Raw genomic sequence first — 72,089 nt, 5'->3', positions numbered from 1 at the left:
TGCCATCTCTTCCTTTTTTTAATTTTTTTTATTTTTTTATTTTTTTTTAATTTTATAACTTTATTTATTTTAGTTGGGGGCTAACTACTTTACAATATTGTAATAGTTCCTGCCATACACCGACATGAATCAGCCATGAGTCCACACGTGCTCCCCCTCCGGGACCCCCTCCCACCCCCCCCACCCCACCCCTCCGGGCCATCCCACCACCCCGGCCCTGAGCCCCTGTCTCATGCATCGAACATGGAATGGTGTTCTGCCCCACATATGATAATACACATGTTTCAATGCTATTCTCCCAGAACGTCCCACCCTCACCTTCTCCCTCAGAGTCCATACAATTGTTCCATGCATCTGTGTCTCTTATTCTGTCTCGCATATAGGGTTATCGTTACCATCTTTCAAATTCCATATATATGCATTAGTATACTGTATTGTTGTTTTTCTTTCTGGCTTACTTCACTCTGTATAATGGGCTCGTTTCATCCATCTCAGTAGAACCGATTCAAATGTATTTTTTTTAATGGCTGAGAAATATTCCATTGTGTATATGTACCACAGCTTCCTTATCCATTCGTCTGCTGATGGACATCTAGGTTGCTTCCATGTCCTGGCTATTGTAAACAGTGCTGCGATGAACATTGGGGTACACGCGTCTCTTTCAATTCTGGTTTCCTGGGTGTATATGCCCAGCAGTGGGATTGCTGGGTCATATGGCAGTTCTAGTCCCAGTTTTTTAAGGAATCTCCACACTGTTCTCCATAGTGGCTGTACTAGTTTGCATTCCCACCAACAGTGTAAGAGGGTTCCCTTTTCTCCACACCCTCTCCAGCATTTATTGCTTGTAGACTTTTGGATAGCAGCCATTCTGACTGGTGTGAAATGATACCTCATTGTGGTTTTGATTTGCATTTCTCTAATAATGAGTGATGTTGAGCATCTTTTCATGTGTTTGTTAGCCATCTGTATGTCTTCTTTGGAGAAGATAGAAATATAGATCAATGGAACAAAATAGAAAGCCCAGAGATATACCCATGCACCTATGGAAACCTTATCTTCGACAAAGGAGGCAAGAATATACAATGGAGAAAAGACAATCTCTTTAACAAGTGGTGCTGGGAAAACTGGTCAACCACTTGTAAAAGAATGAAACTAGAACACTTCCTAACACCGTACACAAAAATAAACTCAAAATGGATTAAAGATCTAAACGTAAGACCAGAAGCTATAAAACTCCTAGAGGAAAACATAGGCAAAACACTCTCTGACATAAATCACAGAAGGATCCTCCATGACCCACCTCCCAGAATATTGGAAATAAAAGCAAAAATAAACAAATGGGACCTAATTAAAATGAAAAGCTTTTGCACAACAAAGGAAACTATAAACAAGGTGAAAAGACAGCCTTCAGAATGGGAGAAAATAATAGCAAACGAAGCAACAGACAAAGAATTAATCTCAAAAATATACAAGCATCTTCTGCAGCTGAATTCCAGAAAAATAAACGACCCAATCAAAAAATGGGCCAAAGAACTAAACAGACATTTCTCCAAAGAAGACATACAGATGGCTAACAAACACATGAAAAGATGCTCACCATCTCTTCTTAATAACCGCTGCTTCTGTTAGGTCCATGCCGCTTCTGCCCTTTATTGTCCCCTTCTTTGCATGAAAAGTTCCTGCGTGTAAAGTTGGTAACTCAAATTTTCTAAAAGAGAACTCTCGTCTTTTTCATTCTATTGTTTTCCACTCTTTCTTTGCATTGATCTCTGAAGAAAGCTTTCTTACCTCTCCTCGCTATTCTTTGGATCTCTGCATTCAAATGAGTATATCTGTCGTTTCCTACTTTGCCTTCCATTTCTCGTCTTTTCATAGCTCTTTGTAAGGCCTCCTCGGAGAATCATTTTGCCGTTTTGCGTTTCTATTGCTTGGGGATGGCCGTGATCCCTGCCTCGAGTACAATGTCATGAACTTCTGTCCATAGTCCTTCAGGCATTCTATCAGATCTAATCACTTGAATCTATTTCTCCCTTCCACTGTGTAATCGAATCATAGGGATTTGATTTAGATCATATCTGAATGGTCTAGTGGTTTTCCCTACTTTCTTCAAGGTAAGTCTGAAACTGGTAATAAGGAGTTCATGATCGGAGTCACAGTCAGCCCCACGTCTTGTTTGTGCTGACCCTATACAGCTTCTCCCTCTCTGGCTGTGAAGCACATAATCAATCTGATTTCAATATTGACCTTCTGGTGATACCCATGTGTAGAGTCTTCTCTTGTGTTGCTGGAAGAGGGTGTCTGCTCGGACTGGTGCAACCTTTTGCCAAAACTCGCTTAGCCTTTGTCCTGCTTCATTCTGTGCTATAAGGCCAACGTTGCCTGTTACTCCAGGTCCTTCCTGACTTCCTACTTTTGCATTCCAGGCCCCTATAATGAAAAAGACATCTTCTGGGGTGTTAACGCTAGAAGGCTGGGTAGGTCTTCATAGAACCGTTCAACTTCAGCTTCTTCAGCATTACTGGTTGGGGTGTAGACTTGGATTATCATGATACTGAATAGTTTGCCTTGGAAACGAACAGAGATCGTTCTGCCCTTTCGGAGATTGCATCCTAGTACTGCTTTTCGGGCTCTGTTGTTGACCATCAAGGCTACTTCATTTCTTCTAAGGGATTCCTACCCGCAGTAATAGATATAACGGTCATTTAATTTAAATTCACCCATTCAGGTCCATTTTACTTTGCTGATTCCGGAAATGTCGATGGTCACTCTTGCCGTCTCCTGTTTGACTACTTCCTATTTGCCTTGATTCAGGGACCTAACATTCCAGGTTCCTTTGCAATATTGCTGTTTACAACGTCGGACTTTACTTCCATCACCAGTCTCATCCCCCACTGGGTGTCGTTTTTGCTTTGGCTTCTTCCCTTCATTCTTTCTGGAGATATTTCTCCACTGATCTCTAGTAACATTTTGGACACCTACTGACCTGGGGAGCTCATCGTTCAGTGTCCTATTTTTATTTCTGTTCCTGGGGTTCTGACAAGACGTGGTCCACTGGAGAAGGGAATGATAAACTACTTCAGTATTCTTGCCTTGAGAACCCCGTGAACAGTATGTAAAAGTTCCGAGGTAGAATTGACCAAAAGAGTAACTTGAGAGAGGGTTTGAAAGTGGAAAGGGAGCAGCAGTCTCTCCTCTTGCAAGGGTGCTGAGCTTTGATGTGGTGACAAGTAGGCGCAGACATGCCTGCAGGCTCTGGCGTGTCCTTGCTGTCGTCTGGGATGCATCCACAACTCCCTCCTGGCTCCTGGGCGTCAGCACTCGCTCTGTCACTGGACACTTGGCTGGAGAGGTAATGGTTTCCTCTCCATTTCTCTGCTGTTGGCCCTCAGCACCCTCACTTTGGTGACTAGACTCTACGGCCTCTACATTTGCCTGGTTGGTGGCTCCAGAAGTCCCTTTTCAGACCTCATTTCTCAACCTGCTCCCACAGCTGACGTAGAAGGCTCATTAATAATTCTCAGAATAATTTGTGCATGCACGTGTGTGTCCTAAATCGCTTCAGTCATGTCCGACTCTGTGTGGCCCTGTGGACTGTAGCCCTCCTCTGGTGTCTTCTGTCCATAGAATTCTCCAGGCAAAAATACTGCAACGGGTTACCATGTCCTCCTCCAGGGAATCTTCTCCACACAGAGAGAAGATTAACTCACATCTTTTGCATCTCCTGCACGTGGCTTCTTCATCACTAGTACCATACCCCAAACACATGGGCTGGATCTAGCTTCCCTTCTTGGGTGTGACTGATTGTTGTTCAGTCAGTAAGTCTTTGCAATTCTTTGCAATCCAGTGGACTGCAGTGTCTCAGGCTCCTCTCTCCTCCACTTCGTCCGTGACTTTGTTCAAATTTCCTAGGGCATGAATGATAACGTTATGAATATTTACAGACTCACAGGAAGGCTCAGGAAGAAACACTGCAGGACTGGGCCCCAAGGGACCACTGCCACAGGATCACGAGGTGCTACTCCTCTCCCCAGCAATTTTTCCTTACTTAACTTTGTATAAGTGCAGTTGTCTCATGGACACAGATGATGAGTGGGCCCTTAAAGGCTTCAGATCCCTGGCTTCAAGGGAGTCTGGGAAATGGAATTATCAGCTCTCCAGCCTCTTCAATTCAGGAGGGTGAGCAGCAAGAGGAATGCATGTTGAAATGCCAATTCTCACACAGAGATATGCCTGGGGATCGAATCTTTGACATTTGCATCTAGCCCAGGGTTTCCTTCTCAGGCCATGATGTTAGTGGGAGATCTTTGCCTCCCCAGCCCTGCAGATAATCCAAGGCCAGGCTAACTGGTCACCAGACTCGTTAATATGGTCGAGTACTGACCTTGGTTCACCTTGATGAAATGGAGGAGGAGAAGCGAACTTTATTTACCCAGCGTTTTTCACATTCCTGGCCACTTATGTACATAGCGCCTCATCCCATGCATTTTGCAGCTGAGGACACATCAGACCCATAGAGACTGAGGAAACTACCTCAGGTCACACAGCTAGTTATGGCAGAAGCTGGACCTGAGCCATCCTGTGGACCAAAGAATGCCTGCTCCTCACCATTACTGTATGTCTGCTAATATTGGGAGAAGCTTTTGTATAAAAGCCATTCATTCTAATTAGGCAATTTTTTTCTTCGCTGAGCAGTTTCAGGTGCTGGGGACATGATAGTGGGCACAACAGGTGGCGGTAGATAAAGGGTATTGGTTGAGATGGGGGTTGTGCACGCTCAACAAGTCAGGGACTAGAAACAGATTTGGTGTTAAGTTGATATTGATGTGGTTTCTTTGTATTTAAATATGTGAGAAAAGATTTGTGCATCTACTTTTTGTTTGAAATGTAGGTCCCTTGGTTTAGCTTTTGTTTTTCCTTTTTTGGAAAATATGTTTATTTTGGACTGTGCCAGATCTTCGTTGCCGAGAGAGAGCTTTCTCTAGTTGCAGTGCATGGGCCTCTCCTTGTGGTGTCTTCTTTTGTTCCAGGGTGTGGGCTCTAGAATGCAAGTTCAGTGGTTTTCATGGGCTTAATTGTCCCACAGCATGTGAAATCTTCCAGATCAATGGTCGAACTTGTGTCCTCTATATTGGCGGGCAGATTCTTAACCACTGGACCACCAGGAAAGTCCTGTCTTTCCTTCTTGAAAAATATTTCTCCAGTCTGAAAAAAACACAGACTATGGCAATTGATGGTTTGTCTCAGTGTCTGGGACACAAAATTGCATGGTGATTGTTGTTTTTTAGTTGCTAAGTTGTGTCCGACTCTTTGAGACGCCATGGACTGAAACTTGCCAGGCCCCTCTGTCCATGCACGGTGGGGACTGTGGCAAAGTAATGAACCTGGAGAGCAGCTGGAAGTGGCAGTTCGGGTGTGGCTCCTGCTGGTCACGTGCATACGTAGGTCCCCGTGGTGCCAGATTGCCCACTTTCAGTGATAAGCTGAAAATTCATATTTTGAGTTGTGTCTTCCAACAATACATTTTATATAGTTGTAACAAAACTTGCAAACCTATTGTGAAAATTAGGCCAACGTCTCTGTGGGTCAGATCTGGCCTGTGAGGTGCCAGTTTGCGTCTTGTGTGGAAGAGCCTTAATTTAGGCATCAGAGATGCTGGGTTGGAGTCTGGGCTCTGCTGCCTTCCAGTAGCTGGGGTCAGAGGCAAGTCACAACACTTTCTGGACCTCAGTTTCCCATTCTGTAAAATGGGACTTCTGAGAACCACATGGTCTGCCGAGCCCTTTACTAAACCAATATTTTCTAAACTGTGGGTCATAGAGTCAATTTAGTAGATTGTTACTTGCATCTTTTAAATAGAAAACAGGACAGGATGGAAACTAAGAGGATGTATCATGGTATTATAGGTTAACATTGCCTTGTGGAACGTATTTTAGTTTACACACATAATATGCACACACATATATCTATATCATACTGGGTCTTGATGTAATATTTATTACTTATGCAGAGGGACTGAAAGGGAAGATTTGAAACAAAGTGTTGTTCATGTCTTAATGTGCTCAATGCTGGCAACATTTCTGTGAGGTGGGTTTTCGCCTCAACCCCATTCTACAGGTGAGAACGCGCAAGTGCAGAGAGTGAAGTTCCCACAAACAGGAAAAGGAATAGCTGGGACTTGACCTCAGCCGCATCTGAAGCATGTGCTATCTGACCTCTCCAGACAACACCTGTGTGATCACGATGAAGGAGCTAACGCAAGTCAAGGGCTTATTTGGGTGCCTGGGACAGAGTAGGTGTTTCATAAATGTAGAAGCCAGACTTGTGTGTGCAGCTCCTTATTCAGCCATACCATGTGGTGTATAGGAACCCATGGGCTATAAAAGAGAGTGGGGCTGGGCTTCTGCGGTACTGATAGCCGTGGGGTGGTGAAGGGGGTATAAGGGCAAAGAGACACCCCCGCCCTGTAGTCCGAGTTCTCCAAATACTCATTTTTGCCCAAATGCTTGATGGTTACATTTTAAAATCAGTATTTGATTGGAGCTGGATTATCCATCATCCTTGAACGAACTGCTACATATTTTGCTATCTTGAATTTATGGATTAAACACACACACACACACACACCCCATTTTGTCAAACAATTTAAACTATCACGACGATGGTATTATTACACAGTAGAGCAGTTATCTTTTATAGTCGGGCTGAGTGTGGCAAGAAGTGCTTCTGGGGTCGTGGTTGCTGATGGCTCTTGAGGCCATCATGCTGCCCTCGGCTGGGATCCCCACTGTGACCACAGCAGGTCACTTAATCCTTAACTATGGGGCCTGAATAGATCCTCGAAGGTGCTGCAATATCAGGGAAGCACTCCCGCAAAGCAGTGGCACAGCCCAAGAAGATACTTCTGGAATCCTTGCAGTGCTATTTCCATGCCTAACTTCGGGTGGCCCCTGCGGGCAGTTCGGGCCGATGGCGGGGTGGCACTGCACTCTGGTGGTCACTGGCGAGCACAGCTTCACGGGTGCTGATCCGGCCCCATCGTCGGTGCTGTGGGCGCTGCAGCAGAATGGCGGAGTGCTCTGAACTCAGATTTCCCTTTACCCACAGATTTCCCTTTATTCACACCCTAGGAGTTTCCCCAAATCCTTGTGAGTAAAAATGGCAGGCTGTATTGTCTATGGGTCCGTTTATAAGGGCTTGGAGATCTGGGGTGACAGAAATCAGGAGCGAGGTGGAAGGCACAGGAGAAGCTAGGAAGGACCACGAGGGGCCCTTTACGGGACCTGGGGACGTCGTCCGTCCTCATCTGCGTCGGGAGAGAATGGTTTCCAGCGGGAAGGATGGAAGCAGGGTGTCAGGTCAAAAACAGCTGGTCATGGGCTTTCTCAGGAACGTGAAGGCATTTTCTCATTTTATGCCCTACTCACAGTGTACTGAACCAAGCTCAAGTGGTTATCATCATGATATTTTCTTACAAATGATTATACTTGGGTACCCATCCCCCAGATCAGGATGATTCTTCAAAATAGAAGTCGAATTATGCCCGTCTCCTCCTTTAAACTCTCTGGCATCTTCTCACTGGATTTGGAAAAAGATCCAAATTCCAACTGAATAAAAAGTCGCACAGCCAATAAATATCAGTCCACTGCTGGTGGATATTCGGCTTGTTTTCATTCTTTGCTATTACAGACGGTGTTGTAGAAAAGAACTCTATACAGAATATGCATGCTTACTTAAATATGTCTGTAGATAGATACTCAGAAGTGGAATTACTGAGTCGAACTTACAAATTGCTTAAATACTGCCAACTTTTCTCCTTAGGAGTTGTACCAGTTTCAGCTGCCAGAAGCAATGCACGAAGCCCCACAGCTCAATCAGCACTGTGAGTCATTAAACATTCAAACGTTTGTCAATCCGATGCGAAAAGTGGTATCTCGGTATATTTGCATTTCTCTTACAATGAGCGAACTTGAACATCTTTGTATAAGTTTAAGGAACAGTTGCACTTTTAACAAATATATTAAAATGTGTGTACATGCCCTAGGATCATTTTTTTATGTGGGTTGCTGGTTTACTCTTTATTTCTGAGAGATTTTTATATATCAAGGGGGATTAACACTTGCTGTTGTCTGTGATTTGAATTTCAATTTGACTTTTGTCTCATATTTTTATTTTTATAATAGTATCTATTTATGGCTGTGCTGGGTCTCATTGCTGCCAGGGCTTATCTCTAGTTGGGGAATGCGGGCCTCCTCTCTAGTTGTGGTGCACAGGCTTCTCATTGCAGTGGCTTCTCTTGTTGTGGAGCACAGGCTGTAGGGCAAGTAGGCTTCAGTAGCTGGGGCTCCTGGGCTCTGAGCACAGGATCAGTAAGTTGTAGTGCATGGGTCTTGTTGCCCCTGGACATGTAGTAACTTCCCAAACCTTATGTCGAACTGGCATTTCCTGCGTTGGCAGGTGGATTCTTTACCACTGAGCCACCAGGGAAGCCTTACTTAAGTATTTTAGTAACTTTTTTAAGATGGTCAAATTTCTCAACTTTGTTTTGTTTTGTTTTGTTTTTACAAGCACCATGTCTTATTCAAATATGTGTCTATTGTTCTTGGGACACTGCTGGTGCATTGTAGATGCTCAATTAATATCTGATGGAGTAAAAATATCCACTCCACTTGAATGATTGATTTTGTAAGTAGACATCTGAGTCCATGAGATATAATACTACTATTTATTATATGTTATATATATTGGGATGCTTTTGGCTGCAAATAACTAAGGAAGAAGAAACTCAAAATATTTCAACCATAAGGACATTTTAATCTCACAGCATAAATTTAACCTGTCTTTCCTAAGCACTTGTCCTTCTAAGAATTAACCAATATTCAATCAATAGAAATCTTTGTTTAATCATTCCTGCCACATCTTTTACCCCATGTAGATTATTGTCTACAAATGAAGCCAAGTTACAGGAAACAGTGTCCGGGGATAGAGACAAAGAGACTGAATTTAAAAGAATTTAAAGATATTTGTTGAATTCTGCATTTGGGGTGTTGGTGGTCATGGGGTCTGAGATCACACATTCCTCAACCTTTCAGCCAAGTAGGCCAATTTCTTTTAAAGCCACTTTGATGGTACTTATGCTATTTGCCATTGAAAAATTCCCATGTTAGCTCTCTGACTTCTAACTCCCTTGTGAAACAAATACCTTCATCCCTGGAGTTTGACTTGAAAACTTCTTTGATTTTCTGTCCTTCTGCTGAGCTAGCCAGGAAGTTCTGGTGTCATGCTCAGACTTCTAGAGCCAAGGGTTTTTGTTTGGGAGTTTTGCATAGTGCAGCTACTCTACTTCTAAGAGGGTTCCAGAGGCCTGAAAGATACTGTTGGATAAAGAGTGAAGGCAAGAAGCCTGGGACCGCTGAATCTTAGCTACCCATCCATCCATCCATCCATGCATCCATCCATCCATTTATCCATCCATCTACCCAACACCCACCAATCCATCCATCATCCATTCATCCATCCATCTATCATCCAACATTCATTAATTGCTATCTCTCTTATAGAGTGCAAAAGATAATGCCTTTATCCACTGAGAGCTCCGAGTCATCCCAGAATTCAGAATGAAACATTTACAGACTGTGGACTGTCAGCACCAGCCTTTAACATTCAATCATCACAATGGAAAAGTAGTTGACCACCTAGGCAGTTAATTTCAGGAATAAAGAACAGGTCTGTTTCATCCCAAACCTCTCTCTGTGTGGACAGGTGAAAGAGTCTACTATTCATGACAATAATGGAATCCTTTTAAAATAAAATTTCTTAGTTTATAAGTGATTTAGTCTTTGTTAATTCTCAACAGACTTTTTCTTGAAGGCGTTTGTTTCTGTTTTTTGTTTCTTTTTTATCAGTAGGGCTGAAAAAATGTACGAGAACTTTATTCTTGTTTTTTTTTTTCAATTAGTTAAAATATACTTGATTTACAGTGCCATGGCAGTCTGCAAATCAGCAAAGTGTCTCAGTTATACACATATACACATTCTTTTCCATTATGGTTTATCACAGGATACTGAATATTGTCCTCTGTGCTATCCATTAGGACCTTGTGGTGTATCTACTGTAAATGTAGCAGTTTGCATCTACCAACCCCAGATTCCCAGCCCATCCCTCTCCCCTCCATCCTTGGCAACTACAACTCTGTTCTCTATCTGACAGCAGGTGTGATGGTGGCTGGAAGGGAAGAGTGGATAGCACGTGGTTAAAAGTGGGTACCGAGGTGCCTAGGTTATCAAACAATGAGAAAACAGGGAAGATCCAGGAGCACATCACTGATTCCCTGGATGGTTCCACTCCAGTCTCTTCTCCAGCCAGAAGTCAATTCATTCAGTACAACATTTACACTCATTAGAAGAAACTAATTCAGCAGATTACAGTGAGGTTGATCCGTGTTTTTGCCAGTTAACTCTAGGGATTCTTTACCTTCATTTAACTATCTATCTATCTAACCATTATACCATTCTTGCAACTACATATCCAACCATCACAGTATTATTATCAATCACCCATCAACCATTAGTCATTCTATCCACCTACCCATTCCATTACTCCTCCACTCCTCCATCCATTTAACCACTCATTCATCCACTTAAACATCTGTCCAGCTTTCCATCTCACCATGCAACCACTCACACATCCAGGCAAGCATCCATCCGTCCACCTCACCGTATCACCATTTAGTCATCAATTCACTTCAGTCACTCAGTGCTATCTGACTCATTAAGACACCGTGAACCACAGCACATCAGGTCTCCCTGTCCATCACCAACTCCCAGAGTCTACCCAAACCAATGTCCATAGAGTCGGTGATGCCATCCAACCAGGTCATCCTCTGTCGACCCCTTGTCCTCCCGCCCTCAATCTTTCTCAGCATCAGGGTCTTTTCCAGTGAATCAGCTCTTTGCCTGAGGTGGCCAAAGTATTGGAGTTTCAGCTTCAACATCCATCCTTCCAGGGAATACCCAGGACTGATCTCCTTTAGGATGGACTGGTTGGATTTCCTTGCAGACCAAGGGACTCTCAAGAGGCTTCTCCAACACCACAGTTCAAAAGCATCAATTCTTCTGCCCTCTTTATACTCCAACTCTCGCTTGTTTACACGACCACTGGAAAAACCATAGCCTTGACTGAACAGAACTTTGTTGGCAAAATAACTTCACTGCTTTTTAATATGCTGTCTAGGTTGGTCATAGCTTTCCTTCCAAGGAGTAAGCGTCTTTTAATCTCATGGCTGCGGTCACCATCTTCAGTGATTTTGGAGTCCAGAAAAAGAAACTCAGCCAATGTTTCTACTGTTTCCACATCTGTTTGCCATGAAGTGATAGGACCAGATGCCATGATCTAAGGCTTCTGAATGTTGAGCTTTAAGCCAACTGTTTCACTCTCCTCTTTCACTTTCATCAAGAAGCTCTTTGGTTCTTCTTCAGGTTCTGCCATATAGGCGGTGTCATCTGCGTATCTGTGGCTATTGATATTCCTCCTGGTAATTTTGATTCCAACTTGTGCTTCCTCCAGCCCAGCGTTTCTCTTGATGCACTCTGCATACAAGTTAAATAAGTAGGGGGACAAATTACAGCCTTGATGTACTCCTTTTCCTATTTGGAACCAGTCTGTTGTTCCATGTCCATTTCTAACTGTTGCTTCCTGACCTGCATACAGATTTCTCAAGAGGCAGGACAGGAGGTCTGGCATAAAGGCATACTTGATGAATTTTTGGACCAACTGAAACAACACTGCAGATGGTGATGGCAACCATGAAATTAAAAGATGCTTAGTCCTGGGAAGGAGCGTTTATGAGCAGCCTAGACAGCATATTAAAAGACAGAGATGCTACTTTGTCAACAAATGTCCGTCTGGTCTGCTGCTGCTGCTGCTCAGTCGCATCGGGCATGCCCGATTCTGTGCGACCCCATAGACGGCAGCCCACCAGGCTCTATTGTCCCTGGGATTCTCCAGGCAAGCACACTGTAGTGGATTGCTATTACTTTCTCCAGTGTATGGAAGTGAAAAGTGAGAGTTCGCTCATCTGTGTCTGACTCTTTGGGACTATATGGACTTAAGCCTACCAGGCTCCTCCGTCCATGGGATTTTCCAGGCAAGAGTACTGGAGTAGGGTGCCACCGCCTTCTCCACCATCTAGTCAAGCCTATGGTTTTTCCAGTGGCCATGCATGGATATGAGAGTTGGACTATTAAGAAAGCTGAGCTCAGAAGAATTGATGCTTTGAACTGTGGTGTTGGAGAAGACTCTTGAGAGTCCCTTGGACTGCAAGGAGTTCCAACCAGTCCACCATAAAGGAGATCAGTCCTGAGTGTTCATTGGAAGGACTGATGTTGAAGCCGAAACTCCAGTACTTTGGCCACCTGATGCCAAGAGCTGACTCATTAGAAAAGACCCTGATGCTGGGAAAGCTTGAGGGCGGAGGAGAAGGGAACGACAGAGGATGAGACTGTTGGATGGCATCACTGACTCATTGGACCTGTGTTTGGGTGGACTCTGGGAGTTGGTGATGGGCAGGGAGGCCTGGTGTGCTGCGTTTCATGGGGTCGAAATGAATCGGATATGACTGAGTGACTGAACGGAACTGAACTCAACTAAATCAACCTAAGGTACACCCACGTCTAATCTTGTTAGGTGAGCAAGTGTTTAAGTCTTCATTACAGCTAAAAGATACTCAAGGCCAGCTCAAGATAGTCACTGGCCTTCAATTTTTTACTGAGTGAATAGAGGGTGTTTGATGAATATACATGAATGCCCCCAGTTCTGTGCACTGTGAGGTTGTATGCCTGCAGGGAGGAAACTATGCAAGTGTCCTTTTGGTTCCAGGAGCACCATACACCCTTTCCTGCCTCTGGGGCCTCTACACTTTTGATAGCTGGGTCAGGACAGGCTCTCTGTAGGGGTGACATTTAAGTAAGCACCAGAGAAGGGGAAGGCTGGGGCCATGCAAATAGATGCGTAGGTAGTCAAAGCTGGAAAAAGCAGAAGCTGGAATCAGGATTGCCTGGAGAAATATCAATAACCTCAGATATGCATATGACACAACCCTTATGGCACGAAGTGAAGAAGAACTAAACAGCCTCTTGATGAAAGAGAAAGAAGAGAGTGAAAAAGTTGGCTTAAAGCTCTACAAGTTTAGAAAACTGAGATCATGGCATCTGGTCCCATCACTTCATGGGGAAAAATGGGGAAACAGCGAAAATTGTGTCAGACTTTATTTTGGGGGGCTCCAAAATCATTGCTGATGGTGATGGCAGCCATGCAATTAAAAGAAGCTTACTCCTTGGAAGGAAGGTGATGACCAAACTAAATAGCATAGTTAAAAGCAGAGACATTACTTTGCCAACAAAGGTCCATCTAGTCAAGGCTATGGTTTCTCCAGTGGTCATATAGGGATGTGAGAGTTGGATGGTGAAGAAAGGTGAGCTCCGAAGACTTGATGCTTTCAAACTGTGGTGTTGGAGAAGACTCTTGAGAGTCCCTTGGACTGCAAGGAGATCTAACCAGTCCATCCTAAAGGAGATCAGTCCTGAGTGTTCATTGGAAGGACTGATGTTGAAGCTGAAACTCCAATGCCTTGGCCAACTAATGTGAAGGGTTGTCTCATTGGAAAAGACATTACTGCTGGAAATGAAGCAAAAAGTGATCCATCATGGGCAATAGATGCCATCTCTTTAATGCCTTTCAGCTCCCCCACTCTCCTGCCCTCAGCCTGGCTGAGCCTTTCATTAGCTGCAAAGATGGATGTTGGTGGGTGCATGGCCAATCCAGTCCCTGTTTATACTATGTAATTTATTTTTCTGGGAGGAAATGAGCAAAGGGTAAGAAACTATCTCAGCAGCCTCCCTCCCAGGCCTGGTGGCTGCAGAACCCAGGTGGATTTGCAACTGGTGGAGAGGTGGAGACAAATAACCTGCTAAAATGGAGATATTAACAATACCGTCAGCCGGAACAGCCAAAGCCCCCTGTCCTGTCGCCGTATTTCACACTTCTCAGGTGACCATGGCCTGGGATAATGAGGCCCATCCATCAGGCTGGGACAGCTGCTGGCACACAGACTTTCTCATTAGTGGGCTGAAGCTGCTGCTTGAGACACTGGTGGGAATTTTCAGGGGAGCTTGTCATATGGGGGTGCTGTATCCTAGTTTTCTTTGGTGGACTCCACTCTCTTCTAACCAGCTCAGGGGTGTGGAATGACAGTGTTTGATATTCCTAAGCCCACCTCCTTCCTATCAGGTGTTTGGAGCAAAACACATAGCAGTTTACCTGTACCAGTTGTGTGACTTTAAGAAATTATGGACTCTGAGGAAGAAGGTGAGGGTGGGTCGTTCTGGGAGAATGGCATTGAGACATGTGTATTGTCATATGTGAAACAGAGCACCATTCCATGTTCGATGCATGTGACAAGGGCTCGTGGCCGGGGCAGTGGGATGATCCAGAGGGATGGGAGCGGGAGGGAGGTGGGTGGGGGGTTCGGGAAGGGGAACACATGTAAACCCATGGCTGATTCTTGTCAATGTATGGCAAAAACTATTACAATATTGTAAAGTAATTAGCCCCCAAGTAAAATAAATAAATTTATAAAAAAAAAAAAAAGAAATTAATCTTTCTGAATCTCAAACATGTCCTTTATAAAATGAAGTGGGATGGTGCCCACTTTGTCAGGGGAGGGATTGGAGGATTAAATAAAGTGATGACATTCGTAAATAAAGAGTAATGGGTAAGGCCTGGGATTAGGTAGGGTGGCTGTTACAGCATCCCCACCTGCTGGCTGTGATGGAGCCTACTGGCTGGCTCCCTACATTCGTTCTCCCCTTCTCTCTCAGAATATGCTCCTGTATTTGTTTGTTTCCTTGCTAGGCAGGAGTGGCTGAGAATAATGGCTTCATCTTCCAGCTCCCTTTGTGGTTAGGTGTGATTTTCTGATGCACAAATCTGGCCATTGGGATTTGAGCAACAGCGATGTTGACCTGTGTCAGCAGTGCTCTTAAAGGGAAAAAGAGTCCGTCCCTCTCCCCTCCCCATTTACTATCCTGGTGCAGGGAGAGTGCAGACCTTGAGGGGGTGAGAAGCTAGCTTGGACTGTGTGGTAAGAACAGTACTTGGATTGGCAGAGCAACAAGACAGAAGGCGCCTGTTTCCCTGGTGCTGTTCCAGCTCTATAGGCAGCTAATGAGACAAAGAGACAACTCTCGATTTTTTAAGCTGCTGGCGGGAATCTCTGGCAACACAAACTCAATTTCGCAGAAACTGGTCATGTTGGAGACTACCTCGTCCACTCCCTCAGCCTGGATTCAGTGACACACTGATCCTGTGGACTTTACACAAACAAGACGTTGAGGTGAGTTTTCGTTATGAGGGCAGATTTTTTTTTCTTATTTAATTATTAGGTGCTTGCAAATTTAGCTCAAATGAATCCTTTTATACTTCTAAATTTTAATAATGCTTTTTCACCTTAAAATCCATTTGCTTGACAGTAATAAACTGGGGAAAATTCTGAAAGAGATGGGAATACCAGACCATCTGGCCTGTCTCTTGAGAAACCTGTATGCATGTCAGGAAGCAACAGTTAGAACTGGACATGGAACAACAGACTGGTTCCAAATAGGAAAAGGTGTACGTCAAGGCTGCATATTGTCACCCTGTATATTTAAGTTATATGCAGAGTACATCATGAGAAACGCTGGGCTGGAAGAAACACAAGCTGGAATCAATATTGCCCGGAGAAATATCAATGACCTCAGATATGTAGATGACACCACCCTTATGGCAGAAAGTGAAGAAGAACCAGAGAACCTCTGGATGAAAATGAAAGTGGGGAGTGAAAAAGTTGGCTTAAAGCTCAACGTTCAGAAAATTAAGATCATGGCATCTGGTCCCATCACTTCATGGGAAATAGATGGGGAAACAGTGGAAACAGTGTCAGACTTTATTTTTTGGGGGCTCAAATATTACTGCTGATGTTGATGTCCCCCATGAAATTAAAAGACGCTTACTCCTTAGAAGCAAGCTTATGACCAACTTAGATAGCATATTTAAAAGCAGAGACATTACTTTGCCAACAAATTTCCATCTAGTCAAGGCTATGGTTTTCCCAGTGGTCATGTATTGATGTGAGAGCTGGACGGTGAAGAAAGCTGAGGGCGGAAGAATTGATGCCTTTGTACAGTGGTGCTGGAGAAGACTCTTGAGAGTCCCTTGAACTGCAAGGAGATCCAATCAGTCCATCCTAAAGGAGATCAGTCCTAAGTGTTCATTGGGAGGACTGATGTTGAAGCTGAAACTCCTATACTTTGGCCACCTCATGTGAGAGTTGACTCATTGGAAAAGATCCTAATGCTGGGTAGGTTTGGTGGAAGGAGGAGAAGAGAAAGGCAGAGGGTGAGATGGTTGGATGGCATCACCAACTCGATGGAGATGGGTTTGGGTAAACTCCGAGAGTTGGAGATGGACAGGGAGGGCTCGCGTGCAGCGTTCATGGGGTCACAAAGAGTCGGAAACGACTGAGCAACTGAACGGAACTGAGTACAGCTGTATTGGCTTTCATTGTCAGTATATTCTTATTCTGTATTTTTCAACTGTTGTATATGTTAGGAATCTTTCATATTCAGCCAGCTTTAAACAAACAAAAACAAACAAACAAACAAAAACTGTCAGAAAATCTCTTACTTTGAAAGTTTGCCTTATTCCCATTTATTGTGATGATATTTGGCTTTTTTGGATATCAGTTTGCTTTGTGTCTTTTATTTGTCATACTTCCCTTCTTTTCTTGTATCACTTCTTTGCCATATTTTAAAAATGTATTTACCTTTGCATGTGTTGGTCTTCATTTCCATGAGGGCTTTCTCTAGCTTAAGGTGGCAGGGGCTACTCTTTATTTGTGGCGTTGAGGCTTCTCGTTACAGTGGCTTCTGTTGTTGTCCAGCATGGACTCAGGTCAAGTGGACTCATTAATTAAGGCTCCCGTGCTCTAGAACACCGACTCAGTAGTTGGGATGCATGGGCTCAGCTGCTCCATGGCATATGGGATCCTCCTGGATCAGGGATGGAACCAGTGATTCCTGCATTGGCAGGTGGATTCTTTACCACTGAGCCCCCAAGGAATTCCCCTCTTCTTTGCTTTATTTTTAATTACAACCTTTGCTCATTCAGTCTTTCCCCTTTGTTATGTGCAAAGTTAGGCTCCTGTTTTCTTTCTCTGCTGACTCCCCTGGAGAGAGACCATCCTCTGAGTTTCTGCAGATCGATTTAGCTTTCTATCCCACCCCCACAGCCCCAGGGAGTATTAATGACACCCTCTTTGGGTTCTTGAGGGCTAACTCTGCACAGGTCTTCTGCTGGCCCCCTTGGCATCTGTTCTCTGCAGGTGTGACAGAGAAAAAGGCAGTTCAGAGAGGGTTGCCACTGGCTAAAGGCCACACAGCTAACAATGGCAGAGCAGGGATTCAGGGCAAAATGCGCTCTCCTTGTCACCCGTTTCTGTGAGAGGCAGGTGGCTGTAGGGTGATGCGAGGGAGGGACCTGGGACACAGAATTGAAAGAGGCGCCTCCAGGACATCCCTGGGTGTCCAGTGGTTAAGACTCTGTGCTTTCACTGCAGGGGGCATGGGTTCAATCTCTGCTTGGAGAACTAAGATCTCAAAAAAAAAAAAAAAAGGAACTATTTTTCTTCAGCTTTCCTCATAACTCGGTTGATAAAGAATCTGCCTGCAATTCAGGAGACCCCAGTTCCTGGGTTGGGAAGATCCCCTGGAGAAGGGATAGACTACCTAAGCCAGGATTCTTGGGCTTCCCTGGTGACTCAGCTCATAAGGAAACTGCCTGCCATGCAGGAGACCTGGGTTTGGTCCCTGGGTCAGGAAATCCCCTGGAGAAGGGAAAGGACACCCCCTCTAGTATTCCGGCCTGGAGAATTCCATGAACTGTAGAGCCTAAGGGGTCACAAAGCGTCGGATATGACTGAGCGAATCCACTTCACTTCACTTCAGTTTATAAAGCGGCATCTCTGTCAGCTCTACCTCTTCCTGGCTCACTCAGGGAGGGCGGCCCTAGAACAGCAGTTCTTGAAGAAGAAGGAGTGAATGTGACAAATTTAGGGGTGTGGTTTTTGACTGTTGTCTTGATATGGGGGGCCACTACACGTGGGGGCAGGTGCCTGCTTCATGGCATACACGTTAGACGTGAATGATTCTCAAATGTTCTGTCAGATATTTAAGTAAGTACAAACCCCTTCATAATACCCTGAGTGGAGGCCCTTATCTGCACTTTGTCCCGTAAGTTTAATAAAAGATTTCCAGGGCTGTAATTATTGTGCAAACTGGAGAAGTCTATATTTTGTTTTATTCAGAGCCTAACCATGGGTTGCTTTGCAGTTTGTGGCAATCACATGATGGCCACAGTACCTCGATGACTTTGTGAATGGCCGAGACTGCACACTTGTGTCCTCCTGCATTTGCCAGGCTGAATCCTCAGTGAGGACACATTTGGGTGCAAATATGAGTGCTCAAACACTTACCTACTGGGGCATGCGCTCTTGTGAGTATAAATACATGTGTGTGCTCAGTTGTGTCCAACTCTTTGTGACGCTATAGACCCCAGTCACTTTTGCCCTGGGATTCTCCAGGCAAAAATACTGGAGTGGGTTGCCATGGCCTCCTTCAGGGGACGTTCCTGACCCAGGGATCAAACCTGTGTCTCTTATGTCTCCTGCATTAACAGGTGGAATCTTTACCACTACCACCACCTGAGGAACCCTTGAGTATAAATGACCTACTCTTATTTCTTTAAAAAAAAATTATGTGCACCATTTTTAAGCTCTTTACTGAATTTGTTATCATCACTTCTTTTATGTTTATGTTATCATATCACTTGTTTTAAGTTTTGGTCTTGAGACACGTGGGATCTTAGCTCCATGTGGATAGAAGCTGCACCCCCTGCATTGGAAGGTCAAGTCTTAACCACTGGACCACCAGGGAGCTCACTCGCTATTTCTCTTTGTGTTACTGGATGTTGATCTCCAGGACAGTTATGTTTTTTTGTTGTTGTTGTTTGTTTGTTTTTCTTTTTAAAAATTTCCTGGGACAGAACATATTGGCTTTAAGGTGGTTTTATTATCCATTAATATTTCATTTCAGGATAGTAAATGATCATTTCAAAACATCTGCTACACCACCCTAGGAAACCCCCTTTAACGTGAGAAGGCAAGTGAATAGCAGTGACAGCTCTATGGACTTCTCTGTCATTCTCCAGGTAAGAATGAGAGGGCAGGTAGTGGGGTGTCCACGACCAGGAGCCTAAGCAGGTTCTCAATCTAACTGATAGAAGCAAAGTTTCTTTTGATCACTGTCACATGCTCAGGGTAGAATTTCTTCTCAATTAGATCTGTACTTGGAAAAGGGGCTCAAGACGCCCCCTCCCACCCCCAACAGAGGGCTTCACATAGGCTCACCTGAGACCAGCTCTTGACCTGGTACACCAGTTTTGGAACCATGTGGTAATTCATTAGGTTCGCACCACTGAGTTGGTCAGATCCTTGTATATCACCCCTATCAATCAGTTCACTCTCTCAGTCATGTTTGATTCTTTGCGACCCCATGGAATGCAGTACACACTGCCGTACGCTTCCCTGTCCATCATCAACTCCGAGAGTTTGCTGAAACGCCTGCTCATTGAGTCAGTGACGCCATCCCACCATCTCATCCTCTTTCGTCCCCTTCTCCTCCTGCCTTCAATCTTTCCCAGCATCAGAGTCCTTTCCAATCAGTCACTACTTTCCATCACGTAGCCTAGGTATTGGAGCTTCAGCATCTGTCCTTCCAAAGAAAATTCCAGATGGATTACCTTTAAAATGGACTGGTTGGATCTCCTTACAGTCAAAGGGAGTCTCAACAGTCTTCTCCAGCAACACAGTTCAAAAGCATCAATTGTTCGGTGCTCAGCTTTTCTCATGGTCATCCTTATAGCTATTATTAATATTGTCTCCTCCAAACTGAATATATGCCGTGCCATGTAATATGGCATGTGGAATCTCAGTTCCCCAAGAAGGCGTCAAAATTGTGCCCATGCATTGGGATCCCTGAGTCACTAGTGTTAAGGACAGCCAGGTAACAAAGTTCCTCTATATCAATTCACTGTTAAAGTTGAAGAAATCTTCTTTAAAAAGAAGTGCTTAGACAAAAAGTTGAAGTGCCTCCGAAGGCCCCAGGCACCTCCATGGCCCCACCCTCCCCACACCCTCCCCTTGCCCTTTGCTTGGTGCATCTCTGAGGGTACTCTGGCTCTCCACAGGAAACTCCAGTCTTTGGACCTTTGAACTCCTCGGTTCCTCTTGGGAAATTCTGTCCCTCTTATGCTCACTTGGCTTACTTCCTCTCCTCCCACCTTTGTCCTGCTGTCACCTCAAAACCAGGCCGGCCTTGATCACCACCTACCCTCCCATCCTGCCCATCCCTAGAGCCTCCTCTGTTCTCCATTCTCCACTTTGTTTTTCTCTGAAGATCTGGTGGTCAACTGACACACTTGTTACACTTAGGTGCTGACTCCTTGTAGCCAGGCTGTGGGCTGAGTGAAGGGTGAAATGGCCTGCGTGCTCTGCTCACTGTCCGTGCACAGAGACTGTGCATGAGAGGCCAGCACACAGTAGGTGCTCGGCTAATGGAGCTTACCCTCCACATGGAGGGTCGGTGATGAAGCCATGTGTCACAAAGGTAAGTTTTTCTTGACAAGAGGGGAGGGGAAATATTGGGAGCTCGGGGAGGGAAGTTCAGGCAGGCCTGCCTGAGCTGGAGGGTGGGAGTGAGAGCTGGGAGGGAATGCTTCCTCTGGAGTGAGGCCGGGGCTGGAAAAGGAGGAGTCCAAAGAGCTGGGCAAGGGGAGGAGCCTTCCAGGAGGCTGGAATGATATATGTAAAGCTTTCTAAGCTTTCCCTCTCATAAACCCTTCTCTCAGGACCCTCCCTCCTCTCATGGGTTTCATCTGCTGAGACCGTAACCATTTTTGAATTTCCTTAGAATCTGTTTCTGAGGCAGGAAGTGGCAAATCAGCTTTCCCCAGATTAATCTCTGTGACATTAACAATCCACTTGCCAGGCCGCTGGGTGGCGTAGGGGCTGGCAGACTCTGGGATGGTGCAGACAGGCCCAGACCCAGAACCTTAACAGCTCCTTCTTTTCCAAGAACAGAGCTGTGGCTTCCAGAACCCTCTTGCAACGAGAAGCCCTGGCATCACAACTCTAGAGTTGACCCCTGCTCTCTGCAACTAGAGGAAAAGCCCATGCAGCAACGAAGACCCAGCAACAACTCAAAATAAATCAATAGAGAAATTCTTTATAAGAAATTCTTACACTACAGAGATGTTGCAGAGAGCAAAAGAAGCTATTACTATTGGACAAAAAGCCTTCATAACAGAGCCTTTCATAGAGGACGTGCTCAATAACCATGCCCTGTTGCCAGGGCTGCAATCACAGAAAAGACAGAAAAACTGTCCTGAAGAACTGATGGTGTTTCTGCAGAAAGCAGAAAACAGAGAAGAATCTAAAAGACTCTGAAGCAAAATTAAAAGAAACTAGTGATAAAAGCTACTGAGTGTCTGCGTACTCCAGGCACAGAATCCTGCCTTTGTATGCGTGAACATCAAACCTTTCAGTCCCCAGGGATGCAGAATTATTTTTATCTCCACTTCACTGACTTAGAAACTAAGGCTTGGGGAGTGAGAAAGTGGCAGCGTTGGGGCTAGAAAAGGGTTCTGTCCAGTCAGAGGCCCAAAGTTCTTCCTGGGACTCTACTCTTTTGCAGCACGGGGTCAAGGTGTAGATGGCATATTTTATTAATTGCCTATTCAAATTGTATTCCATTTACCAGCCAGTAACTGCTTAGAGACATCATGATAATCAAAAACATCCCCACGTGCCTCCTGGGGGAGAAGCAGCCTCACCTGTAAAGAGTCAAAGACCTAGAGAATTCCAGGAATAGTGATCAAGGGTCACTGGTGAATCAACCCTGCCTCCGGCACCTTCCAGGTTTCCCGTTCAGTGTGATAAACCAATGCTCTTCTGACACTGAAGCTGGTCGCTTTAATAACTTGTCCACACAGTAGAATCCCCCAGGAAACTCAGTAAGTCCCAATGCTAAGCAGCAGCTAGGCCAAAAAAAAAGCAGAACGGTAAATTCCTCAGGGGATCCCACTAGGAGCCAAGTTTGCGAACCAATGTTTTCACGAATCACCTGGGAGTCTTGTTAAAGACACAGATCTGACCCAATTGCCTTGGGCAGGGCCTGGAGTCTACATTTCTAACAAGCTCCCAGGAGACGAACTCGTGTGGCTGCTCCAGGGACCACAGTCTGAGTAGTCAGAGTGAAGCCCATGGTCCTCAACTTTCAACAAGCATCAGAATCACCTGGAGGTCCAGTTAAGATGCAGAGGGCCAGGCCCACCCCAGAGCTGCCAATCTGACAGGTTTGAGATGGGGACCAGAGAATCTGCATTTCCAAGGAGCCTCCAGGTGACCCTGATGCTGATGGTGCAAGGACCACATGTGGAGCACCACGGTGGGGCTGGAGGCATAATCATGGATGGGCAAGACAAGTCATTTTCCGTCAGCTTCCCCAGACCCAAAATGGGGATGAAGAGATCGTCTCCCAGAGGGTGTCATGAGGGCGACACTGAGTGAGCTAGGATTTGTAAGCCTCTTGGAAGCTGGTACCGAGCAGGTGGGATATGAGTGACAGCATCCATTCTTGATGAATTTCCCTTGGTCCGGGGTTGCTCCTGGAGCCCAGGCAGACACGCTTCAACCACCATGGATGGCCCTCTCCCTGGCCCACTCACTGCCGACTTTGTTTCTGTAGGCATTGTACATCTCCTTCACCCAATGGTCGTGGAAGGCCAGCTTTCTCATCCAGCCCACATCATTGTGCACACAGGAACCCAGGCACAGGCTGGCTCCTGGGGCAGAACCGTGGAAGCCATCAGTGGAGAAGCTGCAGGTACTGGGGAGACAGAAGAGAGCAGGCGGATGGAGAAGAGACAGTGTCACTGTGGGGAGCTGGGAGCTTTTCACCAGGAGACCCATGGGTGGGCTTAGGGCTGTGTTTCACTATGTCCCTGAGTGCGTGAGAGTGCTATGAGTATCTGCCTTCTGGGAGAAGCAGGATCAGAGCTTCCATTAACTTCCCAAACAACAGTGGCTCTCTGTGCTCATGCCCAGTCAGCCTCCATTTTCATTTCTTCTGGTATCAAAGAACATCTTTGGTTTTTTGAGGGGCAGTCATCCAGTCCCCTGCATGCACTGAGTGGCCAAGCCAAAGAAAACCCCTATACCTCCAACTTTGGACTTTGAGGCTCGAAGGCAATTCTAAAAAGTGGTTGGCCTTGGTTCCTCCCAAGAGTAGGATGCAGAAGAAAATACCAGTGGGCTCTGGATACTTTGATCCCCAAATTTGCCTACTTCACATGCCTTGAAAGGCCTTGCTGCTAACCCTTTCTTCCTATTCTGTGAACATCTCTGTATCTTTCTATAGGCATTCCCCATGTTAATTTTATCTTTTCAATTAGGCGGAGTCAGACTTCTCTGCTGGTCCAGTGGTTGGGAATCCATTTGGCAATGCAGGGAGACACAGGTTCAATCCCTGGTCCCAGGAGATTTCGCATGCCATAGAGTAGCTAAGCCCCCAGGCCACAACTACTGACAACATATTCTACAGCCTTACTCCACAACAGGAGAAGCTACCTCAATGAGAAGACTGCACTCTGCAATGAGCAGTACCTCCTGCTTGCTCCAACTAGAAAAAGCCTGTTCACAGTGTTGAAGCAAAAAAGGAAAAAAAGTAATAATAATAATAACAATAATAATAATCAGGCAGAGTCAATTGCATACGTACAGAGTACTTTGTATTCATTACCCTCCTTCAGCATGAAGCCTGCCCTGGGAACAAAACCGAGTGTCATGGGAAGTTAATGACAGTAGTGGCAGCTGGGAGCCAGAAGGGGAATTGTCGGGAATTTGTCACCAATAGTAGCTAGAGCATGAAAATGAAAATCCCATCTCTCATGGAACACCGTTTTCTTTCCCTCCACCAGAAGCCTGGTATAGGTCTGCAAAATCACTGGACATCCCAAGGCAACGTGTAGACCACAAACTTCAAAAAACTATTCAGAGAGAAAAAGCCTGGGTGGGGAACAGTTCAACATGGTACACCAGGGCCTCTTAATGGGTGGATTTGGCTGACACTTTTCTTTTTCTCTTATTTTGCTGTTTCTGGATTTTCTGTGATGAGTTTAAGGGTAGAGATATGATGTACTAGGAATGAAACAATGCTTGGGAATTGTACCTAAGGTATCCCCAGTTTAATGCCAGTGCTGCCACAGAGAAAACGAATTTGGAAATGGGAAGCACAGGACCATTCTCTCCTGTGCTTCAGGCTCAGCTTGAATATCAAACCGGGGACAACAAAACCCCTGCAGGATCCACAGAGATGCCTTGAGTGATACCTCAACTTCGAAAGCAAATTTCACCACTGGGGCAGGTAGCCCAGAAGGACGCTGACTTAATCTGAAAGGGCTCAGTGGCAGACTCTAGCATTCTCTCCAGGAGAGGCTGGATGGACAATCAAAGAGATAACAACCGGCTGACAGAAGCTGTTCTTCAGATATCTTCAAATTCTTGCCAATATGCCCAGGAAACATACACTCCAGCACATACACATTCACTTGAGTCATTTTTCACAGACTTTTGTGAGTGTGTACAAGATTGGAAGCAAGTAAGTGATAATGTCAGGAAGTGGTGATTTGGAGATGGTGGGAATAGGGGTGATCACCGTCTCTGCTCTGCTCTTTACTGAATTACTCAGATTTAAAAAGATGAGGAAGAAGATGGCGGAGGAATAGGACGGGGAGACCACTCTCTCCTCCACAAATGTATCGAAAGAACATCTAAACGCTGACCAAACTTCACAAAACTACTTCTGAAGGCTGGCTGAGGACTTCAGGCTTCCACAAAAACTGCGCATTATCTTCAAAAGAGGTAGGAGAAATTATAAAAGATAAAAAGAGAGACAAAAGAGTTAGGGACGGAGACCCGTCCCGGGGAGGGAGTCGTAAAAGAGGAGGAATTTCCAAGCACCAGGAAACCCTCTCACCGGTGGGTGTGGGGGAGGATTTTTTATCTCGGAGGGCAACGTAACTGGGAGGAAAAACTAAATAAAATCCACAGATTACGTGCCTAAAGCAACTCCCAGCAAAGAACCCCAGACGCTCGCATCATCCGCCACCAGCAAGTGGGGGCTGAACGGAGAGGAGCGGGCGGCATTGCCTAGGGTAAGGACCGGGCCCGAGTGCCCCGAGGGCAATCTGAGGGAGCTAACGTGAGATAGTAACCTAAACTGTGGGACAGCGAGAGAGAAAGAACTATCCCGCGAAAAGCCCAACTCTAAGGCACTGCCGGCCCGCTCACAGAACAAAGGACTGAGCGATACCAGAGGAGAGCTAGCCGGCTGCGGACCGCCCCATCCCCCGCCGGACACAGCGGGCAGGCGGGGCCCGCCAGAGCCGGAAAGGGGCAAACTCGGCTCCAGAGAGGGCACCCCCTACCAAACTGCAAACAGGCTCCCAGTTTCTAAGCAAAGACTGCCTGAGATCCCGGAGGGTCGACAGCCGCCGGGAGGGTCGCAGCCAGAGACCAGCTCCCCAGAACCGACACAAAGCACACCGGAGCCGGGCGCGCCCGTAAACCAAGGCGGGGACCAGGGAGGTGATAAGCCGCACCGCCCCAACAGGGAAGAGCGCCCTCGCCAAACTCCTGGCCGCCTGGGCAGCTCCGACCGGGAACTGCACAAGCCGCGGGCGAAACCGAGTCTGCGCCTTTGTGGAGTAACTGGGAGCCTGAACCTGAGCGGCTTAGACCTGGGAAGTGCACGCAGCTCAGGGCCCGCTCCCCGGCCGAGTAACCTGAAGCCTGAGCAGGGTAGACGGGGAAAGCACACACGCCGTGAGCGGGGGCGAACCCAGTGCGGCCGAGACACTGCGAGCTTACCACACGCACGCCTGAATTGCAGTGTTCCTTCCTCCCCACAGCACGATTGAACAAGCGAACCTAAAGAGATCACCTCCACCGCTTTGTTGCAGGGCGGAAATTAGATACTGAAGAGATCTCCAAACAGAAGCCAAATAAACAGAGGGAAGCGCTTTGGAAGGGACAGGCCAACAGATTAAGATCCCTGTAGTTAATACCGACTGCATTGAAAAGGACCTATATTAATATAGGTATTATTATATCTTGAAAAGTATAAGCAGGAATAAGGATCTATCTAAAACTGAGCAGATCCCACACTGCTCACAACATCTCCAGAGAAAGTCCGGGATATATATATTTTTTACTATTTTTTTTTTTTTTACTATTTTTTTTTTTAATTAAAAAAAATTTTTTTTTCTCTTCTTTCCTTTTTCTTCAAGTCCTCTATTACACCTTTAACTTTCATTTTCATAACCCACTATTAACTTGCAAAAAAAAAAAACCCTATTTTTGAAGCAAACTACATACATATATCTTATACCTTTTGTGTTTTCTTTTTTTAATGTTTTTTTCCTGTTCTACATTTTTTTACTGTTTCACTGTTTTTTTTTCTTTTTACACTGTTTCCTTTTTTCTTTTTTTTTTTTTAGATTGTAAGTTTTATAAGAGTCTAACCTCTACTCTAGATTTTTAATCTTTGTTTTACATATTTGATATCAACTTTGTACATTTAAGAACCCAATCTTTAGGACCCACTTTTACTCAGGAGTGTGATCACTGGCCTGATCACTCTCTCCACCTATTGATGCTCTTTCTTCTCCCTCAGGGAACCTCTATCTCCCACCCTCCTCCTTCTCTTCTCAACCCAATTCTGTGAATCTCTGAGGGTGTTCTGGGTACCGGAGAACACTTCAGGAACAGGATACTGCCCAGATCTCTCTCTCCCCTCTTAATTCCTCCCTTTCTACTCATGCTCACCTCTGTCACCTTCCTCCCCCCTCTCTATGTATCTCTGTGAATCACTCTGAGGGTTCCAAACTGTGGAAAGCACAGAGGGAAGTGCTTACTGGCTAGATTGCTCTCTCCACATTTGAATTCCCCTCTTCCCACACCTAACACAGCAATCTAAACAAGATGAAAAGACAGAGAAATACTCAGCAAGTTAAAGACAATGAGAAATGCCCACAAAGCCAAACAAAAGAGGAGGACATAGGGAATCTATCTGAAAAAGAATTTAGAATAAGGATAATAAAAATGATCCAAAATCTTGAAAGCAAAATGGAGTTACAGATAAATAGCCTGGAGACAAAGATTGAGAAGATGCAAGAAATGTTTATCAAGGACTTAGAATAAATAAAAAGGAATCAGTATAGAATGAATAATGAAATAAAGGAGATAAAAGACACTCTGGAGGGAACCAACAGTAGAATAACGGAGGCAGAAGATAGGATAAGTGAGGTAGAAGATAGAATGATGGAAATAAACGAAGCAGAGAGGAAAAAAGAAAAAAGAATCAAAAGAAATGAGGAAAACCTCCGGGACCTCTGGGACAATATGAAACGCCCCAACATTCGAATCATAGGAGTCCCAGAAGAAGAAGATAAAAGGAAAGGCCATGAAAAAATACTCGAGGAGATAATAGTTGAGAATTTCCCTAAATTGAGGAAAGAAATAGTCACAGAAGTCCAAGAAACCCAGAGAGTTCCAAACAGGATAAACCCAAGGCAAAACACCCCAAGACACATATTAATCAAATTAACAAAGATCAAACACAAAGAACAAATATTAAAAGCAGCAAGGGAAAAACAACAAATAACACACAAGGGGATCCCCATAAGGATAACAGCTGATCTTTCAATAGAAACCCTTCAGGCTAGAAGGGAATGGCAGGACATACTTAAAGTAATGAAAGAGAATAATCTACAACCCAGATTACTGTACCCAGCAAGGATCTCATTCAGATATGAAGGAGAATTCAAAAGCTTTACAGACAAGCAAGAGCTGAGGGAATTCAGCACCACCAAACCAGCTCTCCAGCAAATGCTAAAGGATCTTCTCTAAACAGGAAACACAGAAAGGATGTTTCAACACGAACTCAAAACAACAAAGTAAATGGCAACGGGATCATACTTATCAATAATTACCTTAAATGTAAATGGGTTGAATGCCCCAACCAAAAGGCAAAGGGTTGCTGAATGGATACAAAAACAAGACCCCTATATATGCTGTCTACAAGAGACCCACCTCAAAACTAGAGACACACACAGGCTGAAAGTGAAAGGATGGAAAAACATATTCCATGCAAACGGAGACCAAAAGAAAGCAGGAGTCGCAATACTCATTTCAGATAAAATAGACTTTAAAATAAAGGATGTGAAAAGGGACAAAGAAGGACACTACATAAAGATCAAAGGATCAATTCAAGAAGAAGACGTAACAATCATAAATATATATGCACCCAACATAGGAGCACCACAATATATAAGGCAAATACTAACAAGTATGAAAGGGGAAATTAACAATAACACAATAATAGTGGGAGACTTTAATACTCCACTCACGCATATGGATAGATCAACTAAACAGAAAATTAACAAGGAAACACAAACTTTAAATGACACAATAGACAAATTAGATTTAATTGATATTTACAGGAGTTTCCACCCCAAAACAATCAATTTTACCTTTTTCTCAAGTGCACATGGAACTTTCTCCAGGATACATCACATCCTGGGCCATAAATCTAGCCTTGGTAAATTCAAAAAAATTGAAATCATCCCAGCCATCTTCTCTGACCACAATGCAGTAAGATTAGACCTCAATTACAGGAAAAAAACTATTAAAAGTTCCAACATATGGAGGCTAAACAACACGCTTCTGAATAACCAACAAATCACAGAAGAAATCAAAAAAGAAATAAAATTATGCATGGAAACGAATGAAAATGAAAACACAACAACCCAAAACCTATGGGACACTGTAAAAGCAATACTAAGGGGAAGGCTCATAGCAATACAGGCGTACCTCAAGAAACAAGAAAAAAATCAGATAAATCAACTAACTCTACACCTAAAGCAACTAGAGAAGGAAGAAATGAAAAACCCCAGGGTCAGTAGAAGGAAAGAAATCTTAAAAATTAGGGCAGAAATAAATGCAAAAGAAACAAAAGAGACCATAGCAAAAATCAACAAAACTAAAAGCTGGTTTTTCGAGAAGATAAACAAAATTGATAAGCCATTAGCCAGACTCATCAAGAAACAAAGGGAGAAGAATCAGATCAACAAAATTAGAAATGAAAATGGAGAGATCACAACAGACTCCACAGAAATACAAAGGATCATAAGAGACTACTACCAACAGCTATATGCCAATAAAATGGACAACTTGGAAGAAATGGACAAATTCTTAGAAAAGTATAACTTTCCAAAACTGAACCATGAAGAAATAGAAGATCTTAACAGACCCATCACAAGCACGGAAATCGAAACTGTAATCAGAAATCTTCCAGCAAACAAAAGCCCAGGACCAGACGGCTTCACAGCGGAATTCTACCAAAAATTTAGAGAAGAGCTAACACCTATCCTACTCAAACTCTTCCAGAAAATTGCAGAAGATGGTAAACTTCCAAACTCATTCTATGAGGCCACCATCACCCTAATTCCAAAACCAGACAAAGATGTCACAAAAAAGGAAAACTACAGGCCAATATCACTGATGAACATAGATGCAAAAATCCTTAATAAAATTCTAGCAAACAGAATCCAACATCATATTTAAAAGATCATACATCATGACCAAGTGGGCTTTACCACAGGAATGCAAGGTTTTTTTAACATCCGCAAATCAATCAATGTAATACACCACATTAACAAATTGAAAGAAAAAAACCATATGGTTATCTCAATAGATGCAGAAAAAGCTTTTGACAAAATTCAGCATCCATTTATGATAAAAACCCTCCAGAAAGCAGGAATAGAAGGAACATATCTCAACATAATAAAAGCTATATATGACAAACCCACAGCAAACATTATCCTCAATGGTGAAAAACTGAAAGCATTTCCCCTAAAGTCAGGAACAAGGCAAGGATGCCCACTTTCACCAATACTATTCAACTTAGTTTTGGAAGTTTTGGCCACAGCAATCAGAGCTGAAAAAGAAATAAAAGGAATACAGATAGGAAAAGAAGAAGTAAAACTCTCACTGTTTGCAGACGACATGATTCTCTACATAGAAAACCCTAAAGACTCTACTAGAAAATTACTAGAGTTGATCAATGAATATAGTAAAGTTGCAGGATATAAAATTAACACACAGAAATGCCTTGCATTCCTATACTCCAATAATGAGAAAACAGAAAGAGAAATTAAGGAAACAATACCATTCACCATTGCATCAAAAAGAATAAAATACTTAGGAATATATCTACCTAAAGAAACAAAAGACTTATATATAGAAAACTATAAAACACTGATGAAAGAAATCAAAGAGGACACAAACAGATGGAGAAATATACCGTGTTCATGGATTGGAAGAATTAATATAGTGAAAATGAGTATACTACCCAAAGCAATCTATAGATTCAATGCAATCCCTATCAAGCTACCAATGGTATTTTTCACAGAACTAGAACAAATCATCTCACAATTTGTATGGAAATATAAGAAACCTCGAATAGCCAAAGCAATCTTGAGGAAGAAGAATGGAACTGGAGGAATCAACCTGCCTGACTTCAGGCTCTACTACAAAGCCACAGTCATCAAGACAGTATGGTACTGGCACAGAGATAGAAATATAGATCAATGGAACAAAATAGAAAGCCCAGAGATAAACCCACGCACCTATGGACACCTTATCTTCGACAAAGGAGGCAAGAATATTCAATGGAGAAAAGACAATCTCCTTAACAAGTGGTGCTGGGAAAACTGGTCAACCACTTGTAAAAGAATGAAACTAGAACATTTCCTAACACCGTACACAAAAATAAACTCAAAATGGATTAAAGATCTATATGTAAGACCAGAAACAATAAAACTCCTAGAGGAAAACATAGGCAAAACACTCTCCGACATAAATCACAGCAGGATCCTCCATGACCCACCTCCCAGAATATTGGAAATAAAAGCAAAAATAAACAAATGGGACCTAATTAAAATGAAAAGCTTTTGCACAACAAAGGAAACTATAAACAAGGTGAAAAGACAGCCCTCAGAATGGGAGAAAATAATAGCAAATGAAGCAACAGACAAACAATTAATCTCAAAAATATACAAGCAACTTCTGCAGCTGAATTCCAGAAAAATAAACGACCCAATCAAAAAATGGGCCAAAGAACTAAACAGACATTTCTCCAAAGAAGACATACAGATGGCTAACAAACACATGAAAAGATGCTCAACATCACTCATTATTAGAGAAATGCAAATCAAAACCACAATGAGGTATCATTTCACACCAGTCAGAATGGCTGCTATCCAAAAGTCTACAAGCAATAAATGCTGGAGAGGGTGTGGAGAAAAGGGAACCCTCTTACACTGTTGGTGGGAATGCAAACTAGTACAGCCACTATGGAGAACAGTGTGGAGATTCCTTAAAAAACTGGGAATAGAACTGCCATATGACCCAGCAATCCCACTGCTGGGCATATACACCCAGGAAACCAGAATTGAAAGAGACGCGTGTACCCCAATGTTCATCGCAGCACTGTTTACAATAGCCAGGACATGGAAGCAACCTAGATGTCCATCAGCAGACGAATGGATAAGGAAGCTGTGGTACATATACACAATGGAATATTACTCATCCATTAAAAAAAATACATTTGAATCGGTTCTACTGAGATGGATGAAACTGGAGCCCAATATACAGAGTGAAGTAAGCCAGAAAGAAAAACAACAATACAGTATACTAATGCATATATATGGAATTTGAAAGATGGTAACGATAACCCTATATGCGAGACAGAATAAGAGACACAGATGCATGGAACAATTTTATGGACTCTGAGGGAGAAGGTGAGGGTGGGACGTTCTGGGAGAATAGCATTGAAACATGTATATTATCATATGTGAAACAGAACACCATTCCATGTTCGATGCATGAGACAAGGGCTCAGGGCCGGGGCAATGGGATGAACCAGAAGGATGGGATGGGGAGGGAGGTGGGTGGGGGGTCCAGGAGGGGGAGCACATGTAAACCCATGGCTGATTCATGTCAATGTATGGCAAAAACTATTGCAATGTTGTGAAGTGATTGGCCCCCAAATAAAATAAATAAATTTATAAAATAAAAAAAAAATAAAATAAAAAGATGAGGAATTCCCTGGTAGTCCATTGGCTAGGATTCCGTGCTTTCCCTGCTGAGGGTGTGGGTTCAATCTCTGGTCAGGTTATGAGGAGCCCATAAGCTCTGTAGCATGACCAAAAAAAAAAAAAAGAGAATAAATCAATTAAAAATTGTGTTCAATTAACTTGATAGACCACTAGCTTGATATCATGGTATTTAACATCCTAACTTCTGAGATATTGAGAAGATTACTAAAAAATATTTTCTGCATGGAGATAACATGTGGCTGTTCTAATAACTTGCTTGTATGACTCTGTTCCCAGAGCTTATCGCCTGTGTCTCCGAGAGGCACTTGGGTTAACACGCCCACTGCCCTTCTGTGTGCACAGACTCTCCTGTCCACCATCCATGCACTACAAGGGAGCCTCCACAGTGGATCTGATGCAGTGGATGCTGGCCAGGAAGCTCTGCATATGCTGGGACCATCTCCCCTGAGTACTAGAAAGTGAAATTATGGAATCCTTCTTCTTTCCCATGAAAGGTGCCAGTGGGTTTATTACACAGAGGTGTTGCTGTCACTTTTTTCTCAGCCCCTCCCTTGGGTGGCAGTAATCTGGGGCTAAAGAGAAAGAAAATACTCCCCAACTACCGAAAGGGAGCAGACAACTTCTAATCAGAAAGACAGAGAACCATTTATTAAGGATTACACACTGTGCTGGTCACTTTTTGAGTACATTCTTAACTTTATGAGAAAGGGGCTATGTGACTTCATTCCATCAGAGCTCCTCTCTTCCAGAATCCATGATTTTTTTTTTCCACCTGAGAATTTTGATTTATTGGGTGTTTCGATAAATACAAGGTTACTTCTCATTAGAGTGACCACCACTATGACTAACGTAAAATGGAAGTCATTACATAGCTTGTTGTATAGAGACAACTACAAGGCCTCTACTCTTGATTTTTTTTTCATTTTTAACTCATTATTTTATCAAGTAAAGGAAATTTTATGTTTTTGTCCATTGTTACAGTAAGGGAAAATATTTTGGATATTTCGTGTTGCTTTATAAAAAATATTAAAACACATTTTCCTGAAATTTAATTTTTTCCATTTTGAAGTAGTATTTAAAACCATGGATATGACTAACCTAACGAGTGAGATTTGACTAGAATTTTTTCATATGTTGTAAAAATTCATACTTTTTATGAAAGTCAGTGGATTTTACAATACAAGGACCATGTCCCTAGGAAGATACATTATACGAGGCCATGTTCCTAAGTTTTGAAATGCAAATGTTGTTACTAAGGAAAATCCTATTCCCCAAGAACCTATGCTTTTTGCGACATGCTCCTCCTTCTCTGCTGTCAAGGTTCTCATCTTACAACATGATTTTGTTTTTTTTTTAATTTAATTTCTTTCAACCTCTTTTCCGTGGCATTTTTTTTTCTTTTTTTTAAGAGGCTGTGGAAGAATAGCTTCAGGTCACTTCCCATCCAGTGGTCTGAGCACTGACGTCTCCAGTAGGGAGCCACTGGGCAGGCACAGAGGGTATCTGTATGCCTCTAGACCAGAAGATATTAAGAAGAGGTGGCAAGAATACACAGAATAACTGTACAAAAAGATGTTCACGATGCAGATAATCACAATGCTGCGATCACTCTCCTAGAACCAGATATCCTGGAATATGAAGTCAAGTGGGCCTTACAAAGCATCACTAGGAACAAAGCTAGTGGAGGTGCTAGAATTCCAGTTGAGCTATTTTGAAATCCTGAAAGATGATGCTGTGAATGTGCTGCACTCAATATGGCAACAAATTTGGAGAACTCCACAGTGGTCACAGGACTGGAAAAGTTCGGTTTACATTCCAATCCCAAAGAAAGGCAGTGCCGAAGAATGCTCAAACTACTGCACAATTACACTCATCTCCAACACTAGTAAATTAATACTCATAATTCTCCAAGCCATGCTCCAGCAGTATGTGAACCAGGAACTTCCAGATGTTCAAGCTGGTTTTACGAAAGGCAGAGGAATCCCCTAGTCAAAGCTATGGTTTTTCCAGTAGTCATGTATGGAGTAGAAAGAAAGTTGAGTACCAAAAGAATTCATGCTGTGAAACTGTGGTGTTGGAGAAGACTCTCGAGAATCCCTTGGACTACACGGAGATTCAACCAGTTCACCCTAAAAGACATCAGTCCTGAATATTCATTGGAAAGACTGATGCTGAGCTGAAACTTCAATACTTTGGCCATCTGACGCAAAGGACTGACTGATTCGAAAGACCCTGATGCTGGGAAAGATCGGAGGTGGGAGGAGAAGGGAACAACAGAAGACGAGTTGGTTGGATGGCATCACCGACTCAATGGACATGAGTTTGAGTAAACTCCGGGGTGTTGATGATGGACAGGGAGGCGTGACTTGCAGCAGTCCATGGGCTCGCAAAGAAATGGACACAACTAAGCCGCTGAACAGACTGATTGAACTCAAAATCAAAGAAAGGGATTCTGAGAAATGTAGCCCCAGGCTAGGTAAATTAACACAACGGAGCACAGACCACTTGACTTACTAAACCCTTCTGCTTTACTTACTAGGGTGAATTGAGCTTTGAAAAGCTGACCTCACTGATAAAGAGACTTTGGACAAGTCAGCAGTGAGGAGACTTTTTAGTCACTGCTTTAATTTTCCATCTTACGAATCTGCACTAGAAACAGTCTGAATCTCATTTTCGCCACCTCCCTTGCAGTCAGAACGTAACCATGTGACCTAGACTCAATCAATTAGATGCACCCAGATGGTACCCAGGCTCAGCCAATCAAATACATCCAGATGGCACTTAAGACTCAATTACTACAGCGACATGGAATGTAGGCTTAGCCAATCGATACACCTACAGGTGAAATCAAAGCAAGTGGATTCTGATGCATGGAATTCAATCTAGCAGAGGTAGAAGAGACATAAGCCATCTCACTGGTGACAGCCGCTGTGTCTGGAGCCAGTGGTAGTGACAGCTCAGTTCAGTTCAGTCACTCAGTCGAGTCCGACTCTCTGCGACCCCAAGAACTGCAGCATGCCAGGCCTCCCTGTCCATCACCAACCCCCGAAGTCCACCCAAACCCATGTCCATTGAGTTGGTGATGCCATCCCACCTTCTCATCCTCTGCCATCCCCTTCTTCTCCTGCCCTCAATTTTCCCAACCTCAGGGTATTTTCCAATGAGTGACAGAAGATCCTGCAATTTATTTCTATATTGTCCATGGCTGCCTCTCCAGCCTTCCCTCCCAGAAATCTGAGTCACTTAATATTGTTAATCAGTTTCTTTCCTGCTCAAAGTTACCTGTAATGGATTTTATTCTTTTCAAGTAGAAAGCTGACACCCCTCTAACTTCGTTTTACCATCAAGTCTCTTTGCAAAACTAGACTAAGTAAAGAACAATGTCCAACCCCATGGGCAGTGGAGTCAGGGAGAGGCATTTTGTCAAATTATTATAGTGCCACAGACTCTGGGCCAGTGTCCCTCTGAGGGGATCACTGACCTGGGTTGTGAGTCGGGTAGACCCATTTGAATCCAGGTTGTGGTGCTGACTGACCTGTTGTGTGATATTGAGCATATCACTTTCCTCATCTCAAGAATGGACTGTGATTAGTACTTGCCTCCTCGGGTTGTCATGGAGACCAAAAGATTCCTGTATGGAGCAATCTCTCAACCACAAGCTCAGCACGTGGGATACACCAACACCAGTGTTGCTAGAAGGAATGAGAGTGACCTTTCTTTTGCTGGATTAAGAAAAAATAAGTAATAATAGAGGTGGTGTCCTCATGTAGTCCAAGATGAAGATGGTCTCTGAACGCTGCAGTTTAGAAAACAGTTACATGTTTTTGGTTTCGAATTTTTTAGTTTTCTTTCTTTTTTTTAATTTATTTATTTTAATTGGAGGCTAATTACTCTACAATATTGTAGTGGTTTTGTCATACATTGACATGAATCAGCCACGGTTGTACATGTGTTTCCCATCCTAAACCCCTCACTCGCCCAATCCTATCACTCTGGTCACCCCATTGCCACAGCCCTGAACACTCTGTCTCGCGCATCTGACCTGGACTGGAGGTCTGTTTCACATATGGAAATATACATGTTTCAACACTATTCTCTGAATTCACCCTACACTTGCCTTCTCTCACAGAGTCCAAAAGACTGTTCTATACATCTGTGTCTCTTTTCCTGTCTTGCATATAGGGTAATCATTACCATCTTCTGAGGTCCATATATGTATATACATATGGCATGTGTGTGTGTGTGTGTGTGTGTGTGTGTGTTATTGGTGCTTTTCTTTCTGGCTTACTTCACTCTGTATAATAGGATCCAGTTTCATCCACCTCATTAAAACTGATTCAAATGCAATCATTTGAATATATGAGTAATATTCCATTGTGTGTATGTACCACAGCTTTCTTATCCATTCTTCTGCTGATGGACATTTGAATTGCTTCCATGTCCTGGCTATTATAAACAGTGCTACGATGAACATTGGGGCACATGTGTCTCTTTCAGTTCTGGTTTCCTTCGGGTTTATGCCCAGCAGTAGGACTGCTGATACATATGGCAGTTCCATTTCCAGTTTTTTTAAGGAATCTCCACACTGTTCTCTGTTTCTGCTTTATTAACTACGCCAAAGCCTTTGACTGTGTGGATCACAACAAACTGTGGAAAATTCTGAAAGAGATGGGAATACCAGACCATCTGACCTGACTCTTGAGAAACCTGTATGCAGGTCAGGAAGCAACAGTTAGAACTGGACATGGAACAACAGACTGGTTCCAAATAGGAAAAGGAGTACGTCAAGGCTGTATATCGTCACCCTGTATATTTAACTTATATGCAGAGTACATCATGAGAAACGCTGGGCTGGAAGAAACACAAGCTGGAATCAAGATTGCCGGGAGGAATATCAATAACCTCATATATGCGGATGACACCACCCTTATGGCAGAAAGTGAAGAAGAACTAAAGAGCCTCTTGATGAAGGTGAAAGAGGAGAGTGAAAAAGTCGCCTTAAAGCTCAACGTTCAGAAAACTAAGATCATGGCATCTGGTCCCATCACTTCATGGGAAATAGATGGGGAAACAGTGGAAACAGTGTCAGACTTTATTTTTTTGGGCTCCAAAATCACTGCTGATGGTGATTGCCGCCATGAAATTAAAAGATGCTTACTCCTTGGAAGGAAGGTTATGGCCAACCTAGATAGCATATTAAAAAGCAGAGACATTACTTTGCCAAAGTCCATCTAGTCAAGGCTATGGTTTTTCCAGTAGTCATGAATGAATGGGAGAATTGGACTGTGAAGAAACCTGAGCCCCGAAGAACTGATGCTTTAGAACTGTGGTGTTGGAGAAGACTCTTGAGAGTCCCTTGGACTGCAAGGAGATCCAACCAGTCCATCCTAAAGATCAGCCCTGGGTGTTCACTGAAAGTTCTGATGTTTTAGCTGCAACTAATTCTTTGGCCACCTGATATGAACGATTGACTCACGAGAAAAGATCCTAATGCTGGAATAATTGGGAGTAGGAGCAAAAGGGGACAACAGGAGATGAGGTGGCTGGATGGCATCACCGCCATCCAGCGGAGTTTGGGTAAACTCCGGGAGTTGGTGAACGACAGGGAGGCTTGGTGAGCTGCGGTTCTAGGGGTCTCAAAGAGTCGGACATGATAGAGTGACTGAACTGAACTGAACTCATTTAAGTTTTATCAAATCATTCTGGAGATATAAACATGTTCGTGAAGCAAACAGTACGACTTTTCCTATTTTAGACGAATGTACACCCCCATGCACTTGCTGTCACCCTGTTACAGCATAGTTGAGAGATTTTGACAGACCACGTGGAACACAAATCCTAAAACGTTTATTCTCTAGCCTTTCATAAAAAAAAGCTTACGAACCCCTGACTGGAGCTTCTCAAACTTGGGTCATGTATCTACCACCCTTGAATGTAGAATGGGGTAGAAGATGTGTTTGATTTGTGTGTGTGTGTGTGTGTGTGTGTGTGTGTGTGTGTGTGTGTGTCTGCTTAGTCACTCAGTCATGTCCGATGCTTTGCAACCCCAAGAAATGTAGCCTGCCAGGCTCCTCTGTCTGCGGCCTTCTCCATGCAAGAATACTGGAGTGTGTTGCCATTTCCTTCTTCAAGGGATCTTCTCGACCCAGGGATTGAACCCAGATCTCCTGCATTGCAGGCAGTTTCTTTATCATCTTAGCTACCAGGGATGCCCACATTGTTTTGGGCAGAGACAAATATTGCCGCCAGCAGAGAACCACAGCAAACCACATGAAGCTAAAGTCATGTGGGCTGTCATTACAAGCTGCATTCACACAAGTGAATGCCGCCAAGTAAACTGGAGGGTGGAGACAATGGTGCCTGGAGACTTGGCTATGTGTCTGCCTTCTACTCTCATGTATGTAGGAGTCACTTGTGGTGAATGAGCGTGGCAAGTGCCCTGTGATCCAGGAGGAACGAAGGGCCCGTCCACCACAGTCGGGGCGAGGGGACACTCCTAAGTCCCACCTGACTGGGTGCAAGACTTCATGTGCTCGGGCCAGTGGGCCTTCTGGCAGGGATAGTCAGAGTAGCTGGTATTCCGCAGCAGTAGAAAACGGCCTCCTTCTTGCAGTTGGTACACCACAGCTTCCTCTTGGTGTCGGCCACTGCCTGCTGATTCTCCAGGTCCAGTTGCTTCTTCACCTCAGCAATGAGCTGGTCCTGCTCCTGTTCAAGGTTCTGCCACGTCTCTGCCTTGGTCAGCTCTGCCAGAGGAGGGTGGGGGAGAGGATACTGACTTCATCGCCCATCCCAAGCCATGGGCTCATTCACACCAGGTCAGAAGGTGAATCCTAACAGGTGTGAATCCTTGGGTCGGGGATGCCCTGGTCATATGAGCCCGTTCAGAGACTCACCCAGCTTTCCTGAGCTCCAAAGTCTTCAACTGTAGAATGGGCATCCACCATGCTGACCATGAATGTCAGCACGATCATGAATGTCAGGTCCTGAGGATACTGAAAATGTGGCCCTGCGGTGATTCTGCAGGAAGTACTCACATAAAACCTCTGAAAAATGTCCACTCAATTCACTTTGAAATTTATCATTTGCGTAAGCTTGTTTCTCTATCAAATACAGAGTACCTATGAACTGTAGGCACTGTTGTAAAAACTTTATAAATGTGAACTTTTTAAATCCTTACTCCAACTTTAAGGAGGTGTATACTCCTATAATACCCATTTCACAGATGAGGAAACTGAGGCACACAGCTAAGATGAGCAGAGCTGGGGCTACAACTTGGATATATTTCCTTTTTGATGTGTTTAGTGGCAGCAGATCTAATCTTCCAGACAGGGAATCAGGACTGATCATTGGAATGACAGGACAATTATCAAACTGCTCAGGCTACTGAGACTTCTCTCAATTTTACAACAGGTCAGAGCTCACAAGCAGGAGAAGCTACCACAGCTGTTGTGATGAATTTGTTGCTGATGTTGGTATTTGGAAGAGAGGAAAACGGGGTTCTGCCAGCTCCTGCTTCATACCTGGTTTCTACAGGTTAGACTCCCTAGGATTCTGTGTTCTCCCTAAGAGTGGTAAGGCGGTCTGGCCTACTTTTGACTCAGTGCACATTTGGGCCTAACTCTAGACATGTCAAGAAGTTCCTACCCAGAACCTTTGTCAGTGGAGGCAAGGTCAGCAGCACTTACCCAAGTTGTATTTCATGTCCAAGAGCTCCTGTTGGTGCAGCCACTGGAGATTTTTTTTTTCCCCATACAGTTATATATTTATTCCTTGTTCAAATTCTCCATTATTATTTTTTTAATTTTTTAAGTATAAATTTATTTATTTTATTTGGAGACTAATTACTTTGCAATATTGTAGTGGTTTTGCCATACATAGACATGAATCTGCCACGAGTGTACATGTATTTCCCATCTTGAACCCTCTCCACACCTCACTTCCCATCCTGTCCCTCTGGGTCATCCCAGTGCAACAGCCCCGAGCACCCTGTTTCATGCGTCAAAAATGGACTGGCGGTTAATTTTGCATGCGATCATATACATGTTTCAATTCCATTCTCCCAAATCATTACACACTTGCCCTCTCCCAAAGAGTCTAAAATACTGTTCTATATCTTTGTGTCTCTTTCCCTCTCTGTCTCACATTTAGTGTTATCATTAACATCTTTCTGAATCCCTTATATATATATATATGTGATTTTATATATATATGCATATATATATATAAATGCATTAGTATGCTGTATTTGTGTTTTTATTTCTGGCTTACTTTACTCTGTATAATAGGCTCCAGTTTCATTCACCTCTTAGACCTGGTTTAAATGTATTCTTTTTAATGGCTGAGTAATATTCCATTGTGTATATGCACCACTGATTTCCTATCCATTCGTCTGCTCATTGACATCTAGGTTGCTTCCATATCCTGGCTATTATGAACAGGGATGCAATGAACACTGGGGTATACATGTCTCTTTCAATTCTGGTTTCCCCTTTGTATCTCAATCCTCAGCCGGCGGATCTGTATGGAGACAGAAAGACTTATAAAGTGCATCTCGGTGTTTGCTGTCAATAGGGCTTGGAAACTCCAGCTATCATGATAGGGTTAATGTCATGTGCAATGTCAAAGAGTGGGAAGCCTGGTCTCTGCTGGCCTCCCCCAGATGGTTGTCAGTGGGTTAATTTAAATCCATGAGAAATTCTTCTTAAAAAAACAAACAAACAAACAAAAAAACTAATACAAGTGGTCCATCTTTTCTAAGAGATGCTCCAGTAAAAGCCATTTAAAGTGAAAAAGACCAGATTTTCAAAATAAATAGTACAGTGAGTGACCTACCTATGAACAAGTTCCATTCCTAGAGCACGTTCATAAGTCCAATTTCTTTGTAGAAGTCCAACAAAGTTAGCCTAAGCAACCGACTAACACAATCAGCTAGAAAGTACAATACCAGGTACATCACTGCTGTTTTTATGCTTGCTTATGTACATCCTGGGCTTGAAATAAAGATACTGTAATACTGCGCTCTGTACAGTAAAGCACACAAAGCACAACGACTTGTAAAGGATGTGTGCCGGTGACAATGTACTCCAGGGAGGTGAACTAACTTACAGGATTAAACATGCAAACATTCACGTCTTTCAAAATTTCCAACTTGAAGGTTCACACATAAGAGACTTCAGTTCTATTCAGCCCCTCATTCGAGTCCGACTCTCTGCGACTCCATGAATTGCAGCATGCCAGGCCTCCCCGTCCATCACCAACTCCCGAAGTCCACCCAAACCCATGTCCATTGAGTCGGTGATGAAATCCAACCATCTCATCCTCTGTTGCCTCCTTCTCCTCCTGCCTTCAATCCTTCCCAGCACCAGGGTCTTTGCAAATGAGTCAGCTCTTTGCATCCAGTGGCCAAAGTATTGGACTTTCAGCTTCAGCATCAGTCCTTCCAATGTACGCCCAGGACTGATCTCCTTTAGGATGGACTGTTTGGATCTCCTGCAGTCCAAGGGCCTCTTAAGTGTCTTCTCCAACACTACAGCTCAAAAGCTTAAATCCTTCTGTTCTCAGCCCTCTTGTTATCCCAATTCTCACATCCATACATGGCCACTGGAGAAACCATAGCCTTGACTAGACAGACCTCTGTTGACAAAGTGATGTCTCTGCTTTTTAATATGCTGTCAAGCTTGGTCATAACGTTCTTTTCAAGGAGTAAGCATCTTTTAATTTCATGGCTGCAATCAGCATCTGCAGTGATTTTGGAGCCCAGAAAATTTAAGTCAGCCACTCTTTCCACTCTTTCCCCATCCATTTGCCATGAAGTGATGCGACCAGATGCCATGATCTTAGTTTTCTGAATGTTGAGCTTAAAGCCAACTTATACAAAAATACATACACATACATGAATTAGAAAATGACCTTATGGTTAACAATACCTCTGAGAAAGGGTGGAGAATGAAACATGAATTCAATCAAGACAATAGATTTTTGTGTGTCTAGATATCCATTTCATGCGTTCTAAGAAGACATGTATGCACTGTTTGTAAAATGAGAAAAGAAAAAAGAAAGGTAAAACAGCAAGCTGCAAATTAATTTTTAAAAATAATGCCAAATGGAAAGTGTCAGGCCTCTAGGATACAGTGGCCAGGCAACCAAGGGGAACTAAACAAATAAAACAAGGGCTTTTTTTTTTCCTGTCCATGTGGCAAAAAAAGAGCTGGTGCCATGGAGTGCAGAGTAGGGAGGCTCGGTACATTTCACAGACTGTCTGTTCTTATATCTCGTCCTCTTGGAAGACTGAGGCTGCTGCTGCTGCCTTTGCTACAGCTTCTACTGGTGCTGCATCGTCTGCATGTGCCTCTTTTGGGAGGACGTTTGAAAGTTACTTGATGAGTTCCACACAACCGGTTGCATAACCAGGGCAGTCTCCTTCGGTAAAACTGGCCTCTGCTTTTTCACCGGGTTTCTCATGCTGCTGGTGATGGTGGTGATGGTGGCTGGGCCATGACCATGCAGATGGTGCTGTTGGTGGCCGTGACCCCAGCTGTGGGAGTTTGGGAGGATGAGTGGGTGAGGACCAGCATTTCGGGGGGAGACTGGCTGCCCACTGTTGTGGATGATGGAGCTTCACCTACGACGGAAGCCAACACATGGAAAAACAAAACAGAAAGCAGACGGGACTCAGGTTGACCTGCAGGGTCTCCAGGCCAGTGAGTTCTAGGTGACCATCCCAGGCTGCCATGCCAAGGGCCTCCGCATGAATGGGCACATTCTTGCTTTATATGCTTAGGCCACTTCTTCAGCATGTGCTAGCTTCAAATATCAGGCTCCTTGGGTTACTCAAATGTGGGCTTGCTCACATTTGAGAAACTTGTCAAGGCCTCTGAGAGACTGAGGCCAACATGACCCAGCCCTTGGCCTGGAGTTGCCCACCTGCTAGTCGATGACGCACTGGCTGAACAGAATCGCTGCAAGTATCTTGTTTTACAAAGTTAGAGTTCAGTAAGCACTTTGAGAAAGACTTAGCCAAAGGCCCTCTGGTCATTAACAGAAATACTTTGCTTGGACAGGAAACCTACAGAGCATGTACCCCAAGGAACCAGACAGCCTCCCAGTGGCCAAAGCACTGAATACCAATGAATTACCCAGAACGAAGAGTATTCCCTTTCATCTCTTCTAATTCCTTCCCGAAGAGTCTCAGTGTGGTCCTGGCAGTTTTGACACCTATCACTCAAGGGGACTCAACACCAAGGACAGAACCATCCCCAGCACAATGGTATTTATGGATAATTTAGAAGCCTTGCTTTCGTTTTCACTGCAGTTATCCATTTTGCATCTTTTAGGCACAGCACAAAATACTGCTTTCCCTACTGTGTGGTAGTTAAGTTTAAGTTCAAAATTGAGTTCATTTTTTTTAAACAGCTGCTGCTTCAGATAAGAAAATATACTAAGGCAATAAGTGAACAAGCAGGTTTGGGGAATGACAAAAATAATGACTACGATTGCCTGATTTTGAAAAATGCTGCCTTTTGGAGTGCATCTACTGGGAGAAAATGAGCTATGAGAGTGGAGGGCAGGATTTCAACAGACAGCAGGGAAAATTTGGAAGAGAACAGTTTTAGCCAAGACATGCCCAGGAATAGGCAGAATTTTGGAGGGTGAGGTCAGGCAGTGAGAAGGGCTGGCCCGGGGGTGACCACATGAGTATTCATCTGTAAGGGGAAGGGGTCCGTTACAACTGCAGGGGCCCCAGGCACTGGAGAGATGAACATGCATCCCTAGAGAGGATTCCCTTGGGTTCACACAAAAAAAACATGGATGCAAGTCAGCATCTTTGATCTGAGACAATGTGCCTGGACATCAAACTGGGTTCAATAAGGACTGAAAGTGAGGTCGCTCAGTCGTGTCCAACTCTTTTGCAATCTCATGGACAGTAGCCCTCCAGGCTCCTCTGTCCATGGGATTTCCCAGGCAAGAATACTGGAGTGGGTTGCTATTTCCTTCCCCAAGGGATCTAACCAACCCAGAGAAAGAAACCTGGGCCTCCAGGATTACATGCAGATTCTTTATTATGTGAGCCACCAAGGAAGCCCCTAATGACAACACCTTTTTTGAGGGGCTCAGCATGCTTCCACTGCATGGCTCCATGCCTGTCATTTTTAGATTTCTGTCACCCAGAAAAGATGTGAGTTCTTGATTATTCTAGGGGAAATTTTCAGTTAAGTGTCGTTCTAGGAAAACCAAGTAGTGTGAAAGGAAAAGAGTGCTGACAGGCTGACTTTTCCACCCGAGGGGGGAGGGGGTCTTGGTGGTTACACAACTGACTGGCCCTCTTGCTCCTCCTGGGAAGAATTCAGCCCAAGTCCTGGGCCAGAACACAGGGTGGGGCTGGGAGAAGATCTCTACCTAGAGTGAGGTTGCCCCCATCCTTTCCCAGGACAATCTTTAAGATATCGGTCACAGCCTCTACCCCTTCCCCTTGCAGGGGCAGAAGTGGCTTTGAGCTTGCCCCTTGTGAAAGGCAGAGATCCCACAGGCAAGGCTTCTAACTTGCAAAAGCAAATTTAGGGCCTCTCTTTTCTGCCATGTGATTAAAAAATATACTGTCCTTGAGGATTAGCTAGTCTGATACCTCCTTGGGCAAAGGGCAACCACAAAAAGGTCCTTTCTCCCTCTCATCATGCAAAAGCAAACAACTGGCTTTGTAGAGTGGTAACTGCTCTGAAAGAGTCCCATTCGAGCTCTTTTCCAAATTAAAAAACAAACAAACAAACAACAACAACAAAGCAGCAGTATGCAATCTGAAAACTTTCCAGGCTTGACACACTTTTGGGGAGTTTTCATTTAGTCACTAAAATGTTTTAATTTGTAAAGGATATGGAAGTTTTACGGGGGTGGTGGGGAGGGAGAGGAAAGTCCATGGAAAATTCCATTTGTGCTAAAAATTTGGGAGTATATACTCACCTGCTGTCTCAAAAAGAAGTGAATTTCTTGAAGGTAAACACTTCAAAGGTGACCCCAGCCAACTAGCCTACTTATATCAGACTTAGGTCGCAGTCTTGTACATTAAAAAAGGACTTTTTAAGAGAAGGCTGGAAATGACTGATATGACACATGTAAGTGGAGTCAAGGTCCTGAAGCGAGTTCTCTTAGCCTCTGCTCTGGAATCTCTAGCTAGAAAAGCCATCTTTCTATCTGAGGATTCAGTTTCTCTGTATAAGCTACACTCCTAACTGAAGATCACTTGGAGGTCACCAAGCACTCTTCAAAACACCAGTCACTTAATAAACACGTAAGTGAAAGCACACCTTTGAAAAGATGCTCAACTGCAAAGTCTGACATGAAGCCAATTCCTCAAGACCGAAATCATCCTCAGGTGGCTCTGGATTGCAACCTCTGTGAAGGTCCTGTAACTGACTTATTGTTTCAGAATCATCCTTTGTGTAAAATTCCCACCACGTTCAGAGGATCCTAGAGAAACTTCCTTCCGACACCAGTGAGAGGAACAGCTCAGCTTCATTTTATCACCTGGAGTGCTTTCTATTAAGGGGGGAACATGACCTCTTTTAAAGCACTCATATGTTTTTTTCCCTTTTCACTGCAACTGCAGGAAGCTCAGGGCCAAAGGGAAGAGTGACTTCGCTAATTCTGAAGGCTGACATAGTTATTTCTGTATGCAAAATTTCCCTACATCTCTCACCATTTCATGTTCATTTTTCTCGCTGTCTTGATTTCCATTTTATCAGTATATCTGAAATCCTTTCTGGAAGCAGTGAAAAAACCCACAACTAAACAAACAATCTACTTCAGAAAGAAAGGAATAGTATAAATCTGTCACTCATAGGAACACTGCCATCTGGGACCCAACAATTCCACAAACTTTATGGAAAAAAAATGCTACTCCTGTTGCTTTGTGCAGCATCAGAAGTGGTCCCTCAAACCCCAATCCACACAGAATTGGATGTTTCAGATGCCACTCATAATTTTAAGGGATGAGGTGGTGATCCATCCTTCCTGACTGACTCAACTGCTCTCTCTCTTCCTGCCCTGTATCACTGAGAGATATTCCATCCTCTTTCAATGAATTCCAGGAACTGAGGTTCAGGAACAGTTCACAATGATACAAACACAGAGGATAAAAGCTCAAAACCAATCCCCCCTCCTGCTTTAAGCAGTGAGACTAAGAAAACCCCAGGGGACACAGAACTGAGGAGATGGGTCCTGTCAGAAGCTGCCCGTTGTCTGCTTTGTCACTAAGTCGTGTCCATCTCTATTGTGATCCCATGGACTATATAGACCATCAGACTCCTCTGTCCATGGAATTCTCCAGGAAAGACTACCGGAGTCGGTTGTCATTTCCTTCCCCTGGGGATCTTCCCGATCCAAGGATCAAATTTGCATCTCCTGCATTGGCACGCAGATTCTTTACCACTGAGCTACATAATTAAACCTGGCTATCCGTGTCTGTAACTCATAAAGTACAAGAGGTTTTATGGCTACAATCTCCAATTTGTTCTTAGGCCATGTTTCTCCTGGGCCCATAATTAATTCTTATCTTTCTTGGACATATCAACACCCACTTGCCAAGCCAGCTGAGAAATTCACTGACTGCTTCACCAATGGGCTAAATATCTTTTAAATCATTCCTATGATCCACTGGTATGGACCTAACAGAAGCAGAAGTTATTAAGAAGAGGTGGCAAGAATACACATAAGAACTGTACAAAAAAAGATCTTCACGACCCAGATAATCACGATGGTGTGATCACTCACCTGGAGCCAGACATCCTGGAATGTGAAGTCAAGTGAGCCTTAGAAAGCATAACTAGAAACAAAGCTAGTGGAGGTGATGGAATTCCAGTTGAGCTATTTCAAATCCCCAAAGGTGATGCTGTGAACTGCTGCAGTCGATATGCCAGCAAATTTGGGAAACTCAGCAGTGGCCACAGGACTGGAAGGGTCAGTTTTCGTTCCAATCTCAACGAAAGGCAATGCCAAATAATGCTCAAACTACCTCACAGGCTGCACTCACCTCACAGGCTAGTAAAGTAATGCTCAAAATTCTTCAAGCCAGGCTTCAGCAATATGTGGACCGTCAACTTCCAGATGTTCAATCTGGTTTTAGAAAAGGCAGAGGAACCAGAGATTAAATGGCCAATATCCGCTGGATCATTGAAAAAGCAAGAGAGTTCCAGAAAATCATCTATTTCTGCTTTATTGACAATGCCAAAGCCTTTGACTGTGTGAATCACAATAAACTGTGGAAAATTCTGAAAGAGCTGGGAATACCAGACCATCTAACCTGTCTCTTGAGAAACCTGTATGCAGGTCAGGAAGCAACAGTTACAACTGGACATGCAACAACAGACTGATTCCAAATAGGAAAAGAAGTCCGTGAAGGCTGTATATTGTCCCCCTGCTTATTTAACTTATATGCAGAGTACATCATGAGAAATGCTGTGTTGGAAGAAACACAAGCTGCAATCAAGATTTCTGGAAGAAATATCAATAATCTCAGATATATGGATGACACCACCCTTATGGCAGAAAGTGAAGAACTAAAGAGCCTCTTGATGAAGGTGAAAGAGGAGAGTGAAAAAGTTGGCTTAAAGCTCAATGTTCAGAAAACTAAGATCATGGTATTTGGTCTCATCACTTGGTGGGAAATAGATGGGGAAACAGTGTCAGACTTTATTTTTGGGGCCTCCAAAATCACTGCTGATGGTGATTGCAGCCATGAAATTAGAAGACGATTACTCACTCATTGGAAAGAAGGCTATGGCCAACCTATTTAGCATATTTAAAAGCAGAGACATTACTTTGCCAACAAAAGTCCGTCTAGTCAAGTCTATGTTGTTTTCAATGGTCATGTATGGATGTGAGAGTTGGACGGTGAAGAAAGCTGAGCTCTGAAGAATCGATGCTTTTGAACTGTGGTGTTGGAGAAGACTCTAGAGATTCTCTTGGACTCCAAGGGGATCCAATCAATTCATCCTAAAAGAGATCAATCCTGGGTGTTCATTGGAAGGTCTGATGTTGAAGCTGAAACTCCAATATTTTGGCCACCTCATGCGAAGGGTTGACTCATTGGAAAAGACCCTAATGCTGGGTAGGATTGGGGGTGGGAGGAGAAGGGGATGACAGAGGATGAGATGGTTGGATGGCATCACCGACTCGATGAACATGGGTTTGAGTAGACTCCGGGAGCGTCCTGGTGTACTGCAATTCATAGGGTCATAAAGAGTCAGACTCGAATGAGCGATTGAACTGAACTGAACTGATGTTCCACTGCAGGGTCTGCCAACATACCTGGGGTGTGGCAAGTTTGAAAGGAGCCACTGCTGGTTCAGTCCCTAACAGCAGTAAAGGGAGAACTGCGAAGACTCAGGCAGCCGTTCACAACTAGGTGAGATTTAACTTTGTCAACACACTTTTGAAGTCCTCCACTGGGTAGATGCTACTGACATCCAGTTGGTAAAGGCCAGGAGTACTGCTAAACATCCTTCAATAAACAGGACAAAGAACTGTCCAGCATAAAATGTCAATAGCGCCAAGGTTGAGAGGCTTCGGGCCCATGTCAGCTAAATGCAAATATGGCAGAAAACAGGCTCAGGTGCGCATCATACAATGCCCCTTGGATTTCTACAGACCTAAAGAAGAACTCAGCAGTCTGGTGCCGCTCACTCAGAAAGCCTTATACTCTAGTAAGAAAATGTATTTTGAGATGCCTTGGCAGTGTGAGGGGAGGTAAGGGAGAATAAACTTATCAAGGTCTTTGAACTGAACGCTTTTATCAATTTCAGCCCTGTCCAATGTCTTAGCATTGATAACCACTTGAGGCATGTAAGTGAACATATTGGAAAGGAAACTGCTTAGGTCCAAAATGACCTGACTGCTGGAAGCAATTATTACTTTCTAAGAGACTTCTTCTCCTGTGCTCAAAATCAACCACATTGGGTATCAAGAAGGTTAAATGTAGGCAGGACCAGCTCAAGTCCTTGTCCTGCTCAGTAACTAGCTAGGTGACTTGGAGCTAACCCATGCTTTCTTGTGCACACTTCATGATGTCTGAGGGTGACATGTCATATGATACTATAAATGGCAATGTGACATTCTAAAACCAAATCAAGAAAGCAGAAACTGGTACAGTCACTTACCCTCCTGCTTGGGAGATGTTTCTTTGGGTTCCTTCCTAGGTTTTCGACCCTCCAGCGCAGAAAGGTCTTCTCTTAAATCTGTGACAAATCCGCTCTCTGAATCAGAATCCAGGCTCAAATGCACTCTTAGGGAGTCAGTCTCAGCTTTTCCCTTCAGCTTATCGTTTGTGGGATGAGGAAAGGATTTTGCTTTGTCTGAAAAGTCCTTCTCCAGCTGGGGCCTCATCTTCTCCTTGACTGATCTTGAGTCCACTTTCTCACTGGCTGGTGACATGCTTTCAGCTCCTCTTCCATCTCTACTGGGTTCAGCAATTTGGACTTTTTTTTTTTTTTTTTTGGACAGCAGATGGCTCTTTTTCCATCTGAGACAACTCTGTTTTCAGCATCTTCTGGCTCATTCTTGGACCTCTGCTTCTCATCACTGATAGGGTAACTTCCACTACTATCTGACTTCTCAGTATCCCTGGAATCCATGGGCTCGACAGTCATATAAACATCTTCTGAGATTTCAGTTATGCCTACATTAAAAAAAAAAGAAGAAGAAAACAGGATGTAGCATACTCACAGAAAAAGGAGCAGGACCAGAAAACCACAAATATTTAACATGCTCAATGCTGAAATAAAAATATATATATATATCACATTGCATCACACTGGCCTGGTGGCGTTAGCAGTAGACTTAAGTTGCAGGTGAATACAGGTGACAAATGGAACTTGCCTGGAGAGTGTTTCAGGTACTGACATTCAAAAATGACATTGGACCAAACCACGTGAATTCCTCATTTGTACAGAGCTCAATCTTGGCAGCATAGGTAAGTACTGGGAAACATAGAATGGGAGGAATGGAAGGGAACACTACACAGGATTTGTTAAAACTGGTCAATTTTCAGTTCAGTTGAGTTCAGTCGCTCAGTCTTGTCTGACTCTTTGCGACCACTTGAACGGCAGCACGCAAGGCCTCCCTGTCCACCACCATCTTCCGGAGTCCACCCAAACTCACCCCCGTTGAGTCAGTGATGCCATCCAACCATCTCATACTCTGTTGTCCCCTTCTCCTCACGCCCTCAATCTTTCCCAGCATCAGGGTCTTTTCTAATGAGTCAACTCTTCGCATCAGGTGGCCAAAGTATTAGAGTTTCAGCTACAACAGCAGTCCTTCCAAAGAACACCCAGGACTGATCTCCTTTAGAATGGACTGTTTGGATCTCCTGGCAGTCCAAGGGACTCTCAAGAGTCTTCTCCAACACCACAGTTCAAAAGCATCAATTCTTCAGCTCTCAGCTTTCTTTATAATCCAACTCTCACATTCACACATGACAACTAGAAAAGCCATAACCTTGACTAGACGGACCTTTGTTCACAAAGTAATGTCTCTGCTTTTTAATATGCTGCCTAGCTTTGTCATAACTTTCCTTCCAAGAAGTAAGCGTCTTTTAATGACATGGATGCAGTCAACATCTGCAGTGATTTTGGAGCCCAGAAATATAAAGTCAGCCACTGTTTCCTCATTTATTTACCATGAAGTGTCGTGACCAGATGTCATGATCTTAGTTTTCTGAATGTTGAGCTTTAAGCCAACATTTTCACTCTCCACTTTCACTTTCTTCAAGAGGCTTTTTAGTTCTTCCTCACTTTCTGGCATAAGGGTGGTGTCATCTGCATATCTGAGGTTATTGATATTTCTCCCAGCCATCTTGATTCCAGCTTGTGCTTCCATTTTACAGATTAGAAATAAAAGAGGGCCTGAGAAATCCCTTGTCCTGGGACACAAAGAAAACCAAGACAGAGAGGCGAGGACAGAGACATGGGTTCTTGAGTCACCACTTGGGCTCTTCCCACATATTCCCAAAGCATTAAGTCTTTTACTCTTTGTGTCCAGGACTCAAAGAAATAAGCCAAGCCTTAAAGCAGGGAACGCAAACTCACTGCCAAAGAGCCACGTGGGACGAGCAGACGTGTTATTTAAGAAGCAATGATTTGACCCAATGCTTTCCAATCTTTCGTTATTTGTTACTTTTAACTTAGAATGTGCTGGCCAATTCAGAAACCCGGAAGTTTCACACAGAAATTAAGATTTTAGGCTTGCCTGAAAGAGCAGAAGACCTGGCCATTCTGGGTCCCAGGGCTTCAAGGCTGGCTGGGGCTGAGAACTACTGGCCCATTTCAGGTGGGGGAGCACTGTCTCCAGATAACCCAGCTGCCCAGCCCCCATCTGGCTTCCTGCCCTGAAGCAGAGCCAACCACCATTGTGCTTCTACTGTTTTTCTACTTGTAACTGAGTCCAGAGCAAAGGCACACATTTCCATGTCTCAAGCAAAAGGAAAAACGATAAAACAACAGGAGTTTCCTACATATACAAGCCAAAATTGGGGGAAAGCCTATTTCTAACAATAATTTCATTTAACCTGTTTATGTTTTCTACTCTCAGTAGTGAGCGTCTTCCATCTGTAGGTAAATAATCCGTTAGCCTACAAGTTTGAAAAGAGGAAATCCCCATCGACTCTGTATTGTCTTCATTCTAGAGCAACGGTTACCATTAGTGGGATGATGAAAGAGAAAATTGTAAAAGGGCAAGAGCCACAAACAGCCCAGCAGGATCAGGAGTGAACTATATCCACCTCCTCCAGGGCTCAAAGGGAAAGAATCTAAAAACCAAATCTGGTTTGATTTCTGGATCTCAGGGCTGGTGCAGTTGGTAACTAAAGGTCGGACCCAAGAATGACAAGCATGACCACATTTGCTTGGATACTGGAGCCCAAAGGAGGTGAATTCAGATCCTGCTCCTCTGCTTCTATTAGTTGTGTGACCCTGAATGGGTGAACTACCTCGCTGAGCCTCAATTTCTTCCTCTGGACAATGGGTTTGATAACACTTTCAACCTTCCAGGGCAATCTTTGCACAGTGCAGGGGGAAAGGAAGTCCTCTGTAAATTCTTATTGACAATAACAAATCGAGGAGCTAGACTAGCTGCCTGGAAGAACCCAAGAAAGATATGGACTGCATAGTTCATCCACGTCACTCAATGACCTAACCAAATGGACAACCCAGCAAGGAGTGCTTTGGTTAGACAGCGTAGGTGACACCCAGCTACAGGTCCTTTCTCACCCGAAGTTTCAGAGCACCCAGTGAAAAGGAAACCTGAAGATTCCTTAAAAAACTGTAAATAGAATGGTTATATGACCCAGCAATCCCACTGCTGGACATACACACCGAGGAAACCAGAACCGAAAGAGACTCATGTACCCCAATTTTATTCACAACAGTGTTTACAATAGCTAGCACATGGAAGCAACCTAGATGTCCATCGGCAGACGAATGGAGAAGAAGGCTCTGATCCATACACACAATGGAATTTTACTCATCCATTGAAAAGAATGCATTGGAATCAGTTCTAATGCCGTGGATGAAACTGGAGCCTATTATACAGAGCGAAGTAATCCAGAAAGATAAAACACCAATACAGTATATTAATGCATATATATGGAATTTAGAAAGATGGTAATGATGACCCTATATGTGAGACAGCAAAAGAGACACAGATGTTAAGAACAGACTGCTGGACTCTGCGGGAAAAAGCAAGGGTGGGATGATTTGAGAGAATAGCATTGAAACATGTATAGTATGTGAAATAGATCGCCAGTCCAGGTTCGATGCATGAGACAGGGTGCTCAGGGCTGGTGCACTGGGATGAATGACTCTGAGGGATGGGATGGGGAGGGAGGTGGGAGGGTTGGGATGGGGAATGCATGTACACCCAGGGCTGTTTCATGTGAATGCATGGCAAAAGCCACTACAATATTGAGAAGTAATTAGCCTCCAATTGATATAAATTTTGAAAAAGAGGTAAAAAATAAAAAGAAAGATTAGAAAATATTTTAACTTAGTGATATTAAAAACACAGTGTATCAGAATTCGTGAGATGCATGTCTAGAAGTGTTCATAATTTTAAATGCTGTATTAAAAAAGAATAAAAGCCTAAGGCAATGAAAAAAAAAAACCTCCCTCAAAGTGTTCAGCAAAGGCTATGTATAGGAAAGGTGAGGGATGGATGTGATTAGCTCTTGCAAACTTCTTGGTGTCAGATCTTGTGTTGTTTAAGTAAGTGGTGGTCAGCTAACAGTTTTCCTGTAATCCTCGAGGGAAGCAAATATTATTCCCTATTCCCTATTTCCCAAAAGGATAGGTCCCAAGCTTGACATTCACCCTCCACGGTCCTGGTTGGGAAGTGGGGGTTCCCTGTGCAGACCAGTTATCCTAGTCATGGAGCATTCATCTAGCACCCACTCTTGTTACTTCCAGCAGTGCCCAGTCCCACATGGAAGAGGCAGTTCTCAGTTCTCTGTGCCCTCCTCTTTCCAAGGCCCCCATACACTGTCCAGCCACCTTCAATGAGGGAGCCAGGTACCCAGCATGTAGCTGACCCTCAGCCTCCTCAGTCTACCCAGTTGGAGAGCTGGGTCCTGTAGACTGTGACCCATGCAGATTGCCACAACCATTCGGTCATGGAGGTGGGGATGGAACACGTTGGCCATTGCTTTCAAACCTGGTCCAGACCAGTCAGTGGCTTCAGCAAGGGCTCTGGGACTCTGCAAGACACAGCTTGTTCCCAAGCTCCACAGTTCATTCCCCATCCCAAGGCCCAAGGGCCTAGAGGGCTCTGTGGGAAGGCTGTAATATATCTCACTACACTCTGCTCAGAGGCTTTCTGTTGGTGGTGTTGGGGTTTCTAACTCCACTAAAGGTCTTGGACTGAGGCCCGCAGCATTGTTTTCCATCCTGCCTCTATTACAGTATCATCCTTGATGAGCTTATTCAACCTGTGACTAAAAGTTGGTAACTTGGACCATCACGGGCCATTTCCAGTAGCCCGAGGACAACATTCTACTCTGTTTCTATAAAGCAGGGATTTCAACTTCACAAAGTCATGTGATGTAAAAGGTTTCATTTTCCTCTAACTGAAATATTTAACTTATAATAATGTCTCCATCGATATATATTGCAAACGAGGCTACCATTTATTTATTCACTGCTGGAATTATACTTGACGTGTAATATGATTGAAATAATTATCTTTGGGGTATAATTGCATTACAATGTTGCTTTAGTTTCTGAGTACGTATGTCCAAGTGAATCCATTTTAGGTGTACATATATCCCCTCATTTTTGGATTTCCTTCCCATTTAGGTCAACACAGAGCAGAGTCGAGTCCCCTTGTTCTTTCACTTTTCTCAAACTGTAACATTTTCGTAAATGTTAACTGGAGGTTAATTGCTATACAATATCGTGATGGTTTCTGCCATGCATCAACATTAATAAGCCATAAGTATATCGGGGTCCCGCCCACCCTGGAGCCTCTCCCACATGCCCTCCTATGCTATTTTTCTGGGTTGTTCCAGAGCACTGCTTTGCATTCCCTGCTTCGTGCCGAGGAAAATCCGAAAGATGATTTTTCTGTATGAAATATGTAATTTTCTCTGTCTCACATGTGAGAACATGGGTGCAGATTTTTCTACGTGAAATAGGAAATATGTACTTCATGTTTGAAAATCTACTTGTATAATTTTTTCATCATATATGGAATCTTGTCTGTTTCACATGTGGATATCTGTGCACACTTTTTCCTACATGAATGGGGAATTCCAGATATTTCAGATATGAAAAGTTGAGCATATTGCTTTCCTGCCTGAACTCTGAAGTTGTATACATTTCCTATGTGAAAATCTCAATGAAATTTTACTGACATGAAGTATGCAATTAAGATGTGGGAACCAACAGGGAATTGGAATTCTATTTCATAAAAGAAATTCTGGGCACCACTGTTTCTTCATGAAATACTTAATTCTTTGTATTTCTTATATAGAAAACAATGACTGTCCACCATGAAATATGGAGTTCTCTGTATTAACTGCATCAAAATCTAGGCACTGATTTTCCTTCATGAAACTTGAACTTCTCTATATTTCACATCTGATGATCAGAATGAACATTTCCCTATGAGAAATACGGAAATCTCTGCATTTCATGTAAACCATTGGTTCTTCAGTCTCTGAAACATCTGTTTGCATTTGTGTCCCTGTGCGTTACACGTGTGTGTGTATACGTATGTGCTTGTGTCACCTCTTCCTCTGTGTGTGTGTGTGTGTGTGTGTGTGTGTGTGGCCTAAGGTAGGTGCCCAGTGTGAAACACCAGACATCCTAGGAGGCAGAGTGTGAGCGTTGCATCTATCCAGGCACTTAATGTGAGTGTGCCCACGTTAGCTCTGTGGCCGAGAGGAAGAGAGGAAGCAATGGTCAGGAGGAGCATTTTGGTCCACTTGAAACACTTGCAGGAGGAGTTCTGCTTCTCTGGGAAGTGCATCCGCAGGAGCACATCCTTAGCTGCTGGGGTGCCTGCTCTGAGCCGTGGGCCAGGGCAAAGGCCAAGAGCTGACAGACAGCAGGCCAGAGGCTCCAGGGTGGTTTGGCTTGGGGCTGTGTTGTCGGGCCCGAAGAGCAAGCCGAGGAAAGTGTGCTGCTTCATCCTCAGAGGATGGCTGCATTCCTGACATTGCTCAAGCCTAAGGCACACGGTTAGGGATGGACTCTGCAGGCGGTGAACTTTGGTGAGGTCAGCGGTAACAGCGCCTCCCCAGCCGCCCCCCAACCCCCACCAAACCCCCGCTCTGCTCGTGGCTTGCCGTTTAGATCCAAGGTGAGCACCTGTGTCCCTGACGTACCCACGAACCTTGTGTCACCTGTGTGAACCCCTGAGCACACAGAGTCGCCCGCTTCCCCAGTGGCAATTTCAAGCTTGATGGCGGCTGCAGTGTCACCTTCAGATTCCTTGCCTTCGACTCAGCTGGCTTGGCTCGCCCAGTCGCTGGTCTGGCAAATCTACACTGATGGTCAGGCAAACAGCTTGTGTGGACTGGCACGCTGTGCACTGAGCCAAGTTGGGCCCCTGCGTGCCCAGAATTCCAAGGGGTGTGTCTCATGAGCGAACGCCTTTTGACTCCATTTGATTGGTTCTGAGATGAGGTCTGGGGGTCAGGGTATAGAGTTCAGCTCCTTCCCGCCAACTTATTATCCGTGCATGGTGGCACACAGTTCTGAGCATGCCTGTCTCCATTTCCCTGCTAACTGGCCGTGGGCAAGTAACCAGTTGGTTCTGCCACATAGACTGCTGCCGGTGGGTGGGCTTTGCCGGCTGCCGGCTGTGCTCTCACGTCCAGCTTCTTCGTGGCTCTGGGCTATGGCCAGAACACCATGGAGAGTGAGGCCGGGCCAGAGGAAGGCGGCAGCACCCCGGGATCCTGGATCTTAGTTGTGAGCCTGGGTCTTCACGAGGGAGGGGCCCTGGAGCCTACCAGTATGGTGGGGGCGGCAGAGGCAATACAGGCCCCAGGTGGTGCACCAGGCGAGGAGGCCGCCCTCTTCTGGGTGGAGGCGGTATAGGAAGGTGTGGCCCTGGAGGAGGGAGAGTTGGTGGGATTCGGGCAGGAGTTCCAGCTGCTGGTGTTAGATGTCATGGAGGAGGTGGAGGTGGTGGCCTACGAGGAGAAGGAACAGGTGTCCTCGCAGGAGCAGGGCCAGAAACATTCAAGTCCCAGAGCCCCCAGGGACCAGCCTGCACTGGAGGCCCTGACGGCCCTGCAGGTGGAGCTGGATTCCGTGAATAAGAAAGCCCAAAGGGCCCACGCTCGCCTGAAACACAAGAACTGCCAGAGGCGGAAGCTCCATCTAGAACACCGAAGTGCCATCATTGAGGGAATCCGTGGATTCTGGGTCGAAGTTGTATCCCTTGGTGTGGTGCTTGTGAATTTTTTTTTTAACCTGGGTAATGGCAGAAGCGGTTTAGAGATCTGGCAGTTCTGGTACAAAATGTATTTTTTGGATGCTGGGTATTGGTTACTGTTCTGTGTATCTGTTCCCGATATTAGGTGTGATGTCCTTGCTGTTCTGGTTAGCACAAATTGCTACTTGGGCTTTATTTGCAGAAGTCCCAATCAGAATTGTTATTAGCACCAGGGACTCTTCAGAGAAAAGGCTTGTCTGTGATCCAGGTCTTCTCTGAACAGCTGAGTGAATTTGGGGGTGAGGTTGGGAAGTGTAAATGTTCATGCTGTTTGTACGTAGGAGTGCCTGTTTCCAGAAGTAAGCTAAGTTTTAGGAGGCTGAGATGGAGCTTAGGGCCTTTCCTGTTAGGAACAGAACCTGCTCTGGTAGTGCATTTATAGGCACAGCCTTGGGGCTTGTCATGCCTTCATACAGTCTGCGTTAAGAGAAATGTGACGAGTTAACTCGTCGCAAGTTGAAGTCAGATAGTGCCATTCTACTCTTTAGGCTAGATTTGTCCTTCCAGCACTTTTTTCCTCTAGCATCTAGAGGCTCCTTGACCTAAAGCAGTTTATGAACCACCCCCAAATGTCAGCTATGATGGCTGGCCAAGATGAAGACATGCTTCACTTCATGACCAACTTGAAGGTCAGGCAGGGGACACTGATAATTGCAGAGGGAAGGTGATTGGGGAGGGGAGAGGACATGATTTACCCCTGAAAACAGGAAAGGACATCTCTTCTGTAAAGATGTTTCACACCCACCCACCCTTACCCCACTCTGCACACTTTGTTCTGGCAGGTGGAAGAACTCAGGCACCCCACTCATCACTGCAACATCACATTGTCCTTCTGGAAGAATAGGTATTTCCAGAATGAAGTGATTGTTAAGGACTATCTCATTAATGTCACTGGTAAGAGGTAGCTCCTTGGATTTGGGTGGTGGGGGCAGAAAAGTGTAGGTTGAGTTGGAAAGTGATTTAGGTCTTTCTCCCATACTCCTTTTCCTGCAGGATATCGAGCATCTCATTCCACCCTAATTCACTGGAACCAGGGATTTGAACATAAGGCATACAGCCTCAGGCACCACGACAGCAGCGTTAACTTCTTCAACTGGTCCTTTGACCACAATTTCACAGGATCTGGTGGGATTGCTGAGGTAGGGTCCCACGCGGCCACTGGGCCAGAGCTGGTGATGTATGTTGGGGTTCTTGGCGGTGCACAGAAGGGCACAGGGTCTGGCCAGCCCTATGCTGACCTCGCTCATTGCCCTGACAGATCATCATAAAGAATCTGTGGCCCAATCCCGTGCAGTACAATATGAGGAGGAAGGCTCTGCCACAAGAGGTACTGGGAGGACGAGAGGTGAGGAGCCCAGGGATTGGGCACTGTCATAAGTGTTTTCCAGAAACTTGGGTCATTTATTTCACTTGTGGAGAAAGTGAGACTCTGTGGAATGCAGAGTAACACCAGGGAATGAGGGAATCAGCAAGAGACAGCAGGAGTAGAGAACTGTAGTGAAAAACAGGTTCTAAGTAGAGAAGCTTGAGGTAGATGAAGTGTCCTGGTCAGGGCAATGTCACCCCAATTTATATCTGACTCAGCTGCACATATCTGAACTGGCATTCCATGGCCAACAAGTCTACCCTCAGGCTCCTCTTAAATTGGGGCCCACCTACTATTGAAGTCCCCTTTCTACAAAGGTCTGTGAGTCTCCTTTATGCTATGCTGTTCCCCACTGACCATCATTCGATTCCATTTTGATCATCACACTTGTTTCTGTTTTTGTTTTCTTTTACATCTTTTGCACCTGCCACTCTCATTCTGAGAATACTGACCACTGTGCAGGATTATGGAGAATAATCTTTTAACATATTTATTTTACCTGGAGGATGATTGCTTTACAAAACTGTGATGGTTTTTGCCATACATTGGCCAACACGAATCACCCATAGATATACACGTGTCCCCCCAGATGCTGAACCCACCACCCACTGCCCTCCCCTACCTGTCTTTCTGGGTTATCCCACAACATGACTTTCGTTGCCTTGCTTCACACATCAAATTTGTGCTGGTCATCTATTTTGCATAAGGTAATGTAAATGTTTCAGGGCTATTTTCTCAAATTAACCCAGCCTCATGTTCCACCACTGAGTCCAAAGTCTGTTCTTTATATGTCTGTGTCTTATTTGCTGTCCTGCATGTTGGATGTCCAGTACCACCTACGTGGTCCTAAACTCCATATATTTGTGCTAAAATGCAGTATTTGTTTTTTCTCTTTCTGACCTACTTCACTCTGTTTAATAGGCTCCATACTCATTCCAACTCATTAGGACTGAGTTCAATGCATTCATTTTTAGAGCTGAGTAACATACCATTGTGTATATGTAACCCAACTCCCTTAACCCTTCATCTGCCAATGGACATATAGGTTGCTTGCATGTCCTAGGTCTTGTAAATAGTTGTACGGTGAAGATTGGGGTACGTGGTTTAAAAACCTGTATGCAGGTCAGGAAGCAACAGTTTGAACTCGACATGGAACAACAGACTGGTTCCAAATAGGAAAAGGAGTACATCAAGGCTGTATGTTCTCACCCTGCCTATTTAACTCTATATGCAGAGTACATCATGAGAAATGCTGGGTTGGAAGAAACACAAGCTGGACTCAAGATTGCCGGGAGAAATAACAATAACCTCAGATATGCGGATGACACCACCCTTATGGCAGAAAGTGAAGAAGAACTAAAGAGCCTCTTGATGAAAGTGAAAGAGGAGACTGAAAAAGTTGGCTTGAAGCTCAACGTTCAGAAAACTAAGATCATGGCATCTGGTTCCATCACTTCATGGGAAATAGATGGGGAATCAGTGGAAGCAGTGTCAGACTTTATTTTGGGGGGGTCCAAAATCACTGCTGATGATGATTGCAGCCATGAAATTAAAAGATGCTTACTCCTTGGAAGGAAGGTTATGGCCAACCTAGATAGCATATTTAATAGCAGAGACATTACTTTGCGAACAAAACTCTATCTAGTCAAGGCTACGGTTTTTTCAATGGTCATGTATGAATGTGAGAGTTGGATGGTGAAGAAAGCTGAGCGCCTAAGAATTGATGCTTTTGAACTGTCGTGTTGGAGAAGACTCTTGAAAGTCCCTTGGACTGCAAGGAGATCCAATCAATCCATCCTAAAGGAAATCAATCCTGGGTGTTCATTGGAAGGATTGATGTTGAAGCTGAAACTCCAATACTTTGGCCACTTCATGTGAAGAGTTGACTCATTGGAAAGGACCCTAATGCTGGGTAGGATTGGCGACAGGAGGAGAAGGGGACGACCGAGGATGAGGTGGTTGGATGGCATCACTGACTGGTTTGATAGGCATAGGTTTGAGTAGACTCCTGGAGTTGGTTATGGACAGAGAGGCCTGGTGTGCTGCAATTCATGGGGTCGCAAAGAATCAGACATGACTGTGCGACTGAACTGAGAGAGGAAATGTAAAAGTCCACAGACTCTCTCTCCTGGGAACTGACTTGTAAGATTAAAGCTGTCTTTAGTGTTGTTCAGAGAGGATAGGTTGACATATCTGTGTCTGTGTCTCTGTCTGTTTTGAAAGGAAACCCCCGATTTTGAGAAACTTATGATGGAGTGTCCCCCTTTACCTAAAATAGAAAACCTAAGAAGGTGCTTCACATGAAGATCAATGGCCAACTAGTCCTCTTGGACAGGAAAGTAATGAAGAGTGGTCTGGTGGTGAAACAGATAGAGAGGGAGAAACAAGTAAACATGAAATAATTCCGAAGGATAAATAGAAAGCATCAACCGTATGTGTCTGTGTATTGTTTGGTCAGGTCCTCAGGACAAATACTTCAACTCCACGTAGGGTTCTCTGTTTAACGCGTGGGAATTACCAGATCATGGAGAGTTGTAGAGGGGGTTAAGTCATATGTTGGGGTTATGTCAGGGGACACAGTTCTTCCTGAGGGGCAGGGTTGAGGAGGAAGGAGAAGGAAGAGGAGGGGCCATTAACTGTGGGCCTGGCAACTTCACAAGGGAAATGTGGATGTTCATGGAAAGGGTCTGGTGAACAAGGGCCAGAGGTCGAAACAGTGGGACACAACTTTGTTGGAAGGTGGTGCCCCAGGTATCATCACTGTTGGATATCATCAGGCATTTTAAGAGTACAGGACAAGGAAAAAGCCTTAACATTCAACTCACTATGAACCACATAGCCTCCTTGTGTATATGACTGCACGGTTCAGCTTTGCTGAGAGTCAGCTTCCCAGAACTAGGGTCCCAGGTAACATCTTAGGGGATGCAGGCATAAAGTATATGGAGGGGCTGTGGCCCAGGGCGAAAGTGAGGGGGTGGGAAGGCAGTAAGTATATTAGTTTCTGGCAAAAGTGACCAGGGGAAAAGATAAATCGCCAGGAAACAGACAGACAAAGAAAACCAGATCTCATCATATATGTTTGAGCTCATGTGAACTCTGTTCTGTTTTTCAGGAACTCAGTTTAGGTACAGAGTCTGCAGGGACAGAAGTCAGGGGAATGGGGATGTTAAACAGGCAAGGTCCAGCCTACCCATCCATGCACTCTGTGCTCCATGTTGGCTCAGTGCTTAATATCCTTTTTTCCAGGAAGGCTTAAGCTCTGTGCCCAAGGCCCTCTGTCAGGCCTAGGTGTAGAAATAACATTTTTCTCACGAACCCTCTGGTGACAGTGTCTCTTCCTTGCTGAATGGCTCAGCACAGACTGTATAAACCACAAGGGACCTTCTTCTGGGGCTTTGTCACTACTCTGTGGGCCAAGGGCCAATGGGAACACCTGGAGAATACAGAGCTTACTGAGGGACTGGTCAGAACTTAGGGTGGCCCTTTCCAAGTAGATGGCTGCTTTCCGGAATCATGTCCACCTCTGGATTGGGCAAAGGACAGACTAGCACAAAGGGCATAGGGAGAGTTTAACGTTTCTCCACTCGCCCCAGATAAAATGGCTCCAACATGGGCATGCCTGAGAGTGATATTTCTGTCTCACATGGAGTTCTCACTCCAAAAATTGTCTCCCAACAGCAGAATCTCTTTTGAGAGCAAAGGGTAAAGAATGAATGTCAAAGTTCATGGGTTTATGGATTCCCCATTCAATGTGCACTGAATGAGATCTCCTGCTCAGGGCCAATTTTTGCATTTGAATATCTGCACCCTAGTATGCCCCTTCTGCAGAGGAGGAGCATCTACAGTTCCAGAAGGCAAGGCTTGGCCTTCTCTGGGTGCTTTCTGTACAAGCAGCTCAGTAAACAATGGAAACATGTCTTCTTACTTTCTTAATCTGTAATCTTCAAAGAAACCTTGGGGATCCGGCAGGCTGGTACCTGTCTTTCTCAGTGCCAGTTCAAAACAAAACAATGCAAAGCAGAAACTATGCTGTGATAACTCTGCTGTGGTTGGGGGATGGCATATTGGTGCATGTTTTGGGGGACATTAAACTGGGCTCATTTTAATTATCCACATTCACAAGTTTTAGTAAGGCATTGCAAAGAACTTAAAGACAAGAAAAGTTAAGGACAGGGTGCCCCAACACCTAATATCTCCTGTCTTCAGTACCAGTGCTTCAGTACCAGGGGTGGCTTTAGCTCTAACCTGTCCTGGAGTGAAGAGTGCAGAGATAGTCATGTATTGGTTAGTAAAACTGAACTGTGTGTGGTTGACTTGATGGTCATTCTCTGGAAACTTCCCATGACATGTGTCCCAGTGTCTTTCGGGCTTTCACTTGGGCCCTAAGGTCTAGGCGCTATGAGATTTGACTGAACACTTGGACGTGTTTTGTAAGGTTTTCTTCCACTGAATATCAATGCATGTGAGACTTGGCGGGTTACTGATGATTTCTGGAGTATTCTGGCTCAATCACCCTGAGCTGTATTTGTTTCCTGTTTCCTGGATGTGTTCATGTTTTCCTCTGTTTAGAATGAAGATTTGGTGTCTCTGTTGTGCGTGTCGATGAATGTGAGTTGATGTTTCTTTCTGTGGGTCTGCCTATGCCTCCTGTCTTCTTTGATATGGCACCCATGCCTGTGCCATTACGCACAGATCTGCTGCAATAGCTTTGTCAGTTCTTGCACAGCCCTATTCAACATACATGAATTGTGTTGCTTGTATTCACTTTTGTTTTTAAGTTTGTGTGTCTTTGTCAGATTGTGTGTGAATTGGATGATTTCTTTCATTCCTGGATCAAATGTTTCCAACATCTTGAAATGTGAATTTTTTTTTTAAGAGATACAAGATATTTGTGAACAGCAAAAAATGCTTTATCGCAGGAATAGTTAACAGTGACCCACGTTTGGAAACAGCAACACCCACACACTTATACAAATGCCCATGGGATAAGAATATCACTCGTTGAAATGAGAATATTAATTAGGATCACAAAAGGCAAAGATGTTGCAGGAATGCATCTGTCAGAAAATTTATCACCTGTCAGGAGAGATTTGGGATTGACTTGTTAAGTGTTCTATAAACACTGCTACAGGAATGAAGGACATTGACTTTTGCCACTTCTAGCAGTGATCGTTAACCTGACATTACCCATGCAGAATTTCTTCATGATTTTAAGTGAAGCATCTCTCGGGCAGTAAGAGTTGGGGCTTGCCTTTCTGTAAATAGGAATTTGTTGAAGAATTCTTGTCCTCAGTGACCTTCTATAGCCTGGGGAAAGGGGGTGCGTGATCAGTTTCAAGTTCAAAGCCTCTTGCTATTTCTGTGCTTTTTCTGGAAGGAAAGCACAGGGAATGGAGTCATGCCAACGTGATTGACACTGTGAGCCAGTCTGTTGTGATGGGAGTAGAGAACACACTCACACATCACTCAACCATCCACAGTGAGGACTTCCAACCCTGCCAACCTCTTTGCATGTCAGTCCCCCTCATGAGAAAATCCCATTCATCTTCCAGGATGTATCATAGAAGAAGAAGAGGACGCTGATTTGATCAACTAGTGAGTGAAAAATATAACAATAACCAGGCCAGAAAAAGAGGGGTGCTTACCAAACTCCATTATACTGGACAAGTAAACAATTAGTTGCGCCTCTGTGCAAGTTTCTTTTCAGAATTGTTTGTGTGTGTTTGTGGGTAGGTGGGGGGGTAAGCATGCACACACATGTGTGCTGACACAAATGTGTGTGTGAGCTGTCTGAACTGGTCTGGCTGGAGAATGGAAGAATGGACACTGAAAATGTGAAAGAGCTTGTGTAAGGTATAAAGATCATAGGGCAGCAGAAGCACTGATGCCACGGAAAAAAGCCCAGGGATCTCACCGACAGAGCAAGCTGGAAGTGTAAACAGGCATGTAAATGTAAACATGGATCCCTGAGCAGAAAGGAAAGGCAGGAACAAAGCACCTGGGTGCAGTCAGGGAGGATGCGAAGGAGCAGAGAAATGGAGTGGGCCAGATTCCCAGGCACAGAAGAGGGGCTATGCACAGTCCCTAGGACACCCAGCTACAAAGGGTTTTCTGTCCTTCTCAAGTGCAGGACCATTCTATCCTCGACCTGACCAGGCATATGAGCACAGCTTGCCCTTTTCTGTAAGGTTTGGGAGACTGGTGGCACCTGCTACATGCAGAGTTTGTCAGTTTGAAACATCCCTCCTTAAAAGGGTGTCTTGGGTTGATCCTCTCACCCCTCCCAGTCCAACAGACCTGGGCTGATGGGGTAGGCTGGGCTGTGTTCTCACCTGGAGGCTGGATGAGAACAGAACCACTTTGAAATGGCCTCTGTACAATAAATGGACAGACTTCAATTCCTCTGGCAATGGAGAGCCGTGGCCTTTGGTGGGGTGCTATCCTTAGCATCTCTGCATAAATTTCTCTCAACAGAGAGAATTCAATGTCTGTATCACATTTTGACATGAGGGCGAAAGTGTTCTACGTGAAGCATGGAACTTGGTATTTCACATCTGAATACATGCATGTAGATTTCCTGAATGAAATACAGAATTCTCTGCATTTCACCTGTGAATATCTCACCACAAACATTCCAAATTGAGAATGGAATTCCCTATATTTTACAGTATGAAAATGTATGCACATATTAAAACATAATGTGACACACATGAGAAGCAAACTACTAAACGATGGAAAAGATAAAAGATATACTCTCTATACATATCCTAACAAATCATTTGATGACAAAGTTTCCAAAATAATGAGTAGTCCTCAAGTAAGACCTTATGAAAATCTTCGTCCTAAATTCACCTGGTAACTAGCAGAGCTCTCAGTGTCTGTTAACTTGCTTCACACACAAGAAAAAACTGCTCATCCTTTTATGAGTGTATGTGGTTTTGAAATGAGACATTCTCTCAAGAGATTTTGTTAACCTCCATAGACTTTAGAGATAAGGTGTTACTGTAACTAAATACCCCTGTACCCAACAACCTTGGGCCAAGCAATATTGAAACATTAGAGTTTAAAGCAGAGTATGTTTTATTGCAGAGCCATGCAAGAAGTGTGGCTTATGCCTTAAAAAACCTCAATCTACCTAACGAAAAAAAAGAGCTACATATAGAAAACTATAAAACACTGATGAAAGAAATCAAACAAGACACAAATAGATGGAGAAATATGCCGTGTTCATGGATCAGAAGAATCAATATAGTGAAAACGAGTATACTGCCCAAACCAATTTATAGATTCAATGCAATCCCTATCAAGCTACCAGCGGTATTTTTCAGAGAACTAGAAAAAATAGTTTCACAATTTGTATGGAAATACAAAAAAAATCGAATAGCCAAAGAAATCTTGAGAAAGAAAAAGGGAATAGGAGGAATCAACGTGCCTGACTTCAGGCTATACTACAAAGCAGCAGTCATCAAGACAGTATGGTACTAGCACGGAGACAGAAACATAGATCAATGGAATGCAATAGCAAGCCCAGAGATAAATTCATGCACCTATGGACACCTTATCTTTGACAAATGAGGCAAGAATATAAAATGGAGAAAAGACAATTTCTTTAACACGTGGAGCTGGGAAAACTGGTCAACCACTTGTAAAAGAATGAAACTAGAACACTTTCTAACACCGTACACAAAAATAAACTCAAAATGGATTGAAGATCTGAACATAAGACCACAAACTATAAAACTATAAAAGGCCTAGAGGAAAACATAGGCAAAACACTATCCGACACAAATCACAGCAGAATCCTCTATGACCCACCTCCCAGAGTAATGGAAATAAAAGCAAAAATAAAAAAATGGGACCTAGTGAAACTTAAAAGCGATTGCACAATGAAGGAGACTAGAAGCAAGGGGAAAAGCCTGCCTTCAGAATGGGAGAAACTAATAGCAAACGAAGCAACTGACAAATAATTAATCTCAAAAGTATACAAGCAACACCTGCAGCTCAAGTCCAGAAAAACAAGAGAGCCAATCAAAAATTGGGCCAAAGAACTAAATAGACATTTCTCCAAAGAAGACATACAGATGGCTAACAAACACATGAAAAGATGCTCAACATCACTCATTATTAGAGAAATGCAAATCAAAATCACAATCAGGTACCATCTCACACTGGTCAGAATGCCTGCCATCCAATAATCTACAAACAATAAATGCTGGAGAGGGTACGGAGAAAAAGGAACCCTCTTACACTCTCGGTGGGAATGCAAACTAGTACAGGCACTATGGAGAACAGTGTGGAGGTTCTGCCATAGAACCCAGCAAACCCACTGCTGGGCATATACACCAAGGAAGCCAGAACTGAAAGAGACATGTGTACCCCAATATTCATCAAGGCCTGTTTATAATAGCCAGGACACAGAAACAACGCAAATGGCCATCAACAGACGAATGGATAAGAAAGCTGTGATACATATACACAATGGAATATTACTCAGCCATTAAAATGAATGCGTTTGAGTCCCTTCTAACGAGGTGGATTAAACTGGAGCCTATTATACAGAGTGAAGTAAGTCAGAAAGCAAAACACCAATACAGTATACTAGCACATATATATGGAATTTAGAAAGATGCTAATGATAAACCTATATGTGGGACAGCATAATAGACACAGATGTATAGAACAGTTTTTTGGACTCTGTGAGAGATTGTAAGGGTTGAATGATTTGGGAGAATGAAATTGAAACATGTATATTATCATATGTCAAACCAGATCATATGCCATATCATATCATATGCCAGGCCAGATTTGATGCATGAGACAAGGTGCTCGGGACTGGTACACTGGGAGGACCCAGATGGATGGGATGGGGAGGGAGGTGTGAAGGGGCTTCAGGATGGGGAACACATGTGCACCCGTGGCGGATTCATGTCAATGTATTCAGAAACCACTTAGATATTGTAAAGTAATTAATGCCCAATTAAAATAAATAAATTTATATTAAAAATAGAAGTTACCTGAAAATAAACTAATTATATTTTCATAGAAAAGAAAAAAGAAAAAAAGAATACTCTAGAACTAACAGGTCCTGGGAACTGAACTTCGTCCCATTCTGCCCCATCAGTTTGGACTGGGCATCTGGTTTTTTTGTTTGTTTGTTTGTTTGTTTTTTGACTACTGGAAAGATGGAGTAGATTTCCTCCCAGTCTTTACATCTACTTAGACATAATCTTTCACATTTTTATTGAATGAAACAATATATCAATTTCTATTAAAATGTTTATTGTGAGTAAATACCAACCAACCAAACAACAAAAAAGAAATTGGTGCCCAGATTTTCACATGAGAAACAGAGATAATGCCATCATTCATGTAGGAAAATCTGCACCCTGATTTTCAGATGTGAAATATAAATAAGTCCGTAGTTTATGTAATGAAAACTGTGCTGTGATGTAAATGTTGGAAATTTTGAGAAATTCATATTTAATATAGGAAAATGGATGCACAGATTTTCTGATGAGAACTACACAGAATTTGAAAACTTCATGTAGTAATACAGACATGCAGATATTCATAAATAAAATACAGAGAATTTCATATATTATGCCGAAAAAAAAGGCTTCCAGAGTCTCATATGTGACATATACAGAGGTGCATTTTTCATATGGGAAAATCAAAACCTAGAAATACAAATGTTACTCCAGAGATTTACACAATTCATGTAGAAATATTGACACCCAGATTTTCAGAAGTGAAATCCAGAGAATTCCAAACTTCAATAGGGAAATCTGTGGCCAGATTTTCATATATGAAATATAGTTGATTCTATATTTGACTGCCTGCCCAGATCTCAATTTCTGAATCACGGAAAATTCCGTATTTTATATGTCAAAATCTGACACAAATATTCACATGTGAATAACTGACATTTTGTATCTCACATGAGAAAATCTGTCCTCAGATTTTCAAATGCAAAATATACAGAATTCCATATTTCATACGGAAGAGCTTCATGCAAGTTTTCTTGGGTGAAATACAGAGAGTTTCACACCTCAAGCATGAAAACCACTTTATATATGAAACAGAAATTTCTATATTTCTTTAAGAAAACCGATACCAAGTGTTTCAACTGTTAAATATACAGTATTCTGTAGCTCATGAAAGAAAGTCAGCACACAGGGTTTCAGATGAGAAATATGAAAAATTCCATATTTCATGTTACAAAATGTGACCTTATTTATTGCCAATTCCATGTGAAATACAAGAATTTCATATTTCAGGGGAAAGTGCTCTGTGCTTCGAGTTTCAAATGTGAAAGTAGAGAAATCCATATTTCATGTAGGAAAATAAGTGCCTAGATTGTCATTCATGAAATATAGAGAACTGCATATCTTATGTAGAAAAATCAGGGCCCAGATTTTCCTAAATGAAATATAAAAAGTTCATTATCTCATGGATTACGTCTCTGCCAAGATTTTTTTTTACAAGAAATATAAAAGTCTCTCCCACAAATGCAGATGCTGAAGAACCTGAAATAATCAGTTCTTATGAAGACTTACAAGACCTTGTAGAACTAACATCAAATGAAAGAGGTCCTTATCATTATAGGGGGTTGGAATTCAAAAGTAGGAAGTCAAAAGGTACCTGGAGTGACAGGCAAGTTTGACCTTGGAGTAAAAAGTGAAGCAAGGCACGGACTAATCAAATTCTGTCAAGAAATGCACTGGTCATAACAATCATCTTTTACAACAACAGAAGAGACGGCCTTACAGAAGGATGTCACCAAATGATCTCTGCCGATATCAGATTGATTATATTCTTGGTAGCAATCAAGTGGGAGAAGCTGCATACGGTCAGCAAAAACAAGACCTGTGGATCGTCATCAGATCATCATCTTCTCATAGCAAAATGCAGGCTTAAACTAAAAGGGGAGGAGTTGGGGTGGGGTGCAGAGGGCAGAACGAGTAGGTCAGCCAGGTACAACTTAAATGAAATCCTCTCTGAATATACAGTGGAGGTAACAAATAGTTTCAAAGGTTTAGATCTAGTAAACAGAGTGTCTCAAGTACTATGGAAGGAGGTCGAAAATATTGTATGAAGAGCAAACCATCCCAATGAAAAATAAAAGCATGAAGGCACAGTGACTGAGGAGGGTTTACATTTTGCTGTGGAAAGGAGAGAAGCAAAAAGCATGTGGAAAAGGCAAAGGTACCCCAACTAAGTGCAGAGTTCCAGAGAACAACAAGGGGAGCAAGCAGGACTTCTTCAATAAACAATGCAAAGAAATAGAAGAAAACAATAAAAAGGAAAGACTAGAGATCTCTTCAAGAAAATTGGAGATATCAAAAGAACATTTCATCCAAGGATGGGCATGATAAAGGACAGAAACAGTAAAGACCGAAAATAAGTAGAAGAAATCAAGATGAGATGGAAAGAATATACAGAAGTGTAGAAAAACAGGCTTAAACGACTCAGATAAGCATGATGGTGTGACCATTCACCCAGAGCCAGCCATTCAGTAGTGTGTACGCAAGTGAGGTGATGGAGTTCCAGCAGAGCTACTTAAAGTCCTAAAAGACGATGCTATCAAGGTGCTGCACTTAGATCAGTTCAGTTGAGGTCAGTCGCTCAGTCGTGTCTGACTCTGCGACGCCATGAATCGCAGCACACCAGGCCTCCCTGTCCATCACCAACTCCCGGAGTTCACCCAAACCTATGTTCATCGAGTTGGTGATGCTATCCAACCATCTCATCCTCTATCATCCCCTTCTCCTTCTGCCCCCAATCCTTCCCAGCATTAGGGTATTTTCCAGTGAATCAGTTCTTCGCATGAGGTGGCCTAAGTACTGGAGTTTCAGCTTGAACATCAGTCCTTCCAATGAACACCCAGGACTAAACTCCTTTAGGATGAACTGGTTGGATCTCCTTGCAGTCCAAGGGACTCTCAAGAGTCTTCTCCAACAGCACAGTTCAAAAGTATCAATTCTTCTGTGCTCAGCTTTCTTCACCGTTCAACTCTCACATCCATACAAGACCACTGGAAAAACCATAGCCTTGACTAGACAGGCCTTTGTTGGCAAAGTAATGTCTCTGCTTCTAAATATGCTATCTAAGTTGGTCATAAACTTCCTTCCAAAGAGCAAGTGTCTTTTAATTTCATGGCTCCAATCACCATCAGCAGTGATTTTGGAGCCCTCCAAATTAAAGTCTTTCACTGTTTCCCCATCTGTTTCCCATGAAGTGATGAGGGCAGATGTATGATCTTAGTTTTTCTGAACGTTAAGCCAACTTTTTCAGTCTCCTCTTTCACTTTCATCAAGAGGCTCTTTAGTTCTTCTTCACTTTCTGCCATAAGGGTGGTGTCATCTGCATATCTGAGATTAATGCTAGTTCTTGTGGCACTCTTGATTCCAGCTTGAGTTTCTTCCAGCCCAGTGTTTCTCATGATGTACTCTGCATATAAGTTAAATAAGCAGGGTGAAAATATACAGCCTTGACGTTCTCCTTTTCCTTTTTTGAAGCAGTCTGTTGTTCCATTTCCAGTTCTCACTGTTGCTTCCTAACCTGCAAACAGGTTTTCCCAAGAGACAGTTCAGATGGTCTGGTATTCCCATCTCTTTCAGAATTGTCCATAGTTTATTGTGATCCACACTGTCAAAAGCTTTGACCTAGTCAATAAAGCAGAAATAGATGTTTTTCTGACACTCTCTTGTGTTTTTGATGATCCAGCAGATGTTGGCAATTTGATGACTGGTTTCTCTGCCTTTTCTAAAACCATCATGAACATCTGGAAGTTCACAGTTCATGTATTGCTGAGGCCTGGCTTGGAGAATTTTGAGGATTACTTTACTAGTGTGTGCAATGAGTGCAATTTTACTGGTTTTGAGCATTCTTTGGCATTACATTGCTGTGACATGGGAATGAAAGCGGACCTTTTCCAGTCCTGTGGCCACTGCTAAGTTTTCCAGATTTGCTGGCATATCGAGTGCCACAGTTTCACAGCATCATCTTTCAGGATTTGAAATAGCTCAACTGGAATTTCATCACCTCCACTAGCTTTGTTCATAGTGATGCTTTTATTTTATTTTTTTTCTTTTTTATTTTAGTTGGGGGCTGATTACTTTACAATATTGTAGTAGTTTTTGCCATACATTGACATGAATCAGCCATGGGTTTACATGTCTTCCCCTTCCTGGTCCCCCCTCCCACCTCCCTCACCATCGCATCCCTCTGGGTCATCCCATTGCCCCAGCCCTGAGCATTTGTCTCATGCATCGAACAGGGAATGGTGTTCTGCTTCACATATGAAAATATACACGTTTCAATGGTATTCCCCCAGAACGTCCCATCGTCACCT

General features: G+C 43.7%; 2 pseudogenes; one reads left to right on the top strand and one right to left on the bottom strand.

Moving 5' to 3' along the window:
* Positions 1-20,961: 20,961 nt before the first annotated feature.
* On the bottom strand, positions 20,962-50,009 carry LOC145537721 (MYND-type zinc finger-containing chromatin reader ZMYND8-like; annotated as a pseudogene).
* A 6,771-nt stretch (positions 50,010-56,780) lies between these two features.
* Positions 56,781-64,331, top strand: LOC145537720 (testis-specific Y-encoded protein 3-like; annotated as a pseudogene).
* Positions 64,332-72,089: the final 7,758 nt, after the last annotated feature.

The sequence above is a fragment of the Giraffa tippelskirchi genome, chromosome Y (assembly GCF_054371585.1).
Source record: "Giraffa tippelskirchi isolate mGirTip1 chromosome Y, T2T-mGirTip1v1.2.pri, whole genome shotgun sequence".
Taxonomy (NCBI): domain Eukaryota; kingdom Metazoa; phylum Chordata; class Mammalia; order Artiodactyla; family Giraffidae; genus Giraffa; species Giraffa tippelskirchi.
Note: the sequence above shows the minus strand (reverse complement) of the source record. Positions and strands in the feature narration are given on the sequence as shown.